Here is a 72,089-nt window from a genome sequence, read left to right as displayed (position 1 = left end):
CAACCCGTATGCTCCCTTTCCAGCGATACCTCGAACCTTATAAGGGTCTTTTTAATTTGGACTCAACTTTCTCGCGTTGGCCACCTTTGTCGATCGGAACACATTTTTGAGGATGAAGTCCCAAATCTTGAAGTATCTCAAATTAGCTTATCTTGTTGTAATATCACTCAATCATTTGTTTTTGAGCCGCCATTCGAATTAATGTTGCTTCTCTCCTTTCTTCTAATAGATCCAAATTTACCCGCATCTCCTCCTTATTTGCTTCCTCAGTAAGATGTGTGTATCTCTTACTTGGTTCACCTATCTCTACCGGAATTAAAGCTTCTACACCATAAACAAGCAAAAATGGAGTCTCACCCGTACTTGTTTTTGTTGTTGTTCGGTAGGCCCACAACACCCCCTGTAACACTTCTGGCTATTTGCCTTTTGATTCTTCTAATCTCTTCTTCAAGTTATTAATGATAAATTTGTTTGTCGACTCGGCTTATCCATTAGCTGCAAGGTGGTAAGGTGCGGACGTAATCCGTTTGATTTGCCAACTTTGAAAGAATCCTGTGATTTTAGTACCTATGAACTGCGGGCCATTGTCACACACGATTTCCTTTGGAACTCCAAATCGACAGATAATGTTTCTCCAAACAAAATCCCTGACTTTTTTTTCTCGCACCTGTTTGAATGCACCTGTTTCTACCCATTTTGAAAAATAATCTGTTAAAACTAATAGAAACCGTACATTTCCCTTAGCTTGAGGCAACGAGCCTACAATATCCATGCCCCACTTCATGAAAGGCCATGGTGAAATAATTGAATGTAACAGTTCTGTTGGGCGGTGCATGTTATAGGCATATCGTTGATATTTATCGCACTTGGCTACAAAGCTTTCTGCTTCTTCTTCCATTTCTGGCCAATAATACCCTGCTCTTATTAATGTCTTTACCGATGATCTTCCTCTGGCGTGATTGCCGCAGTGCCCCTCATGTATTTCCTTTATCACATACTCCATTTGCGATGGGCCGAGGCACCATGCTAAAGGTCCTCCAAACATCTTTCGATATAGATTTTCACGAATTAAGCAATACCATGCGGCTTTTGGTGAAGCAATTGCGACTTTTTCTTGTCCTCGGGCAAGATTCCATACTACAAAAACTTCACAAATTCGTTCCTCCAATCCCATGTTAGATTATTAAAATTTACGTCGCTCTTGTCTTGGTCAAGTGCTCAAGTGCCGAATGAAACAAATGTATCACGATAGCATTTTCTGCATTTGTTATATCCGTGACAGATGCGAGATTTTCCAATGCATCTGCTTCTGCATTCTCTTCCTTGGGTATCTACACGGCCTTCCACGACTGAAATTGTCTAAGTAATTCTCGTACCTTTTCCAGGTATTGTTGCATTCACATTTCTGTTTCCACGTAAGTCCCCTGCATCTGGTTAACCACCAACTGCGAGTCACTTTTGATCACAATCTTCTCTATACCAAGTTCTCGTGCCAGTTCCAAACCTGCAATCACAACTTCGTACTATGCCTCATTGTTAGTGATTGGATAACACCTTATTGCTTGTCTTATGCCTTACGCTGAAGATGGAATTAGTACAATTCCTAAACTCGCTCCTTTAACATTGGAAGAACCATCGGTAAATAAAGTCCAAGTCCTCGGATCAGATTCGGTGAATACTTGTAGTTCCTTTTCTGCTTCAGGAACTAAATTCATGCTGAAATCCGCTACAAAATCTGCTAGAACCTGCGATTTTATCGCAGTTCTGGGCTGATATATGATATCATACTCACTGAGTTATATTTCCCATTTAGCTAACCTACATGATAACTCCTATTTATGCAATATATTCCTCAGGGGGAAAGCAGTTATTATAGAAATAGGATGACATTGGAAATAAGGTCTTAACTTCCTAGATGCCATGATTAACGCTAAAGCAAGCTTTTCCAAATGGGGATACTGTATCTCGTCATCTAACAAAGATTTACTAATATAATAAATTGAGGATTGCTTACCTTTATCCTCTCGTACCAATACCGCATTACCGCTACTTCTGACACAACAAGATAAATGAGAAGCCTTTCATCGTCTTTTGGTTTGGCTAGCAAATGAGGTTCGATAGATAAAGTTTTAGGTCCTTGAGGGCTTGTTGGCATTCGTCAGTCCGTTCAAACTGATTCTGCTTTTTCAATACTGAAAAGAATTTAAAACTCATTTTTGATGACTTTGATATAAACCTCCCCTGAGCTGATATTCTTCCTATTAATATCTGCACTTCTTTTTTGCTCGTGAGTATCTCTGGTATTTCCTTGATAGCTTTGATCTGCGCAGGATTCACTTCAATACCCATGTTAGAAACGAGAAAGCCTAAAAACTTACCTGAAGCCACGCCAAAAACGCATTTTTCTGGATTTAGCTTCATATTGTATTTTCGGAGAATCTCGAAAGTATCTAACAAGTGTTGAAAATGATCTTCTGCCTGTGTTGACTTGACCAGCGTATCGTCAATGTAAACTTCCATGATTTTTCCTAAGTGCTCTTGAAATATTTTAGTAACCAACATTTGATACGCCGCTCTAGCAATTTTTAAACCAAAGGGCATGACTTTATAATAGTATGTCCCCCTGTGATAAACAAGGTTTTTTCTTCATCTAGGGAGTCCATTTTTATTTGGTTATATCCTGAATATGTATCTTCAAAACTCAAAATGTGACGACCCAACTGGAGGGTCATGACTAGCACCCGAGCCATACTTGCCGAGTACCAACGTACATTTTATCTAACCTTTCTTGTTATCTTTAAGGGCCGACAAGATCAATATAAATAGTAGACATGGATCATGAACATCCAACAATGAAAGATAATGTCATAAACATACATAACATGGGACGACAAGACTGTCAAGAAACTATATATAAGGTACGAGCTACCATGATGCCATGAAAGACTATACAACAAAAATCAGCCGACAAGGCATTCCAAACCATACATAAGTCGACACCTGTCTATGAGCCTCTAAAGGAACATAAGTGCTACAACATTGCCGGAACAGAGCCCCGACATACCCATAATGTCTATAACAAAAATGCATACCAAGACCACGGCAAGTCCGGAGAAGGGATCTCGCCAATAACCGCTGAACTGGACAACCTACTGTGGTGGGGGAGCTGCGTCTACCTGTCTATCAGGACCTGCAGCACGACATGTAGCGTCCACAAATTAAAAGGACGTCAGTATGAATAAAGTACTGAGTATCTAAGGCAGGAAAGCATAGGTAAGAATAGTAATGCAAACAGGGATAGAGAATATACAACCTATGACATCTGGGTACCTCTGAGGGCTACTGACATGAAATACATGATACATATATATATATATATATATATATATATATATATATATATATATATATATATATATATATATATATATATATATATATATATATATACATAAACTTTTAAAACATACATCTTTATGGGCATCACCATCATCATATCGTACCCGGCCGTAATAGGCTCGGTAAAACGTACCCGGCCATCATAGGGCTCGGTAGAATCGTACCCGGCTACGTGGAGCTCGGTAAAACCCAACTGATCAGTGGTTGCACAATAGGTGTTGTACCCGGCCGACTATAGCGCAGCTCAGTAGAGTAAAATAGATACATATATATGATGCATGCTGGACTCATTGGAATCACATTTTGAACCTTTCGGAGTGACATAAGGTCGGTATCCTTCGTACACATTATTAGGATTAACTCTTCATCAAGAATCTTATAAGAATCAGGAACTACCAACAATATTGATAATATAAGAATAAGAGAAGTAACACCAATATCAATCGTTTCATAAGAAGGGCAGCAATGTAAGTACTGCTAGCTTCTAAGAGTAGAGTATCTTTGGGAGCTCGTTCATTACATTATGTACAATCGGAGTCGTGCAAAAGAATGAAGGGGATAGCCTCACATACCTTGTATATACTGCCCAACCTCAAGCTATGCAAATGTCACGACTCCTTAGTCTACAATAAGAGAAATGACACTATCATTATCGTTTAAGCGTCGTAACTATTATGTATCAACCGCAACCTATTTTACGATTAAACGGACATCACCTCCCCTATTTATATGACTTCCCACAAGTCAATACAATCACCAAACAGCCCAAACAACATCATTAATAATCATATTGAGCCTCCAAAACAGTCCACCAACCAACAACATTACTACCAAGCCTTTCGATATATATTTCACAAGTTCTAGCTTCAACGACTTAGCCGCAACTTGGATAATCTTAAATATATATAGAGTAAGAGGTTCCTTACCTTTAAACAGAAAGAACAACTCCAATTTGACCTTAATTTTCCACGAAATATCCCTCCAATTCTGCCACAAGAACAAGGAAGCGAAACTAGCAATTAATTCGGGTTTTTCGATACTAGAATTACTTTAGAAGACTTGAAATTACCTAGGGTTGATATTAAAAAATTGAAGGTGTATTTACAGAACATAAAACACTTAAAACAACCTCCCACACGAGCTGGAACAACGCAAAAATTAGCAACAACAAGAAGAACAAGAAACTTACTAGCGCCACGGGATTCCCGACATTTGATTTGTGTTGTTTGCCCTTTGTTTGGGTCTTGGATCACGAGAGAACCTTGAGAGACTATTTTTAGGGTTCTAAGGTCTGAATATACTGAAAAATAATGACTTAAAACGGGGTTGAGGTATCATATATATATCCATATGTCTTAAACCGCCTATGTGGGCCCCATAGAGAGCTGCTTGGCGCACTCTCGCAAAAATGCGAATATCTCTCTATTCCGAGATCGTATCGATGAACGGTTTAATATGTTGGAAACTAGACTCATAGATATTCAATTTAATAGGTAGATCACCCCATAATTCCAAGTACATTAGGATAAAAATGTAGTAACATTTGACCTAAAGTTTAAGTAAAATTATAAACGTAAGTTGCGACAACTTTTATCGACTTTTATTTCATAACTCGCTTGACTTCAAGACTTATGATACGGATATTATATGATTTAAATACATTAAAACATTACCTCTTGGGACAATTAATCACCTCTAGTGTTACCCGAAAATACGGGTTACAACATCCTTGATTAGTTTAACTTCAAATACTTGTTAACCACTCTTATACATCCTTGTATCGTTTAAAACCAATAGGATTAATTTCTTATCATCTCAAAGATAATCTCTTCTTGGATTTACGTCGACTAACTTACGACGTGATCTAAGGTACGCGAATTTGGGTTGTAACACCCTCTTCCCCTTAGGAACATTCGTCCTCGAATGTAAGGGTTTATGGGGTGTCTAACTCATCGTGGATTCCGACGGAGATTTCCGGCTGAGTTTCCCCTATAAAATAGACACTAGCCAAACTTGCAAGTAGTTAACCCAACCTATGGCCTTACAAGACTATACAAAGCATTATGTATATGTACATTATCTGCATATCACCATTTTGTATTAAAAAAAAAGAGTATTCACAAGCTATTGCTTACCTCATAGAGCCGTTTTACCTTATAATGCGTCCTTCTTTCCCCCGGCATTCTCGTTATCTTCACTCTGGAATAGGTAAGGGTATTTAGACTTCATCTCCTCTTCTGCTTCCCATGTCATTTCTTCTATATTCTTGTTCCTCCATAATATTTTGACGGAAGCTACATCCTTTGTTCTCAGCTTGCGGACTTGTCGATCTAATATAGCCACTGGCACTTCATCATATGATAGATCCTTTGTAACTTGTACATCTTTGATAGGGACGACCCGAGAAGGGTCTCCAATACATTTCCTCAACATAGATACATGGAATACCAGGTGGACAAATTCCAATTCAGATGGCAATTCTAACTCGTAAGCAACCTGTCCAATTCGTCGAAGAATTTTGTACGGCCCAATATACCGCGGACTCAACTTACCCTTCTTCCCAAAATTCATAACACCCTTCATCGGCGAGATCTTCAGGAAAACACAATCACCAACCTCAAATTCTAGATCACGACGTCGGACATCGGAATAAGACTTTTGCCTGCTTTGTGCCGTCCTCAGTCGCTCTTGTATCACTTTCACCTTCTCAATGGCTTGGTGAATCAAATCTGGCCTATATAATTCTGTCTCACCGACTTCGAACCATCCAACTGGTGATCTACACAAAAGTTCATGTTCTGTGGTAGAATCGATTAGTTAATCTATATGTGGCAGAGGAAATGAATCTTTAGGACAAGCTTTATTTAGATCCGTATAATCTACACAAACTCGCCATTTTCCATTCTTTAGGAACTACTACGGTATTAGATAACCAATTAGGGTACTTTACCTCTCGTATCGAACCAATTTTCATAAGCTTTTGTACTTCATCTTGGATTACCTGATTTTTGAAGGATCCTTGTTTCCTCTTCTTCTGCTTGACAAGTGGGTATGATGGGTCCTCATTCAATTTATGAGTTATTACTTCCGGTGGTATACCTGTCATATTTGAATGCGACCAAGCGAAGCAATCAACGCTAGCTTGTAAAAATTCGATTAACTTACCTTTCATTTTTGGGCTTAAATTTGCTCCGACGTAAACTTTTATGTCTGGCCAATGTGTAAATAACACTATAGCTTCGAGTTCTTCAACAATTGTCTCAATATTTTAATTTTCTTCTGGCTCTTGAATAACATCAGGTCTCGAATCAACATTACTTTGTCATGGTATGCCTTCAGTTGAGGTTTTTGCACCAATGTCCTCAACCGAGTTATGTAGTTGCTATTTTGCGATGGCATCATTGATTACCTTGCTCGAAACCACTATCGAGTTGATACTTCTTGAAGCTTGCTGATCTCCACGGATTTGACGGATTCCCCATTGTGAAGGAAATTTGATAACCTGATGTAATGTGGATGGGATGACGTCCATGTCGTGAATCAATGGTCTTGTTATATTATATGTCATGTCCGCGTCTACCACCTTGAACTTCGTATCCTTAACAACTCCTTCTGCAGACGTGGTGAGCAAAACTTCCCTTTTTGTTATAACACTTGAATTATCAGACCCGACCAAGGACCGCGCCTTTGGTATCACCTTATCGTTAGCTTGTATTTCGTTTACCACCCTTAGTGAAATGATGTTTAATGAACTACATAGATCAATCAAAACTCGCTTTATGTTAGTATCGTGTACAAGTGAAGATATTACCAGTGCATCGTTGTGAGGAATCATCATGTCGCCCGCATCTTCATCATCAAATGTTATACTGTCTTCATCCAAGACTTGGCGAACTCGCTTCCCTTGAGTAACCGTGACTTTTGACGTCTGTTTTTGCAGTTGTATAAGTTACACCATTGACCTCATCTCCCGAGTTATCACATTAACTGTCCTTTTTGTTGATGGAGGTTTCATGGGTTCCTGTCTGTTCTTCATATATGATTGTCTTCATTTCTTGCTGAATAGGTCAGTTATATAACCTTACTTCAACAAGTGCTCGACCTCTCCCTGCAGTAGTCTACAATATGTTGTTCTATGGCCATGATCGTTGATAAACTCACACCAGAAATCTGGATTCCTTTTGCTTGGATCTGATCTCATTTCTTTAGGCCATCTCACCTTATCTCTCGTACCTCTTAAAACAGCTACTAACTTAGAGGTACTGACATTAAAGCTGTAATCTTCTACCCTTGCATCTGTACCGGAATTGTTGCCTCGTGTATCCCGTTCCTTTCTGAACCTAGATGAAAGACTCATATCTTTTTGCCTCGGTCTTGAATCGAATCGTGTTTTTTCTTATTTAGATCGAGGGTCTCGCCCAACAGGTCCCATGTAAGGTTCGTACCTATTTTTTTGATCTTTTTTTTTTTTCTGATTCCGAACGTCTCGATCCTTCTCTTTCATCGTTTCTTGGTTGTGCGACCGTATCTTCTTCTTTCCATAATTTTGTATTGTATCTGTTGTACACATCGTACCAAGTTATTGATGGAAATTCCCGCAAACTCTCTTTCAGTCTTCTCGTGGCTTCTGAACATTTCTCGTTTAAATTACTCACGAATGCCATAGCTGCCCAGTTATCAGGTACCCGAGGTAACATCATCCTCTCCCGCTGGAATCTATCTACGAATTCCCTAAGTAATTATGTATTCCCCTATTTTACCTTAAAGATGTCTTCCATCCTTTTTTCAATATTCTAAGCTCCTGAATGTGCTTTTATAAATGAATCAGTAAGCTCAATAAAAAAATCAATAGAGTTTTCAAGTAAAAGAGAATACCATGTTAATGCTCCTTTCGTGAGTGTTTCACCAAATTTCATAACCAAAACCGATTCAATTTCTTGCTTGGTTAAATCGTTGACTTTCACGCCAGTTGTGAATGCAGTTACGTGATCTCGAGGGTCAGTCCTTCCACCATATTTTGGAATATCATGCATTTTAAACTTTTTAGGAATTGGCAACGGCGCTGCACTTGGCTTCCAAGGCTGTTGCGAATACTTGTCAATATCTACCCATTTGATCACGGGTAGTACATCAGGTATTTGCTCTATGCGAACATTTTTCTCCTTCAATTGTTTCTGCAAAGTTAATACCAAACTTTGTAGATTAGAATTATTTGGTGTACCTTACCCTCCATCACGTAATTCGTTTGGAATTCCTCCACTTCTAAAGTTGTTAAGCCCTGAGCATGGGTCTTCTAGGGTTGCTATATTGACCGCTGGAGGAGTTTAGCGCGTTGGGCAATCATCTAACAAAAGCTTGTAGAGCACTATTCACGTGTTCTGCAATCAATTGCTTTAGAGTGTCCTACTCTACAGTTTGTTCATCTCCTTGTTGATCATCAGCGCGTGATATAGACCTTTCAGGTGAACCTCCACGGGATTGTTGAAGGGATCCCGTTGGAGAAGGGAGTGGTGGAGTTCCACCTTGTGGGTTCAACTGGTTGTTTTCGTTAGCAGTTGACATAGTTGGTTGTTAAAAAGTAAAATTTGAAAAGTGAAAAGATTATTAGATTTTCGGTAACGGAACCAATTTGTTTAATCAAAAATAGATTTTCTGGTCAAAGTCAATATCTAGAAGAAAACGGGTTACTAATAACCAAGTTTTACTTCACTTTCTTAATAATCTTAAGAGAAATAAAAGAAATGATGGAAATAATTAACAAAGAAAAAATGAGGAATGAATTGGCAAACACTTCCCAAAATCAAGGCTGAAAATTTGGAGAGTAAGCAAAGATTTATAGTACGAATTTCAATAATAATCGTCGCCTGTCCTTACAAATGGAATTCTCATCCTTATATAGAAGCATACAATCGTAACAGTTATCATACTTAATTTGGACTAATTAAGGGCATTAACTGTATTGATTGCCCATTACCATAGATAATTATAACTGTATATTTATGACTAAAGATTCCTTATAACTGCTCCCGATTTCCCTTCCTTATTTATCTCTGGTTCATGTATCTTCCCTTCTTTGCAGTCTTCATTCATTTCGTTCCTGTTTTTCCTTTGACAACTGTTAGACTCGGTTCTTTTCTCTTATGCTACCCCGTGGGTGTTTCTCCCGTACCTTCCGCGCATTCTTAGTTCAGTTAATTTGAGAATGCCACTTGTCTCTATATCGACGTTCCGCGCGTCATGCCTCGTCAGCTTAATGTCGTTCCATGTGTAATGACTTTTTACACCAATACAACACTCATATAAATGGCTCACATGTATGGCTTGACATGAATGCAAGTCCTAAAATTTTTCATGATTATATTACAAAACTATCTTGAACTTGAAATTCATGAAAGAAAAGAATTACATGAGAAATTCACGGTTATAAGCATAAAGGAAGGAATAAATTTATTTGAACGAGAAAGTCACGAAGTTCCTTGAACACCAAGAGAGTATATTTAAGGGAACGATTATGAAGCCCATGGCTTATGAAAGTCAAATGTTGTCATACCACAAGTATAAATACTTATGCGGTTCGTTACGAGATAAAAGAAGACCAACAGAGGAAATTAATTAAGTGCTCGAAAACATGATCCAAGCGTGTAACATAAACACGACCGTTTTGGAGGATCAATTGCTTCATATTGAGTTTGCCTACGCTAGCCATTATCAAGATAGCATCCTGAATGGCTCTATTTGTAGCATTATATGGCGATGATACAGTAAATTATGAAATGGATTGAACCAAATAGAGTGAGTTACTGGGTATAAAATAAGTAAGAGGGACAAACGAGGAAGTTAGGAGATTAAAAAATAGTTTACAACTACACAAGGTCAGAAAGTCATGTTCAGACATGTCATACGAATTGTGAAATCTGTAATTGGCAATGATATACTTGTGAAAGTTTCAAAGATTAATGGTGATGCAAGAGAAGGAAAAGAGAAAAACTTAGTCTGAGGTTATTTAGAACTAGGGGTGTCAATGGTTCGGTTCAGACAGTTATTTAATAAAATTAGTATCATACCAATTTTTCGATTACTTTATTATGTATAACCAAAATTAGACTTTATAAAACCGTCCTAATCATGTAGGTTTCTCTTCAGTATCGGTACAGTTCAGTTAATTTTCGATATTTTTCTAAATGTCGTGTAAAAGTAGTAGAAGTAGAATGCAATAGCATACGTACTTTTATAGAACTTAGCAAAATTCTCTATACATTTTTACTATTTAAAGGATGATGAATTAAGAACATGAAAGATGACTAGAGTATAGATTCATTAACTATTCTACAATAGCATAAAAGAAACTAAGCAAAGACAAAGAAGATATAAATCACACGAGTAGAAAGATATTAACTAAGTTGAGACTCAAGAATAAAGTCTAAAAAAGTTTAAATATTCAAAAAGATAAATTTAAATCATACGAAATGAAACGTATTCAATACATTATACTTTGCTACTCATAATTGCTAGAATACCTTGTGTCTTGCTAGTGAATATGCTGGAAATAGTTTAGTTTTAACATAAGTAGCATAATAAGTTGGGAATTCGGATTTTGAGTTTAATTACTTCTTGTCTTGTAACCATGTTCATAATTCAAAGTCCCATGGAAAAATTTAATGCTTTATTATTTTTAAACTTAATATATAAATATATTTTTTACATGTAAATTTATTTGGTACGGTTCTGTATTTTTTCGGTTTATTTTCATAAAATAAAAAATATATCCTAATTATCGGTACTGTTATAGAAATATATAAAAACCTATGGTTTTATTAAAAGCACCTAAAAATCGATTCGATACGGTACAGTTCGATCGATTTAATCGATTTTTAAATATCAATTGACACCCCTATTCAGAATTGGACGAGAACTTACTTAAAAAAAGTGTCTATGCAAACTCTTGGCAGACAATTTCATAATTTAAGAACAATTAGTCATTTTAGTTAAAATATCACGGCGGAAACATAGTTATGAAAAAGCTATACGTTAAGATTGAAGACATGATATATATATATAGAGTTTTGCTAACCTACTACATGATACATTGTATACATATTTGGCTTTTCAAAAATACCCATAGTTTTTAATGATAACTTCATTGTTGAGGGGCTTTTCGTCCTTTTGCCATAAAAAATCTGACTCTCTTCAGCCTTTTCCAATTTTGCTCCCTCGCTATTCTCTCTCGATCTGGCCTCTCTGTTCTCTTTAATTTTTTTTCTTTTTCTTTCTCTTTGTAAAATTCAATCACTGGTTTTCTATTTGGTACCTCTCTGTTGCTTTTCTTCTTTATAAGATTCAATTGATTTATGATCCCTCTCTCTCGTTTGCTTTTTCTTCTTTCTCTTTATAAGACTCAATCTGTAGTTTTTCAACGTGGCATGTGAAAAGGAGTAATTGACTTCTCGACCAATTTGTGGTTTTCTGATTATTCATGATATTTCATACCAAATTTATTTTGGTAATAGTTCACAAAAATAAGAAAGTTCCCAAACATAGCGGTACCTATGGGGGTACTGTTAATTGTTGTTGAGTAATTGACTTATTGTGTAACTTATTTGGTCGTCCTCATTTAACCTATATTTATTTTTAAATTTTTTTTTAACGTGTACCCACTTTTTAAATAACTTCAGGCCTCTTTCTCCTCCTCTTTCGTTTTCTGAATGCTGAAATTTGAGATATTGTTATGCGTTTTACCCTGATGATTCATATATATCTGCTTGTCCCATTATGTTCAGTTTGGTCTTATTCACAATAATTTAACCTCTTAGATATTTTAGCTTTACATGCACATTGATTTTTAGTTCTAATTTATTTGTAGTAACTTGTTTTCATGTCGAAAATATTTTTCATTCTTTAATCTTTGAAATGAACATCATCAATCGTTGCTAATCATGATATATTAAATTCATTGTTGTTTAGTACTATTTCGTTTATGTACAATATGTTCTTTTGTTGAATTCTTTTTTTGAAAGATGATCTTCCTCATTTCCGTGTGCAGACTTAGAACTTCAGCTCTAAGAATGCTTAAGTTCAGCAAATCGTTGCTAATCATGATATATTAAATTCATTATTGTTTATTACTATTTCGTTTATGTACAATATGTTCTTTTGTTGAATTCTTTTTTTGAAAGATGATCTTCCTCATTTTCGTGTGCAGACTTAGAACTTCAGCTCTAAGAATGCTTAAGTTCAGCAAATATAAACAAAAACTTCAGCTCCTAGAATGCTAAAGTTCACCAAATATAAAACAAACCTCAGCCTAGAATGTTGAAGTTCAGCAATTACAAAATAAATTTCAGCTCCTAGAATGCTGAAGTTTAGCAATTACAAAACAAAAATTTCAGCCAAAACATATTGTAGTTTTATTGAGCTGAAGTTTGCCATTGCACTATGAACTGAAGTTTGTGTGATTGCCTTTGCAAGTCAGGCCAAACTTCAAGCAAAAATATCTGAAGTTTTGCTACACTTCAGGCAAAACATTCTGAAGTTCAAACTTCAGACATAATTTTTTGCTACTTCAGGCCTGTATGTCTGAAGTTATCCGAAAAGTGGGTACGCTTGCAATTTTTTTTGCAAAGCGGGTATAAGTTAAAAGTTGACACAAAAATTGGGTATAGATGAAAATACCCCACTTATTGTGGTAGTATTTCAATATTTTTGTGGACAAGTGGCTGCATAAATAATTATGTGGCTTGATCTCCTTTAAGACTGATAAGTGGGCCGGTGCAGATCCGGGATCGAGGCCCATGTTGGCTTCTGGGCCTAAACAGTCCATAACCGGATAAGCTCGTGACGTGGAGGTGGACCGGTCTTCAGGGTCGGTCCTTCACATTGAGCCCGCGAGACCGAGACCGGACCGGGACCGGACCGGTCCTTGGCGGGCCTAAACGGTCCCAACAGTCATAATTTTAAAAAAACAATCTAACCGTTTGGGATTGCAAAAATCTGGTCGTTGGCTATTTATAAAATAGCCATTTAACCCCCAAACTTTTTATAATTATACTTTTTCCCTTTTTTTCAACTATAAATACCCCCTCATTCTTTTATTTTTCTCACAAAATCATCAATCTTTCTCAATCTCTCTCTAATTTTCTTCTATAATTGCTACTATTGCTTATTTTATTGTTATAATTTGTGAAGAAATTGTGAAGTTGGTGAATTGAAGTCTTCAAGTCTTTAACGATAATCAATTTTTAACAAGTTGTTCGTCAATTCGATAAACTCGTTTCAACTCTTAATTTTTAATATTATAATTTTGTTTGTTTTATTTATTTTCTATTATTTGATTAATTACGATGTTTTCCTTAAAAAAACTTTTTGGTAAAAATAAGGGAAAATCCAAGAGTGGCGAATCTAGTGGCCAATCTGTTCCTCCTCCACTTCCCCCGGCTTCCCGACCCAAACCCCGTACCCGTCCTACACCTGCTATTCTTGATAGTGATAATAGTTTATTACAATTTACTGAGAGCTAATTTTGCCATAATGTTGGAGCTGGTGAACAATTAGACCATGAATTAATGAATGCTCTTTATTCTAATCCAACTATTGATGAAAATGAAGAGGAGGAAATAGATTTTGATGAAACACAACCGGATGACGATACACCCACTAGTCCTGCTCCTGAAGTTAACCCAACTAATAATAATCCAAATTATACCCCTTCTAACCCTCTTTTTACTACCCCTACTTTTTCTAGACAACGTACTAAACGGACAGAAACATCTATTGTTTGGCCATTATTGATAAAATCATATCAGTTTCAATGGATAATGCTACTAGTAATACAAATGCTGTAGCTTTGCTTACCACTACACTAAGTCCTGCATTTAGTAACATTTTTCATGGTAGATGTATTTGTCATATTTACCATTTAATTGTGGGTGATGGTATGAGAATTTTAAATATTGAAATTGAAAAGGTTAAAATGGCTCTTAACTGGCTTTTTTATTCAAACCGTAGAAGTAGACTTCAAAAATATTTTAAAAGATGCGATGAATTTGGCCTAAGAGAAAGAAATGTTCTTAAACCTTGTCTAACTAGATGGAATTACATGTATGAAAGTTTAGTTGTTGCATATGAATATAGAAACCTCATAAACTCAACGTTTAATATTCATGTAAGTGATGATGATGAACACCTTACAAATATGAATTGGGCTAATGTTAAAATGCTTGTAGATTTTTTAAAAAAATTTCATATTGCTACAAATGAATTTTCTGTGCAATATTACCCTACTATTTCTAACTGTTTAGTTTATATTGCAGAACTTGCAAATTTGTTTGCTCATTTTTCAGAGGGTGGGGAAATTTATCAACTTGCTATTGATTCTATGAAAAAAAAGTTTTAAAAATATTTTTTCCCATTCTCCCTATTTATGGTGTTGCTGCCTTATTAAATCCTACTATGAAATTAGGAGGTCCTCAATTTTGGTATGAAACTGTTTATAATGGTTTAGCACTTGAAGAAAAGGAGTTGTCTAAACTTCCGGAAGCAATAGCCTCAATTAAAATAAATACTCAAACTATTTATAATGCTTATCACGTTGCATTAGATTAGGCTAGACCAAATGCTCCAACTCCTTCTTCTTCTGATTCTCAATCATCTAAAAGAAGTGTGGGAGTAAGAGCATTTAGTGCTTCGGCGGGTTTCAGCGGTTCTCAAGGTTCTACTACTAGTGATTTTTCACAACTAAATGAGTTTGAAGTTTATTTGTCATAGGGAATTGAGGAAGTGAATTCCGACGGGTCCTTTAATATTTTGAAATAGTGGAAGGACAAAGAAAAATACTTTCCGATTCTTTCAAGGATGGCCCGAGATATTTTAACTATTCAAGCTTCAACAGTGGCATCAGAGAGCGCTTTCAGTCAAGTAAGACTTCAACTCGTGATTATAGAGCGTCTATGAGGGAGAGCTTAGAAAAATCAGAGATTGGATCCGTTTGGAAAGAAGAAATTTTGGATATGCTGAATCACAACCAGAGGTAGACGAAGCTTATGAAGAAATGCTAGCTGAAGTTGCGGAGGATACTGCTTCGCCCGAAAGCGGCGATGACCAAGCTATTTTTCTGCCACTGCCAACAGAAATTCCTCCGGACCTTGATGGATTTATGAAGTTTGTAAGAGATACCATGTAACTTGTATGAACAAAAATTAGTATGTATTATGTAACTTGTATTTTGGCACATCTTGATTAGTTTCCTTTTCTTCTCAATGGTGGTATTATCACCTTATTGTGCTCATTCCATAGGGGAGAGGAAGACTAAGAAAGATATTGCCATATTTTTTTAATGCTATAATAAAATTATAACACATTTCTTTGAATATCTCTTTACAATATTTTTGTCTTTAAATTTGAATTAAAAAATTTAGGTCACATATAATTTACAAGGAATTGCCTTAGATATTTTTTATTACCACCTTTTTTCTCTAACTTCTATAATTTTAAATAAATAATATATATATATATATATATATATCCGTTGGGCCCACTTAGCCTGGGACCATTAGTTTGTGGGCCCGATCCCGGCCCGATTCCTACAAAAAGACCACAAAGTCTGAGGACCGCGAAGCCCGTTTAATTTGGGACCGGCCCACTTAGCCCGTTTAGGCCCGGGACCGGACCGCTTGTGAGCCTTAATCTCCTTGATGCTATGGAAGTGTATAGAGCCCCTACCAAATGTCTCTTTGCATGGAAAGTTTTTGACAAGTAGACGAACACTTGTCATTTTCTTACACATTTCTTACAACTATAAATACCCACCTGGCCAAATATATAGACAACCCCTTTAACTTGACACCAATTTTCATTTTGGCACTTCATTTCAACTCTGTTCTATTTTGGCACTCCAACCCATTTCTTATGTTTTATTTTAACACAAAAAGCTGATCCACAGTAAAAAAAAAATGAAGAGCGAGTGTATAAACGCTTATGAGGTGTAATAACTATACAATTAAATGTTGTCACCTGTTTTTTAATTCATGTCAAACAGATCTAACCCAAATACCCAAATATTCAAAACCCTAAATTAATAACTTTGAATGTGATTTAAACACATTGTTATGTTTTTGGCATCTTTGTTACTTTTGAAAGTAGCAAATTTAAGCTCTGTACTTTGAAGACTATATATCTAATATCCGATTTCAAGCCATTGTTGTTTGCGATCAAGCTAAAAAAGTCATTGTTCTTTGAAAAATCTATCATTTATCAATATGGTAAATATATTGATGATAATTGAATTAAATAGTGATGAATAATTTAAGTACTCAATTAAAAATTAATTATTTTTAACATAACATAAATTATTGTACTTAGCAAAAGAAAACTACAAATTAAACTAGAATGTAAAGGCAAAAATTAGATTATTATAATAGCAAAGAACCATTTTTTTGATTAAAACCAAAACCAAACCAAATTTGATCGGTTTTTAAAATTTAAAACCAAAATCAAACCAAACTTAAAAAGTATCGGTGTTTTGGTCGGTTTGGTTCGATTTTTTCGGTTATTTTTTGATTAAAATCAAAACCAAACCAAACCTAAAAAGTATTATTTTTTTGGTCAGTTTAGTTTGTTTTTCGATTTGGTTAGGTTTTTCGGGTTTTTATGAACACCCCTACTTATAGTAGTCTAATATGGATGGAATTGATGAGACTTGTGACAAGGATAATATTTGACTGATAGAAGGATTATGTTATGTAGTGACATGTTAGATTAGTGGTGCCTTCCTATTAATTTCAGATGAAGATATGGATTCTATTAAATAAAGAAAAGAAGAAACTGACTGACTAAATAAAGGAATTAAAAAATGGCAAAACTCTGAAGCTTACCGGAGATGAAAATCGAAAGCAACCAATAAATTATTTAAGAGTGTAGATGAAAGAAATAACGGGGAAAGCATTTAAATATGTGTCCAACTGAAATAAAATTACCATTAAAATAGTGCCTCACGCGCCTATCAGGCAAGGAAACTCACCCAATATAACTAGTTAGCCTTTTGTGTTTAAATGAAACATAAAAAATGGAGTTGAAGTGCCAAAATGGAACAAGGCTGAGATGAAGTGTCAAAATGAAAATTGGCGCCAAGTTAAAGTAGTTTTCTATGTATTTGGCCTACCCACTTCCTATACCATCTTAAGACACCAACAAACATTTTGTTCTCTCATGATTGCTAATGATTAGTAATCATCACTACAAGACTTCTCATTCTCAATTACGCCTAGCTTTTTGTGTGTTCCAATTTCATTTTATAACCTGTGTTTATTTCATCATTCCAAACTTGCTGGTATTATTTAATTTTGTTGATTCATGTATCCTCTAAATAAATAAATAGAGGTAGGCTTGTTTAATCTTGAGGAAATATTTCACATTGCTGAAATAATTTCTTAGGACAGTACCCACCACGACTCAAGCCAATTCGTGTAAATCTGCTCACAAGTAATATTATTGCAGTATTGTTATTATTTTTTGGGTGTTATTTCCCTACACTTATGCTTTGGTTGAACTGAAGATAGCAATCTAGGTCCAATAGATGGTGGGGAAGAAGACAAGGAGAAGAGAGAATAGGGAGATAAGGGAATCGAGGGAACAATTGTTTGGCTTAATTTGTGAAATGACCAAAAAACCTCCCATGCTAATGTGCTGGCATTAAAATCTAAGGCCATTTTTGAGAAGTCATATATATAATAATGTTAACCTACTACAACCGTGTATGTAAAAGTTCGCAACTATAGGTATGCCTATCTCATACATATGTAAAAGTTTGGCATAAATTTTATTTGCTCCTGTTAATTATGAGTTATTATTGTTTGACCAAAAATGTAGAGCTAGGTTCAACCTATTAGATTTAAATAATGAAGAGTCAATGTTAGCTAATAATAATATCCAAAAGATAAGGTTATCGATTTTATGACAGATAATATGTATACTGACCGAATGGTAATGAATGTGAGCACTAATAACAATATTCAATGGTCCAAAAAGATGGAAGATAGCATTAAATAGTGATAAAAAGCAATAAATGGCATTTAAGTAAATAGAAGCATGTGAGTCACCCGAAAAAGGGTGAGATATGTGAATATTCTTTCTAACAACGAAGAATGATTGATGAGCCTTAGAACACTTAGGTTGTTCTTGGATTGGGTGGAAAAAGCTAGACATGAATCTTAGTGGAAATGTTATTTTTGTATGCTTGTAATATGATCAGATTATCTCTATAAAGTCAATGTATTTTCTTACAAATGAATATCTCATGCCCCTTTCATTGTGTCTCTTTCTATTTATAAGGAACATATTCCTAGAAACCCTAATAAGACAGGTGCAGAGAATATCCACTAGAATATTCTCTTTTGTGTCCTATCTTAAAATTAGCCATTGTAGCTCTCTCTAAGATGCTCGACCTCGACCTCGACCTTGATCTGCGATGACCTCACGACCTTGATCTTTGTTGATTCTTCGACCGCACCCTTCGTCACTTCGGGGATACTTCGACTTGGGGTGGATCTTTGTTGAGACTTTACTGATAGCACGTAGCGTCCGATGAAGGATGTCATGGTGCTGACGTGGCTTACCTATATCAAAGATATTTTTTGGCCCATACAGTTAGTCCCTATGCTTATCTAGGTCGTCCTCGCGAGCGAGGTCAATGAGCGGATAATGTCGTTTGTGGTCAAGCTTATCGAGCTGGCTATACAGGTCGTGGTCGTCATAGAGATCAGGCAACATGGCTATCTAAGGGCAGCATATTTTGAATTCTTTGAATTTCCCAGGAAGTCTATTGGAGCCATATGGCCCGAGAGAGAGAGAGAGATTGATGTCATGACGTCATGGTCATGATGACGCCATTTCCAGAAGCGTTACGTCGATTCACATGTGACCCTTGATGGGTTCTGTCTTTTCGATCTTCATGCTAATCATGACTTGCCGTTTCGATGCTGGTGCCCCCAAGCCTTATAAATAGGGGTGGTTTGTTGATTCCGAAACCGTTCCACACTACTACTACTACTACTTCATAAGTAGGGCTTCTTCTTCGTAGAACTCTTCTAACTCTCTGTAGTTTTCTTTTCTGCTCTACTTCTTTCCACAACAATGTCGGACCTCCCATCAGATATCCACACGGAAGATCATTCTATCCCTCTGTATGTTGTTTTCCCTGACTATAGGGAAGCCGACAGAGTGGCCGTTGAGGAGGAAATCCTTCCCGCGGTAGAGAAGATCATACCTTAATGCCCCGATGCTAAACCCGACTTCCACAAGGCGCCGAAAGTGGTGACAGAGAGGTTTAAATCTACAATGACGGTTGAGAGATTAACCGAATTCAAGGCCAAGCTCGGCCTACCTGGTCACGTGGATTTGGTTCCTACAGGCGATGACAAAGTGCGGGTTCATCGTCCCGGCTTCTGCGCCCTTTACGCGTATCCGTTCATAATCAACTATTCGTTCCCTTTACTGCCTTGATAGAAGTGTTATGCCACTACTACAATGTATACCCGACATCTCACCCCTTATATATTTAAGGTGGTCATGACGTTGACAAAATTCGCTAAATCGGCTGACGTCTACATAACAGTGCGCCACTTGATCCATCTCTTCGCCCCTAGTTTCTATCGATGGACGTTACTGAATCTTTGCCACCGTGGGGGGAAATGTTTGGTGGTGAGGATGTATGATAAGGTTGGTCGGCATTTATGACTTGACTATTTATTTATTAGGACCGAGGCTGTAGTATCCGCCGCCACCGACTTCCTGATGCTTGGAACCCTACTCGTAAGTGCTCGTATTTGTTTATCTACCCTTTTGTTTTTAGTTCCTCGTTGTGGATTGGTCAATTAGTTTTTCCTTTTCTGCAGCTATTGCTCGACCTCTCCAGATGGTGGCCCACATTACCGACTAGGTTAGGCATATCCTTCATCATACGGCGGGGATACGTGATTGATCGAGTTTGTCTCAGAGATGAAGGCCATCTCTTTCCTCGTCAGGTAGCCTATTCCCTACCGTTGACGTCGTGGTTCCTTCGCCTATGCCTGTTCCCTTCGGTAATTTCTTCTTTTCTCAATTTTCTTTAGGTTCAGTCATAGGGTCTACGAGTAGGTTGAGAGCCCCATGCCCTCGTTCTGAAGAGGAAGGCCCCTAAGCCTTCAGTCTCCGCCACTGTCTCGACTGCGACCGCTTCTGCCTTCATCCGAATTCTACCTGTCGCTGCTTCCGCCTCTATTTTTGCTTTGGCCATTGAGACTTCTTCCCCTTATCTATATTCACTCATCGATGAAGATGGTGAGTATTCGCCTAAAGATACGGACCTTCAACCTCGAAAGAGAAGGTCTGTGGATGTGGGTGACAGAATCGCTCTGGTCGTTGATGTGGCAGAAGGGAACTTCTCGTTGCGTGAGACAACAATGATTTTTGTGAGTGATGATGTTGAACCGAGTCTCGAGGCTCCGCCGGTGGGAGTTGATATAGGTTTGTATCTGCATTTCGAGGGGGCGGCTGCTGGCAGCCGTGACCTATCACAGCGATATGAGGCTTTAACCTCTCAAACAACTGCGAACACTTTTTTGCCTATCGACGATAGGGGCAAAAATAGTGTTGAAGAGGGTAGGGGTGGGCATAATACCGGTCGAACCGAAAAAACCGGTCGAATCGTAAATTTTAGTTATTCGGTCGGTGTGCGATTTATAAATTATTAAATTTTGGTGTTCGATACGGTTTACGATTTTGGTGCCTCGGTTGTTTGTTTAACCGAAAACCAAACTATTCTATATGAAACATAGTATTTACTATTATGGGCTGGAACATACATATGGACTATGGAGGACTTTTGAAAGCCCATTTTGGAGTTTGGACCCAATGGCCTTATTATCAATTATTATTAACAAATAAAATAATAAGTAATAAGTAGATAGTAATTGACTTTAGTTAGTCTTTAATATTATCGAAGACCAATACCCCTAATTTCATTAGATTAGATTTTTCATTTTAGGGTTCACTACTTCACTTCACTTCTGACTTTTGAGTTCCGATTTCCGACTGGGGACTTTGTCTACCGCTGCTCATCTAAGTCCGACTGTCGCTGAACCTCCGGCCTTCACTATTACTCCGCTGGCCACTGCTTAGTCTGCTCTTCGCTAATCCCCTGTTTCTTCTTCTTCTTCTTCTTCTACTGGTAACTTGTTTTTCCAGTGTTGAAATAGAAATAACAAGATTTGACTTTTGAAATAGAAATTGAAATTGATGGTTTTAAGGTCATAAAATACAAGGTTAGCAGCAGTGGCTGGAGCCAATTTTTTTTACAAAAGTGATTCAAATATAAAGAACATTGCCCAATGCTCATGAAGTTGTGAAGCTTTTCTTTTCATTTCTTTTTCTTGTGTTGCGGATGGTGGCTTTTATTCGTTGGCATTTATGCACTCGTACGTAAATTTATTTAGCTATTATGTTACACAAATTCCTTTATGGGTACATATTAAATACAAGTATTCGCATAAAGGAATCTTGTATTTGATAAACTAGGACAATAACCGACCGAACAAAAATCGAAAACCAACCGAACCGTAGTTTCAAACACCGAACCAACCAAAATTATATTGGTTCGATTGTTGGTGCACCAAATTAATAACCGAACACCGAATAAACCGAGCCGAACTTCTTGCAAACTTCACTGCACTTACACTCCCACCCCTAGAAGAAGGAGATGACTTAGGTTCCGATGTTGATGTTGACGACCTGAGGATGATCGACGAGGGGATTACCCAGCTCGATGTGAGGTTAGAAGGGGGTTCGAGGACTATCACGATCCCTATGGATCGTGACTTGTTGGTGGACAATAAGGAGGTATTCCCTGCCCTCGATACTCCCTGTTTAGATGTTGAGGGAAAAGAACTTAAGGAGATAAATGATAGCGTTTTGTCGAGGAGCATTACTGGACTCGCTCTCAGGTTAAGTATTTGTTATATGAACTTTTCCCAACCTTTTATAGTATTCTAAGTTGTGACCTTTTTCTCTCTCTTTTCTTTTTGGTTTGTTGACGGTGATTTTGAAAATTGAGAGCGTCCGACGGGAGAAAAGGCGCAAAGAGATTAGCTGAAAAATAAATACACTGAATATCACAGCAAGTGTCGGGATCTCCGAAGTCGGCTTCGCGAGGGCGGTGATGTGCGGCCCCTAAGGGAAGACTTGAAGAAAAGGAACGAGGAGTTGGTGCAAGCCATAGGGAAGTGCATCATCATCGATAAAGAATTGAGAAGTAGGGAGGAAGAGGTTGAGGTTAGCAAGGCCGTAGAGGCAGCTCGAAGAGTGTCGGTTTTAGTTGGAAGTCCTCATCGACGAGGTTGCCGAGAAACATGAGGAACTTGAAAAGGCGGAATCCTCTCGTTTGGACACTCTAAGGAAGGCGGAGATGTTCGAGTTGGTGAATAAGATTCTTTGGGCTGAGCGGGAAAATGATCAATCGATGACGAGAGCTAACGAGGACCGGCTCAAGGAGAGGATCATGGAGTTGGAGAAGGACAACTCCGTCCTTCATGACCGGGTGATCGCTCTAGAGACCGAGAAGGCTCAACTACTTGTACGACCATCCTCTTCCCATGCTTCTGATTTTCCCAGTGTACCTCGGGAGTTAAACGAGGAGTGGATCCATGCCGAGGCCCGGCTAGATGTGTTTCGTAACTTGCATGTAGCGGGCTCCATTTCTAAGGATGCCCGGGTTAAGGCTCTTGAAGCTCGGGTCACTTGTGGATATGACCCCGCCACGCCTCGACCTGAAGAGCAGGATGGGAAGAGGGCGTAGACCTTCTTGAAGAGGACGCTTGGTATGATACCGTTTACCCTCGGGGCGAAGGTGGCGAGGACGTCGGGGACCGAGGTGATAAGGGCATAGAGGGCTGTGATGACGAGGGCCAATAGTTTATCTTTTAGGCTTTTTTGTGTATTTTTGCCCGCATCTTTAAGAGCCCTTGTAATAAAATATTTATCCACGTATGAATGTTTAAGTTGTTTTATGCGCCTTCTTCTCTGTTAGTTATTTTCGCACTTGCGTACTTTGCTTTTGTTGTTTGCTTGTTATGATTTCTGCTCTTTCTATTGTCGTTGCCTTCTAGTTGGCCGTATCTTTATTGACGAATATGTATAGGCCATATCTGCCCTTTGTTTATATAGGTCGCGTGTGTGTGCACTATCGATTGGTTAGGTTTGAACCCGGTCAGACTTAGCTTCTTGTTCGGTCAAGTTTATCCTTCTATCGAAACGTGCCCGAGGGCCACTAGGTGTCATTTGAACTTGGTCGATTTTTAACCTCTTTAAATAATGACCGAGGGCCAGTAGGTGTTGTTCGAGCTGAGTCGAGCTTAACCTTTATTAATGTGCGGCTGAGGGCCAATAGATATTGTTCGAGCTGGGTCGAACATAACCTTTGTTAATCGCGGTCGAGGGCCGATATTTGTTTTTCGAGATGGGTCAAACTTAAACTTTGTTTATCGTGGCCGAGCGTTGATAGGTGTTGTTCGAGCTGAGTCAGACTTAACCTTTTATTAATCGCGGCCGGAGGCCAATAGGTATTGTTCGAGCTAGGTCGAACTTAACCTTTTATTAATCGTGGTTGGGGGCCGGTAGGTGTTGTTCGAGCTAGGTCGAACTTAACCTTTTATTAATGTGTGGTCGAGGGCCGATAGGTGTTGTTCGAGCTGGGTTGAACTTAACCTTTGTTAATCGCGGCCGAGGGTGGGTAGGTGTTGTTCGAGCTGGATCGAACTTAACCTTTGTTAATCGCGGCCGAGGGCCGGCACGTATTGTTCGAGTTGGGTCGAACTTAACCTTTTATTAATGGCGCCGCCAAGGGCCAAAATGTAGATCTGATAAACGTAAGTTTCTTATTACTTTGACGTTGTTGATCTGACTACATGACTGGAGAAAGTTACAAATATTTTGCATTGGTTGCATTCCAGTCCCAATCTATCTAGTCCATTCATTGCTCGACTTGGAGAGTATTGAGTAGTTAGGTAATGAAAGAGAAAAACAGTCCCTCCCTCGCAAACTTCGACTCGAAGTGTCCCTTTTTTCGCCTCGTTAAAAACCTCCTTGAGAAAACCCTAATGGGACAAAACTCAAGTGAGGGAAAAAGAGTACGACTTGGGAACACTTCTTTCTTTTAGAAGTTGAAGTATTTGAGGTGGCTGGTGTTCCAATTGATCGGTAATTGTTTTTTTTTCATTGTCTCTAATTGGAACGAACCCTTATTTGCTTTGGCTGTAATTTTGTACGGGTCGAACCGGTTCATTCCTAGTTTGCCTTCCGGTAGGCCTTTGCTCGCTTCAGTTTTGGCTTTGAGTACGTAGTCCCCAACTTTGAGCAGTCAGACCTTTGCTTTCTTGTTGTAATAACGTTCTGCTTGTTGTTTCTGGGCGACCATCCTTATGTATGCCATATCTCTTCGTTCGTCGATCTCATCGAGTTCCTGCCTTCTACTCTCATCATTTCTAGTACCGCTTTTGTGGGAGTACCTTAAGCCGTGTTCTCCGACTTTGACTGGTATGACTGCTTTGGTCCTATAGACCAGAGAGTAGGGTGTCTCTCCTGTGCTCGTCTTCGGGATAGTTCTATACGCCAATAATACTTTTGGGAGTATCTCCGGCCACAGTCCCTTGGCGTCTTTGAGCTTTTTCTTCATGATGTTTAATATGGACTTGTTGGAGGATTTTGCCTGCCCGTTACCCACCGGATGATACGGGGTTGAAATTATCCTCTTAATATGCCATTTCTCGAAGAATTCAGCGATTTTCTTTCCCGTAAAATGGGATCTGTTGTCGCAGTTGATCTTTTTGGGTAGGCCAAATCGGTAAATGATGTTTATCCATATGAAGGTGATTACCTCTTGTTCACGTATTTGGGTGAACGCTCCTGCTTCCACCTATTTAGAGAAATAGTTAGTTAAAACCAAAATGAATCGTACATTACCTCGCCCTGCTAGGAGAGGGCCCACAATGTCCATTCCCCACTTAATGAACGGCCACAAAGAGGTGACTGAGTGGATATGTTCGCCTGCTTGGTGAATTATTGGGGCGTATTTCTGACATTGTTCGTATTTTATTATGAACTCCGAGGCATCCTTTTTCATGGTGGGCCAATAGTATCTTGCCCGTATGAAACACCTAACGAGTGCTCGATTGCCGGAGTGAGCACTATAATGGCATTCATGGACTTCTTCGAGGACGCACTGGGTTTGGTCTGGGCCAAAGCATTTCGCCAGAGGGCCATCGTATGTCCTCTTGTAAAGGTCACGGTGTAGGAGTTTGTATCTGGCTGACTGCATTCTTAGTTTTTTGGCTTCCTTCTTGTCGTTTGGGAGTGTGCCAACCTATAAGTAGGAGATAATACGATTGCGCCAATCCCATGTTAAACTTACAGATCTTACCTCGATTTGGTCTAGCGACGAGTTGAGGAGGTGGATTACACTTTTATCCCCGGTCGTGAGGCTTTTGGTAGATGCGGCCAATTTGGCGAGGCCGTTTGCTTCAACATTCTACGCACGCGGGATCTGGTCAAGCTAGCATTCGTCAAATTTGGGCAGCAGCTTACAGATCTCGGTCTGATATTTTTGCAACCTTTGTTCTTTGATTTGGAAAGTCCATGCAACTTGGTTGACTACGAGCTAGGAATCACAACATAGTTTTAACTGCTTCGCCCCATACTTGAGTACTAGTCTCAATCCTGCAATCACGGCCGCATACTCGGCCTCGTTGTTAGTCATATCTGGGCATCTTATAGACTGGCGGATTACTTTGCCGGTGGGGACCTCGAGTACGAGTCCCAGTCCAGATCCGGGGGAGTTGGATGCGCCGTCGGTGTACAGAACCCATAGGTCTTGTGTTTGGAGAGAAGCTTGGACAACTTCCTTCTTGACCTCAGGCATTATCTTTGCGCCGAAGTTTGCAATGAAGTTAGCAAGCACTTGTGACTCTACTGCCGTTCGCGGTCGATACGTGATATCGTGATCGCTTAGCTCGATGGCCCATTTGGCCAGCCTCTCCGATAATTCAGGTTTATGTAAAATTCCTCTTAGAGGAAAGATAATAACGATCGAGATATGGTGGCACTAGAAATAAAGCCTGAGCTTTCGTGAAGCTACGACAAGTGCCATGGCTAGTTTCTTGAGGTGTGGGTACCTCGTCTCGGCATCGATGAGTGTTTTGCTAATGTAATAAATGGGAGATTGCGTACCTTTACTTTCTCGGATCAGGAATGCACTCACTACTACTTCGGATATGGCCAGATAGATGAAGAGATGTTCCCCAGGTTTGGGCTTCGAGAGCAAAGATGGTGATGACAGATACACCTTCAATTCTCGCAGAGCTTGTAGACCCTTGGGAGTCCACTCGAGGCCATTATCCTTTTTGAGTATGAAAAAAAACTTGCGACATTTGTCAGATGACTGGGAGATGAATCTCGATAAGGCAACGATTTGACTAGTCAACCTTTGGAACTGTTTCTTGGTAGTCAGGAGCTCTGGTATCCCTTCGATAACTTTTATTTGGTATAGGTTGACCTCTACCCTCCGTTGTGACACTAAGAAGCCCAAGAACGTTCCCGAGGCTACGCCAAACACGCACTTCTTTGGGTTCAGTTTCATTCTGTATCGTATAAGTATGTCGAAAGCTTCCTTAAGATGGTCTATGTGGTCCTCTTCCTTAAGATGGTCTATCGTATAAGTATGTCGAAATCAACATTTAATTTGTGTGTGGTGATCTCCTTAGGGATGCCTGGCATATCTGCATGGCTGAAGGCAAACAAATCTGCATTAGTTATTAAAAATTGACTAAATTTACCTAGTTATCGAAGTTTGCTGCCGATGTAGGCCGTTTTGCTGTAGTTGATGGGATCTAATTGAACGGGGTTGAGGTCTTCTATAGTTGAGTTCGTGACTTTGACCATTTCAGGATTCGTGATGACGTCCTTGGTCCCCTCTTGTGCCGACCTCGGCCCTGTTGATTGCTATGCCTTTTTTTTCTTGTCTTTTTTCTGTTGGGTTGTCGTTTTGTCCAAGGCGATGTTGAAGCAGTCCTAGGACGTGTGTTGTTCTCCCCGTATGCTGAATATCCCCCAAGGTGTTGGGAACTTGATTACTTGGTATAAACTGGAGGGGACAACTCTCATGGGATGTATCTGTGGTCGCCTTACTATAGAATTATATGTGGTGGCCTGATCCATGATGTGGAATGTCATCTCTAGCGTTATGCCGTCGGCCAAGACTGGGAGTATAATTTCTCCCGACGTCCGTTCAATTGTATTATTTAAACCTGTTAGTGTGATGCAGCACGACACTATCTTGTACTCGAGTCTCATCTGGGTGAGGACACGGGGATGGATAATGCACACTCCACTTCCATCTTCCACCATGATATGTTTGACATCAGTATCTAAAATGCGCAAAGTAATGACGAGAGCATCATTGTGAGGGAAAGTCAAACCGTCGAGATCTGGCTCGTCGAAGATGATACTTTCTTGGAGTCCGTCATACCATTTATGGGTGATGGATCTTGTGAGCTTGTGAGCGGCAGGATCCATGAGTGGCCACTTCACTTGCCGCTGATGATCATGTTGATGGTGCGAGCTGGTGATGGTGGTTTTGGAGGACCTTGGCATTCACGTCCCTTGGCGAAGTTATTTCTACCCATGTCGCTCAACAGCTCTTTGAGGTGTCCCTACTGCAACATGTTCACGACCTCTTGCCTGAGGGCGATGCTGTCTTCTATATTGTGTCCGTGCTCTTGGTGGAACTCGAGAGGGCGTTGTATTTTCTTGTGCCTGGATCAGACCTCATCTTGGGTGGCCACTTCACTTTCATTCCGAGTTTCTCCAGAGCATAGACTATTTCTGTAGGCGACACACAAAAAATGTGAGTTATATAATAATGAGGGCATACCTCTCTCATTCCGGTGAGTCCCTGTTCTCGGCTTGGGCGGGTTTTCATCATAGCGCAAAGGAGGTGGGGTGGGCCCCCTGCTGTATGGCTGATGTCGCTCCCTATTGGGTTGTGAGACTGGGTACTCCCTCATTATGTTATCTCTTCATTATTTCCTAGACTCAGCTTGTACTGAGACAAGCCACCGAGTTGGTCCGTTAAGGTCGTCATTATCTGCTCGGACTTCGGCACAGTAAGCATTATGGATTTCGTCCCAAGTGGTTGGAAAAATATTTCATCAACCGGCTCAGCAGTTAACTGGTTGCCCTTGAACCATCTCTATTCAACCCGTTCTGAGAAGTCGCGACTGCCATCCCCTCGAACATGTTTGGTAGGGTCATCTTTACCCTGTTGTTTCGGGCGAGGAAGTCCCTCTCTAAAGGACTGCTTAATGGAGAATATATCGTTTTATTCTCGTTTGAGCTTTCTTGGCTCGGGCATGCGCCGTTACAAGCTTATCGGCCATTTCTTCGAAGGTTTCTGTGGAGAGGGTTGGTACTTGTGAGTACCATGTTAATGCCCATCCCGTAAGAGTTTCGCGAATTTCTTCAGCAAAACAAAGGTACCTTGTTCCTTGGTGAGGTCATTGCCCTTCACTGCGGTAACGTAATGAGTCACGTGATCTTCGAGATCAATCGTTCCATCGTATATCGTGAGATACAATGGCATTTTGAAGGTCTTTGGTATGGCATGTGGGGCCGCTTCCTCGTTGTACGACTGCTCTATGAATCTACCGACGTCCCTCTTTGGTAGTAGCTTAGGGGCGCCCGGTATCTTGTCGACTCGTTCTTGGTGTTCTGTCATTTGATCTTTGAGCGATTTGTTTTCGTTCTCCATCTCTTCCATCCTCCTCAGAACAACGGCGAAGGTGTTATCACCTGTATTGCTAGTAACATTGTGAGTTATACCTGGTGTTGGAGGGTCTGGTTGGTCGCCCTGTTTGTCTGCTCGTTGCACTATATGGGCTTTCGTGGTCTCTGTAGTCATGCATGGAATAGAGTTGTTGAGCACGCTTGCCAGCATATCGGTCAACCACGCTTCGAGGAGCTTTTTCATGGCCGGTGGGGCCTCTTCCCCTTGGACGTAGAGGTCCTTTTTTCGTTTGGTTTTGTCATGCTACAATGGGGATGAGGCGACCTCTCGCGCCTGGGGGAGGCAGTGCGTGTCACATCATCGCCTAATGTTTCAAGCTCTCGTTGATAGTAGGGGTGGGCATAATACCGACCGAATCGAAAATTTTAATTTTTCGGTTTAATCGGTTATTCGGTCGGTGTACGATTTTTAAATTATTAAATTTCGATTTTCGGTGCGGTTTACGATTTTGGTGTTTCGGTTTTCGGTTAAACTGAAAAATCGAAGTTATGAGACACGAGTTAAGAAAATCAAAGATATGGCTCATACTCATCGGATATTAATATATTAAGTTTGAACATACCTTTGCACTTTCAACCATCTTCTTCCGAATCAGCTGGTTAACGTTAATTAAAACTAAATCAGTAGCATATATTACATTTCACAAATTAATTTGGCTATGTTTTACCTGTTTCTTAAGAACATCCAAGCTCTTAGTATGCATAGGGGACTGTGGCAAGACACCATTTGAAGGAGGCAATCCAATCAAACCACGTAGCAAAGTCTAAGGAGATGTTTCAACACATGTCAATATTATTGGTCTTGATTATTAAAAGTTAAAACAACAATAGAAAATGACGGATGATAGAGGATCCAATAATTAGCTGCTGCCTGCTGAAGCGTAGAGTATGCAAGATTTCCAATGTTACAATGTACTAGAAAAGCGAGCAGTCTATGAGTCAACACAGAAAAATTTTGCACCCTAAATAACCGAAAAATTAAATCGAAAATAATTAAATCGAACCTTGAAAAACCGCACCAAACTGTAAATACTTTGGTTTGATTTGGTTATTAATATTATAAAACCGAAAACCGAACCGTACTTTCATATTAATCGACCGAACCGACCACGTCTACCCCTAGTTGATTGCATTCATGAGGTTCCTAGGGAAATCACTTGTCACTTTACTCCTATCTCCTTGGTTACCTACCATGTAGGTTTCCGTACGTGCAAAGAAAAAGAAAGATCTTCGAGGTTTGTTAAGTTAGTGACTCACGAGAGTTGTAGATCTAAAGGAAACTAAAAGATTAACTAAAAAGTCCTCATAGACAGCGCCAAATTGTTTGACCAAAAATATAAATCTTGGTTCAACCAAATAGATTTAAATAATGAAGAATCAATCTTTGCTAATAATAATATCCAAAAGATAATGTTATTGGTTTTATGATAGATGATATGTATATTGATCGAATGGTAATGAATGTGAGCACTAATAACAATATTCAATGATCCAAAAAGATGGAAGATAGCATTAAGTAGTGATAAATATCAATAAATGACATTTACGTAAATAGAAGCGTGTGAGTCACCCGAAAAGGGTTGAGATGTGTGAATATTCTTCATGACAATGAAGAATGATTGATGAGCCTTAGAACACTAAAAAGCTAAACATGAATCTTAGTGAAAATGTTATTTTTGTATGCTTGTAATATGATCAGATTCTCTCTATAAAGTCAATGTGATTTCTTACAAATGAATATCTCATGCCCATTTCATTGTGTTTCTTTCTATTTATAAGGAACATATTCCTAGAAACTCTAATAGTAGAGATGTAGAAAATATCCACTAGAATATTCTCTTTTGTGTTCTATCTTAAAATGTCCTATGTTAAAATTAGGCGTTATTACTCTGTCTAAGATGCTCGACCTCGACCTTGATCTGCGATGACTTCACGAACTTGATCTTTGGTGACTCTTCGACCACACTTTTCGTCGCTTCAGGGCTACTTTGACCTGGGACGGATCTTTGTTGAGACCTTACTGATAGCACGTGGCGTCCGATGAAGGTTATCATGGTGCTAACGTGGCTTGCCTATATCAAAGATATTTTTTGGCCCGTTCCTTGGAGTATTCTAATTCTTTATGGTAATTTACACATGGAAGCGTTGATAAAGTCAAAAGTGAATTTTCCCAAACAGAATCCAAAGCCTTGTGCTTTCAGGTTTTAGTAGCGTGAAAGAATAAAAAAGAATTTTGACAGGATCTTCTCTTAATTGAATAAATACGTCATTACTAAATGATTTTCCCCTACATGACAGTCTATGTAACCTTTTGTGCACTTTAGCCTATCCTTCTGCCACGTCACAATTTTTGGATGTCTGTGTTTTGATAATTGTAAACTTATTCTTCTGGTACTGCTAAATAAAAGTAACTAATTGTAAAGAAATTGCAGAGACAATTTTTGAGGTTGAAGGAGGTGGTTCGGTCACTCAAATTTCTTCCATCTTTGCTGTTTAGAAGAATTTCTGGCTTCTGTTTTTTTTTTTCCGATTCTGGTTTCTGCTCGTAGGAACGAGAAATAAGAAAGTGAATTCAAAGATATGAGATCGGGTGGAGGAGGAGTAGAGTATGAATCCGCCGGCTTGGGACTGTCTATGAGTTATGCCGAAACGGGTGCTTCTTCAACCTCAATTCCTATTCATTCCTCCAACCTTGGTTTTAAGGTCTGCCCTCTCTCCTTTAGCTTTTCCCCAAGCAGTAGGAAAATCATAGTATTTCTTTAATTATTAAAGAATGTTTTAAGTAAACAGTGCTTTTCTTCAAATTAAAGTCATTATAATCCAGTCTGAACCTAGGAACAAAATACGTAAGAGAATTCTTGTTTGTATTTGATCAATCTCTTTTAAATCTTTTAGTGGGCAAGCTGCTCAGGAAAAAAAAGCTAGCGATTTTGTTATTTGTTGCTCTTTTCACTCTATTTGGATCATTGTTACCTATCCTTTTATAAGTACTGTATTGTATTATATCGTTCTATGGATACAACGTATGGATATATTGTATGTTTTGCTGCTGTTAAATAGCATTTTTGTTGTTTGATTTAACTATATAGTACTGTACTGATAAGTTTACTAAAATATCCCGACTTCGGAAAAACATGAACACTAGCTTTTTCATCAAAATGATGGCACTAAAGCCACTTAATTACGTAAAACATAGGCCATTCTCTCTCTCTATATATATATAACAACGACCAAATGCTTGTGTAATTCTTTGTAATCTGCTCCATATATTCATGTACTTCTTTATGCAGTAAATGACTCCATATATTCATGTACTTTTTTATAATCTATTATTTTGTAGAACAAAAATATGGTCATGGAAAATAAGGGAAACAACCTGGGCAAATTAAATAGTAAACTAAATCAGCAAAAAGTATTGATGGTGATTTTCTAATCTCGCAGAACAGAATGTGATACGATGAGATAGAATGCAATAGAAACAAAGACAGGGAACGGGTTACCTACTCTTAACGGGCAAAGCGAGCCCCTTTATTCTGAATTCTTTAATTCAGAATCAATCAAATCTCCCCAAGTAGGATTCGAACCTACGACCAATCGGTTAACAGCCGACCGCTCTACCACTGAGCTACTGAGGAACAACAGGAGATTCGATCTCATAGAATTCAATTCCCGTTCCCAACCCATGACCAATATGAGCTCGAAGCTTCCTTCGTAACTCCCGGAACTTCTTCGTAGTGGCTCCCTTACATGCCTCATTTCGGAGAGAACCTCAAAGTGGCTCTATTTCATTATATTCCATCCATATCCCAATTCCATTCATTTAATATCCCTTTGGTGTCATTGACATAACATATGTCGTTTCTAGTCTATCTCTTTCTATTTCTTTTCTATATATGGAAAGTTCAAAAATCATCATATAATAATCCAGAAATTGCAATAGAAAAGAAATAAGGGAGGTTTGTGATGATTTTTCAATCTTTTCGGATTGAGATAAAGGATACAGAGAAAAAAACAGGAGAATATTACTCTTATTGTTAGGTAGAGTTGGGCAGTTAAGGCACCGGTCCAAGCATGAATATTTTATATTGGACATATAACTCATGCTGTGATGAGTTTGACCTGACCTCCATGTTAACCATCTTGCTGACGTCTCGACTTCCCCCTACATTTTATAAAATACTAAATATAAGGGTTCTTTGTTTCTTCAGCTGTTGAAAAAGCATGGCTGGAGAGAAGGAACTGGACTTGGCATTGCTGAACAGGTACTGCTTTCCTTTTCCTTTCAATTCTTTTGAGTTAACCATCTCCTTCTATTTCATCTACTACTCAGTTCCCTTGTTTTTTCCTGTTTAAACTTTGATGTATTAGTTGTACTTTTCTGCATTTATTGAACGGATCTGTTCTTTTAGTTTTAAGACTATGCGAGGCTTTTGCAATTTCATTGCGTGCTGAGATTGTCTTTTCTGGCATTTACCATTTTATCTGGTTGTTTGTTAACTGAAACTCCTGCTCTGCGACTGAATCTGATTTGATGGTTAAGCACATGTTGGGAATGATTTATTCTTTGTCAGTTTAAAAAAAGTTAGTTGTGCCTTTAAAGATTTTAATCTCTGGACTTTCATCAAAGAAAAAAACAACAAAGGAGAAGGGGAAAAAGAACTTTTATCTCTGGACCACGGAGAGGAGTGTACATACCAAGTCGTCGCTCGCCTTTTAATCTTTTCGTTAAATCATCTGAGAGGGGGTACTGATCCCAAAAAGAAGGGGGGGGGGGGAGGAGTTACCGATTCAACAAAATAGTATATTCGAGAGGAGGTGCAGCGCATATATTAAAAGGATATAAAAGTTATCCAATGATAATTTATTGACCTATCGTGATATCCTTTTGCATGGCCACATGCTAAATTCATAGGTATGGTCAACCAACACCAAACATTAGTTCTTGTTTTGGAGTATTTTAGTGTTTCTTTGCAAAGCAGAGACTTTTATCTAGCGCCTTTGTATCACCTTCTCAATTTTTTTCTTGGTCCAGTGCTTTATCTTCTCCTCTTGCACTCGCCCTCTTCGGTAATACCCATTCGTGGACCTCCATCAATAGCACACATCCTTTTTGACTTCTTCCCTCTTTTTCTCATGTGCCTGATTTGTCGGCCTATGTTGATGCAGATCGTGGTAAATGCATCAACAATTAACCATTCCCATGCACCTACTATCTGGCTTCCTCACTGCCACAATCCTAAATCTTATCAAGGCCGTGATGGTGCCTAAACTGCTTGCTAGGCAAGCCAACACTCATCAGCAACAAAAGATTCCAATTATCAAGCCTTTAAATGTTTCATGATATAAATAATAATACAGAATAAATTTCAATTTAATATCATAAATACTTAATCAATGATAATAATACGGAATCAGAGATAGCAAAAATACACAGAATCAAAAAGATAAGAGATTAGGGTTTAAAATAGAGAAAGACAAGAGTTTAACTATGAACTAGTTAAACTCCTTGAATTCCTATAATAAACAATAATATAGGAAGAACAAGAACAAGAACAAGTAACACGGATTAAGCTAAGTAAAGAATGCAATTCAAAGCCCCTATTAGATATATCAACTATAACAACGAATTAACATTCAAATACAAAAAATAATCCAAGAGTATGAACATGAACTCATACATGATTAACATAACATAGATAATCTAAGAAAACATGGTAAATAAAGAGAAAATAAAAATACCCTAAGCCTTTCAAGGTTTGTCTTTGTTTATCAATCCATCATAAGCTTCTTTTCAAAATGAGAGGAATAGACTATTTATACTAGAGTGCTATTTAGGCTAGATGACCAAAATACCCTTAATCTAGTAAGGAAGCTAAGTATAGTCAAATTACAAAGCTAACCTAAATTAGTTTTGAAAATCTTATAAAGCTAGTAAGGAAGCTAAGCAGAGTCAACTTACCCACAAAGTAGTGATGAAAATTTCCTCAAAACCGCCTCTTCTCGAGCTCCAAAACATTATGAGAAAAAGTGACTAAATCCCGAAATAATTAAAAAATGCAGCAGTTGTCCCCACCCGAATCAGATGCTAGATGATTCTGAAACTCATCTTTGGCAAGCCCAACACAATCTTTGGGTGCCTTTTGAATCACTCACTTTGGTCTTAAGATGAGAGAGATTTGATGTTTTGAAGTTTTAAAGGAAGACTGAAATTTATGGACGAACTCAGGGACATAACCGGTATTTTCGGGATTGTCACACCAGAAAATTCAGCAATTGCAAAATCTTAGTTTTAGCACCCGAAACTTATTCGGAACCTCCCAGAAACAAACCATATATGCATTTCAATCGTAAAACACGCTACAAACCTGCTCGCACACTCAAAACACCGAAAGGAGATTGTTTTGACCCGATATTGACCGTTGTCAAACTCCAAATCCTTAACTTAACTACACTTTCAATCAATGACCCAAAACACACTCAAGCCTCTCGTGACCCCGTCCAATCATACCAACAAATACAAATACATTATCCAAACTTATCCAAAGGCTTGAAGCACCACAAATAGCATCAAAATGAAGAATCGAAGATCAAATCATGCTCTTAAGTTTCATACATTCCAACTTCGCCAAACGCGTTCGAATCACACTTAGACATTCCGGATCACAACCAAACTTTGCACACTAGTTCCAGTTCACTAAATGAACCTAGCCAAAGTCTCTGAACATCAAACGGACCCCGATAACACCAAAGTCTACTTTCGGTCAAACCTATGAACTTTCCAAACCTTCAAATTATTAACTTTCGGCAAATAGAGCCAAAAACTTCTAGGAACCTCCGAATCCAAATCCGAATGTATGCTCAAGTCCAAAATAACCATACAAACCTGTTGGAACTATGAAATCCCGATTCCGAGGTCGTTTACTCAAAAGTCAAACCTTGGTCAACTCTTCCAACTTAAAGCTTCCAAATTGAGAATCACTCTTCCAAATCAATCCCGAACCTGTCGAAAGTCAAAACCAACCATATACTCAAGTCATATTGCATCATATGAAGCTACTCAAGATCTCAATCTCAGTGTTGTCAAAGGCGAAAAACTCTAAAAAGCGCTCTAGGTCTATTTGGGCTTTAAGCGCAAAGCGCACAGAAAGTGTGAGTTAAAAAAGGCGCAATGAAGGAAATAAATAAAAATTTATATGTATTTTAAGAACAAAGTAACAAATTCATTTATAATGTTTCCCTTAGCAGGTAATACACTTATTTCTGATTATAATTGTTTTTTAGTGCCTCTTGATTCAAGAGAGAACGCATGGGCGATGAGGCGCATGCCTTAGTGCCTTGCCTTACACTGAAGTGCAACTAAAGCGAGGCGAAGCGCCCTCCTTGAGCTTTTTTGAGCTTCAGGGTTTAAGCGCGCCTTAAACGAGCCTTTGACAACACTGCTCAATCTACCGAATGTAATGCTAGAGCTCAAAACGACTGGTCCGATTGTTACACTCACCCTGCTCACCCTTCAAGAGAGATTTGGCCACTAACAACCTTTAAAAAGAATGGCTAGCCAAGCTGCAAGCCAACATTATGGTCATTTGATTCTTCTATCAAAATGTGATGTAGGTAATTTGTCTTTACTTTTGGAATCCCTAGAGCATTGTGTTGCAATGTGAAGTTGTTTCTGATATGCTTGTGGCCTTAACAGGGCAGATTGGAACCTGTGCCAACTTATATCAAGAAAAATAAGAGAGGCTTGGGAGCAGAGAAGTCAAAGAAGGCAGCAGAGCACCATAAAAGTTCCGGGCTTTCCTTGGGCGGGAGGATTGTAAAAGATGGGGAGAAAGAAAAAGTAAGTTTCCATTGCTCTGAATGCGTATTATAGCATTTGTTTCAAAATTGATGCTATTTAATGCATTTTGCTCTGTAGTTTGGGTTGGCAGGCTTAAGTAGAAATTTAACATGCCTTTACGAATTCCAAACATAAATAACCTATACATATGATCCTTCCATTCTCTTCAGTGACAGGGATAGATACAGTTGCCACATGTGACAAAAAGTGCTTGATGTTTGTAAGTGCAACAATTTTGAACTTTGCTAAAGGACATGTGCTTTGGCGGGAGGGAAAGTGATGTAGGAAAAAGTTTTATTAACCTACAATAGGGAAAGGGATTAACTAACGGTCCTTTGGCTGAAATAGAGCTGATCTAATGTCTGGGTTTGGAGAAAGTTGATGGCCATAGAAAATAGTATGGAAGATCCACCTAGATTTCTTGAAATTTGACCCTTTAAGGTGTGGTTATGTAAAGCACCAATTAAGAAGTTCTCTTAACATAAGCTTTAAGCAATGAATATTTTGGAATATTTAACATGAGATGCTATAATGCTTTAATACAATTCCATAGAACTTATCTTTGCACTGGTGAGATAATAGATTCTGTGACCCATACTTTTGGAGGCTTTTCGACAAGGCTAGAATAATTTTTTTGTAGAATCCAGTTTTACAGTTATATGAAAGTTGCTTTGCTTTTTTTTCCTCCACTTATATCATTGCATACTTTGTCCCGGTCCATGTGAGAAAGTAAAAAATAGGGAAAAGGCATAAAGCCCCTCCTAAACTAAGGACGGATTTTCAGTTACAAAGCTCATCTTTGTGAGGATCTTATTACCCCCTCTAAACTATTTCAGAGTGGAATTAATCCCCCCCCCCCCCAAGCTCCAATGTGCCAGAAAGAATGTATTTTACTCTCTTTGGGAGAGTGAGAAGCCAAAATAAAGTGGCAAAATTCTTTTGATGAAATTTTTTAGGGAAAATTTTAGAGATATCCCCTCACGTTTGGCTTCATAACATTGATTGTGGTTTAAATGGCTTCATAACAATGACTTCTATTGTTGTTTACAATATTACGCTTATGGCTTCATAACGCTGACTTCCCTTATTTTGAGTTTCTAGTAACACTTCTTTTAACCTATTTATCATTAATGTAAAAGAATTACGATCTGACTAATTTACCCTTTTAATTCTACTCTTTGTTTAGTTACTTTTAAAAACATATATCATTAAAATATTCAATAGTTAAGTTGGAACCTAGGCATGAATTGTCTTGATGTATGAAAGCAGGCGTAGGCTTGATAGGTCGGTCTACAATCACCCACATCGAGTCAAACTTGCAAGGCGTGCGAGGTAGACCTACCACAAAGTCCATATTGATCATTTTCTATTTTCACATTAGAATCTTTATGTTCTGTGCCATCCCACCGCGTTTCTGGTGCTCGGCCTTCACTTGCTGACAATTTGGACACGTAGGCTCAAAGTCGGCTATGTTCCTTTTTCATGTCATTCCACCAATAAATCTCCTTAAGATCATGGTACATCTTCGTAGAACCTGGAAGTATGAAATGCCTGGAATTGTGAGCCTCAGTCATGATTCTCTCTCTAAGGCCGTCTACATAAGGGGCACACAATCACCCTTGGTACCTTAACGTACCATCATTCACACCACGAGAAAAAGCCGTAGTCTTGTGTTTATGAATTCCTTCCTTCAGTTGCGCCAAGAATGGATCATCATACGATTTCTCCTCAACTTCTACTACCAGTAAAGGGTCGGCTCTATTTTGCACAATCACCCTCCCCTCGCTAGAATCCGCGAGCCTGATCCCAAACTAGACAATCGATGGACTTCCTTGGCTATCGGCCTTTGATGTGCCTTCAAGTGAACCAAACTGCCTTGGATGTGCGCGGCATGGCGTCCTATCTCGGTACGATCGTCTAAGCCGTCTCACCACAATATTGTGTGGATCGACGTGAACTTAAGTTAGCATTCCTGTCCCAGTGAGGGTGATCAATTTGGGTTTGGTGCGACTGGGACTCTAACACATCGTCTTACCCGGATGCATTGGGACTCGAACCCAACGTCTTACTTACACCGGCATGTGTAGTTTCGGGTGAATGCTTCTTTGGACTTTCACCTTCTCGGTACTTAACAATACTCCCAAAAATCATTTCTTCATAGCATTCATAAAATCTTTCTTTTCGTTGGCATTTTTGGCCATTCATCATAATCTTCATGCTTAGCTCAATGGCAATATATCATATTCTTTCTTTCATTTCATAAAATATGCATTGTGTCATTGAAAATCATAGAGACGTATTAAAATCATTGGAAGGCTATAACTTAATATTCATGTGCATATTAAAACTTAAAGACGTTGAAACATTTTCAAAGTAGAGAGCACAACAATAGCAATCCGTACTGATCCCTGGATTATTGAGTGCTTAGATTTGTTTGGTTCTTTGCATGAAAAATTAGATATGTGGCGTATAATCTTAAATATGTGTTTGGTTTTAAAACTGGATAAACTTCGGTTTCCCAGTTTAACCTTGACCTTCTTTGAGAAAGCTAAAAAGGTCTTTGCAAAAGAGCAGTGTTGTTATTTTACCTTTTTATCCGAGGATAGCTAATCCTTAGATTATTATTCCACATTGAATGCGGTATAAAATTATACCAAGATTCCACATCGGGATTGGTAACTGAACAATCCCTTAGTACCTTTTATGTAAGTTTTGCGAATAATTACTAAAATACATTATCTGGATTCTTATATATACCAAAAAAGGAATTAAAAAAAGAAGATACATTGTATATTTTCTAAAGCTGTTGTACTGATCTTCTAAGAGCGGTCCCCAAAAATGTTTCTTTCCATTGAAACTGCCTGAGACTTTCTCTGCAATCTCCATCGCGATGTTCATTGGATTGTGGCTCTCTATATAACATGTGAGTTGAGAAGAAAATGAGAAAAGTACTTTCAGTAAAGCAGAGTATGCCTTGTGCATAGGGAGATTGGGGGTTTGGATCAAGTGGTTTCTTTCACAGGATTGAAGGAAATTGAGTGCTGATTTGTCTATGAATTACTGGACCATCCCTACCCCGTGTAGTTTGATGATGTGCGAATTAGTTACTTTGTCCACCTATATGATGCAATACAGGTAAAAGTAAAAAGTTGAAAGCAGAGAAATTGCATTGGTCAATTTCCAAGCAATTGCACGTTTTTATTGGCCATTAGATAATTTGAAGATGAAGTATGGTTATCATATTTTTGATTTGTGTCGGTAGGATTCATCATCAAATTGGTGCTGTTTCTCTTTGTTTTAGGTCCGACTACGTAGTGAGTTTGTTAATGTGGCTATACGTCTCTGCTTGAGGTTTGATGTTTTCGCATATCGGCCTATACTTTTCCTTTTGCCTATTGCGCTGCTTACGATGGTACTATTTGTTCAGGCGTCTGATGTACAGAAGACAAAGGAAATCTCTAAAAAGATGAAGAAAGTACTAGAGTTTGAGAAGCGCATGCAAGAGAAAGAATTTGAGCGAGCATTTTTTAGGGAATTCTGGCCAGATAATGTTTAGTTTGTCCCCTTGTCTAATTTTGTTTTACGCCATATATTTCAGCCACAGTAAATTGTTTCCTTCTGCCTCTTGGATGAATATTCATTATCTTTGTTTTGAACATATTTAGAATGATATCCAATCTTGAGATATTTGTAAACTGAAGGGTACATTACAAATGTCTATCAAATGTATCAGTATTTAAACAAGTGCTTGGTCCGTCCCATATTAACCAATTCCATTGGCTTAGGTATCTTCTTCAACATCTTGATTTGAGAATGTTATTCAATTTGAATTGTTAATAGGTAAAGAATTGCTGACGTATAATCAGCATATAGGAATGGATTGGTTCTAAAAGTTTATGCCTTCTGTTAACTGTTTAATTCAATTACTTTATTTCTCGCAAACAAGAAAGGGAAAAAAATAGGCGATTTTCCCCCCTAACAAACAACTTTTCTATATTAGATAATACTAGCTCTCAAAGAGTCAAAGGATGTAACAACATCGTTTACAATCCAACTAGGAGGAAAAGTAAAACCCGAGTAATTCTATGTAATAGCGAGATAGAAAACTTGGCTAAATTATGTGCTAAGACATTCCAAGATCTAAGAATATATGCAATATTTATATCTTCAAAGGAATTCATCATCTTCCAGATATTTGGAGTCTATCTCCCATGAGACCACTATCATTTTTCTTATCATATCCACCACATTTTTTGCATCTGATAGAATATGCACCTTTGACCATCCATTTTCTATAGCTTTTTTCAAAGCTTCACGAATTGCTAGTGCTTCAGCAGTAATGGCTTTTCTAACAAATTGAATTGGGGTGCTAAAAGCTTGAAGCAAATGACCACACCTATCCATAGCCGCCACTCCAATGCTTACCATCTTCTTTTCCAATTGTAACCCAACATCTGCAAACATAATAACACCATCTTGTGCCACAGTAATGTTTTTATTATCAGAACAGTCAGACATGTGGGGAGGAGAAAAGATAGTAAACATAGATTTTTTATATTCATGAAAATCAAAAAGTGCTTTGTTTACAATTTCATTAGGTTCACATATATCCCCATTAAAATTCAATAAATTTCTAACCTTCCAAATTTGCCACATGATTGAAATACTTAGTTTAACAATTTCAATAGATTCAGGATATTTATTAGCATTAATAAAAACATCATACCACCACGCAACAAAATCTAAAGTATTTTCAATAGGACTTAATTTCCAAACTACCTGAGATTTATGAGATCTAAAGAGCATATAATCAATAGTTTCATTTTCTAAGCCACAAACCTTACATACATCACATACATGACCTAAACGTTTAGAAATAGTACAATTAACAGGTAGCACATTCAAAATACATTTCCTAATAAAATGTTTATATTTGTTCTTAATGTTTAGAGACCATAATTAGAACTCCCAAAAAGCTTTTGAAAAAGAGTGATGACTAGATTGTGGTCTAGCATTGTTAACCTCCCTATCTCTTGCAATTTTCTTAGCTAAATGATAACTCGATTTAACCTCATAATTACAAGATTTAGAGTGATGCCAAATAATTCTATCCAAAGAGCCCGTAGTAGAGATGGAGACAGATAAAATTGCATGAATATCATCAATACAAAACAAATTCTGAAGATCGTGCAACTTCCAAGTATGCGTCTGTTGATCAATAAGGGCATTAACTTGCAACTCTATATTCACTTGCGTATGATAATGTTGGGGTCTAAATTCGCTAGAATTAGGAATCCAAGGATCAATTCATACCTTAATATTTTCACCTGTTCCTACCCTCCATCGAATCCCTTTTTGCAATAGCTCTCTTCCCCAAATAATAGTTTTCCAAATCCAAGAATTAGATGATGAAACATTAGCTTTAAGGAAAGAATTATTTTGAAAGTACTTACTTTTGAGAATTTTAAAGAGTAATAGAATCTTGTTGAGTTAAAATTCTCCAAGCAAGTTTAGCTAACAAAACTTGGTTAAAAGATTTTAAATCTCTAAACCCAATACCACCTTTTGATTTTACTAAGCAAAGATTCTCCCATTTTTTCAAAATGCATTTTCCTCCTGTCCTCATTTCGCCCCCACCAGAAATCAGAAAAAATAGTAGTAATCTCTTTGCATAGGCTATCCGGAAATTGAAAGCAAGATAAATCATAAGTCGGAATCGCGGATAAGACAGATTTAAGCATCACCTCTTTTTCGGATGGACTTAGAAAATTATTTTTCCAACCCTTAATTTTTGCCCTCACTCTATCCTTAATAAATTCTAACATTTTCTTCTTAAATCTTCCAACTACTGCAGGTAAACCCAGATAAAAGCCTAAATTATTTCTTTGTAACTGGCCTAGATCTGCAATAATACCTTCTTTATCAATTTCAAGAGTATTTTTACTAAAAATTATCGCTGATTTATCAAAATTCACCTTATGTCCAGAGCATTCTTCATAAACTTTTAAAATTTTAAAGATATTAGTAGCATTTTGGATATTAGCAGAACAAAAGATAAAAGAATCATCTGCGAAGAAAAGATGATTTACATTAGTTCCCCCTCTAACTAAACTTAGACCTTGAATATCCCCTTGGCATTCCGCATGATTTAATAGTCTAGAAAGACCTTCGGCACATATTAAGAACAAATATGGTGACAAAGGATAAACTTGTCTTAACCCCCTAGTAGGTATCACTTTATGTTAAACGAGTATGTAGGTGTAGTAATACAAAGCATAATACAAGTGACGAATGTCTCATGAAAATCCATTTTCAGAAGTAATTGTTGGATATAAATCCATTCAACACGATCATAAGCTTTAGCCATATCCAATTTCAAAGCCATGTATTTTTTATTACCTCTTCTTTTATTCTTTAAAAGATGTATAAACTCATGAGATAAAACAACATTGTCTAGAATTTATCTTTTTCCAATAATAGCAGATTGATTAGGAGAAATTATCTTAGGTAAATATGTTTTCAATTTAGCAACAATAATTTTAGAAATAATTTTATAGACAGTTGAACAAAAGCTTATAGGTCTAAATTGACTAATACCACTTGGATTTTTCACTTTAGGGATTAGCATTATAAGAGTTTGATTCCATAAAGGGAGAAGATAACCTGAAATGGAAAAAACTTTTAATTATTGCACATAAGTCAATGGAAAGAATATTCCAATATTTTTGAAAGAAAAAAAGAGTCATACCATCTACTCCTGGTGCTTTTAGAGCAAATGAAGGAAAACTGGGTGCGAACTGGGAAGGATTGTATCAGGTACTCGAAATCGTCGGTAAAGGATCCTACAAGCTCGGTATGATAAACGACAAACAACTACCAAGCAATTGGAACGGTCGCACCTAAAACGATACTACTGCTAGGCGAAGCTAGAAAATATTTTAAAGGTGTTCAAACTTGAACAAGAAAAATAAATATTGTGGAGAGTGAAGCTCAAACCCGCGCCCATGAGGCCCTCTTGTTGCAGCCAAACGCACACGCAAGTATACGTGGTCGTCAAGTAATAAAGTGACTAAAAGTCGGATGTCGAACCCACGAGGACTTGTGATTAACTATTAACTAAATTAGACTATCCTAATTATCTAAACAAGAATTAAACCTAAAAATATTTGATTCTAAACTAATTAAATAAAAAAATATAAATAATGAACTTTGAACAGAGAAAGAGCAGATTTTTATGATATCAATATAATGAAAACGATCTAGGGTTGTGGGATATCTAACAATCCTATTGTATTCTTCAATTGAATCGACCGACTAATTTATCTAGCTTATTGGTTGACAGGGTTAATATTGCTCATAAGAATCTGTCGAGTTCTTACTCGCCTATTCAAGCTAACCTAACGCCTATATGTCTATGGAGTTAGAATCATCAAGAACGCATTTATAATTCCTGTAAATCAACCAAGCAAGGCAATTAGGTATATGTCTATCCTAACCACGAATCCGTTCCCCGATGCCCGAGTTCAAGAACTTGCTCTACTCAATCCTATATGCAATCTAGAATTCCCACTTTCGAGTTCAATTCTAGATTTGTAGATAGTATTCAATTGGTGATCAAGCAATTAAATAATTAAGTGCAAGATTGAATAAATAAACCCATATGATAAATCAAGAAGGCAAAATCAATATCCGAATAACAATAGTCATGAAAGAACCACAACTCTAGAACGTGAAGTTTAGCTCCACATAGACATGGTAGCCAAACAACAAATCATACAAAGAAACATAAAATTTACTAAGTTTGGTGAGAGAAAGATGGAACTTGATGAATTCCGGCCTCCACGGCGGCTCTGTGCTTGTGTTTTTCTCTCAAAAACGTCCTCCCCCCTTTTAAAATAGGTTTAGGTTGGCTTTTATATGAGTTGGGGGCGTCTAGGGGTCAAAATAACCGAGTCCCAGTCGAAATAGGACACTTTTCCGTCTTGAGCGTCCAGGGCAGCGTGGGGCGCTGGCCCTGGCGCTCAAATTTCTTGGCTACTGTAAATTGTGCCACAGCCAGCGCCCCACGCTCGCTGTGGCCCTCAAATTTCACTTTTTGCGTTTTTGTTCTGATTTCGCTCCAATTCGCGCCCCTTCATTCCAAATTGCATCCGAATGATCCCTACACATAGAAATACCAAAATTTAGCACAAATAATCATATTAAACATCTCAAATCGTCGAGACATGAGCAAAATGTGAGGCGATATATATCAAAATATGCATATATTAAGCCAATTATCAACACCCCACACTTAAACGTTGCTCGTCCTCGAGTCAACCAACAAATAACTCTATCTTTGAGAACTCTCCACCAATGACCATGGTTGATAGCAATAATTAAACTCTAGCATATGCAATTATATACACTTCCTTTTAACTTATGCCATACTTCAAAAATATTCAAACAAAGACAACATGCTCATACCAATCCTAGCCTCAAAAACCGACTCAATGTCACAATGCACTCATGGCTTGAACACCCAACATCCTAAAGAAGTCTAATAATGCTACCTATCCCTCGTGAAATCATGTGCCCTCATAACAAAAGCAAAGAGAGTAAAATCAATCCACACATTCGAATCTCATGCTCATATATATCAACGAAAATCGCTCACTCTCGCAAAAGAAGTCACATGCATGCAATTGGTATCATAGGCTTGCCCTTAATGTAAATCTCTACTAATGTAAGCTCGCTCGATCTAAAATTAATTAGGACTTTTTTATGGTTGTAATGTGAGCTAAGGGACGGGTAGGATATATTTTAGGAATAGTGACTCAACCTCCTAAGTACTTTAACACATCACCAAATAACTTAAGCGCAAATTCTTCAACACCACTTCAATTTAACAAATAATATCACCCCCAACAATATTTTCTCTTTCTTTAAGCACTACTTTAATTTATACCCACTAGCAAGAACAAAACAACAATTTATTCATCTATATTTTTCTTTCTTTCTTTTTCCCGATTTTTCTCTTCTTTTTTCTTTTTTTTTTTTCAATTTCCGCTAGTGGTGTATTATTTTACAAAATAAGTGCACCCTTCTTTCTTTCATTGGTTCCACTCAAAAGTCACCCCACACTTAGTCCCTTCTTACTTCTTTTAGCGTTCATTTCACAATTAAAGTGCTTTAAGAGGTAAAAGGATCAAACCAATGTCAATTAAGAACAAAAAAAGGCATATGCTTGTAATGTGGATACCAAATAAAAGTCAATAGGCTCAAATTGGTTAACTAGGGATAAATTTTATTTATGATAAGCAATAAGCTCAAAAAGATCAAAGAAAGCCTAAAATCATTTTTCAAACCGAGCATCAACTCAAATTTCGCTTCAACTCACATACCGGGCAAGTTCTAGACACAAGTACAATACATGGACTACACAAAAATCTCACCACACATGGCACATGACTCACTAAGGACGATCACATTCTGACTCTCAAACAATGTAAGTATTCACGGAGCCACGAGATATTGAGCATTAAGCACAAAGTGAACACAAGTCAAGAAAACGAGAAATAGGTGCCACAAAACATGCTATCCAATTTATAAAGGCTTCATGATCAATTTTTAAAACATAGAAAATGCACTACACATGCCAAAACCTGAATACGCTACTATCAAACAAGTCAAGAGCCCCTAAAAATCTCATATTTCTTCCTCCATTTATTTTCTAAACTCTAATCTATTCTCAAAGAAAAAAATTACCCGGTTCAAACTACATCCCATGGAAAAGAACCGAGGCACAAAGAAAAATCACAGGGGATTATTGCTACAAAAAAAACATATTTTTGGATTTTTTTTTTTTTTTTTTTGTTTAGACTTTAATCCCTCAATAAAATTGTCTAGGAGATCCATCGTCGGAAAAAGTCCAAAAAATAAATTTTCAATTTTTTTCTCAATTGTTTTCTGTTTTATTTTTATTTTTATCTTTTTTAATTAAGCTACTAAAACTATTACTACTATACTACACCATTAATTCTACTAACTATGCTATTAAAAATAAATAGCTAGCTAACAATAAAAAGATAAGAAATTAACAATATACTAATATAATACTATAGAAAGAATAGAGAATCTTTCACCCCACACTTAAAAATGCACAAATATCGCAAAAATAACAAGGGTGAACTAGAAACTCCCTGAAAGGCCAAAGGCCGAAGCAATGGCGGCTTACAGGTACTCAGACTTCCCCCAGGCATGGTCCTTTGTGCGGGCATCACACACTTAGTTCTCACCATCTAGCTTGTTTTTGCACTCTTCCAATGACTTTCTTCCTATGCTCATAATCCTACAAAATAAAAACAGACACTACAAAAATAATATAATAAAAACAAAAATAAAAGAAGGTAGTAAAGCTGGGTTGCCTCCCAACAAGCGCCTAATTTAACGTCGCAGCACGACGTGAACTACTTTTTGCCTCCACCTCGAACTTATGAATTGCGCCCCTAATTTGGCTTCAAGCTTTCTATTATGCTCCCAAGGCGGTGAGACAAATTTAATTGGGCCAAGCAACCAATATCGCGTTTTACACTTCTTGACCTTCGGATGAGGTATGTAATTTTGTCTCTCTGGCACGACGAATTCAAGAATGTAAGCACCCCGTTCCTCATCCATTGGCTCATCCAAAGGCTCAGATGACTCGATTTCCATGTCATCATCCAAACACAATTTTGAAAAATGTATGGAATGAGGACCAATACACTCTAACTTTAGAATTGTATTACTCTTTACATCCTCATATGTACACACACTAGAGTCTTCACATATAATATTATTTACTTCCTCACATGACTCTAGAGTGCTTTCCTCGACATGGACATCATCAATACAAGTATGGACGAATGATTTACTCTCCCCTTTTAGCTCCTCAATTTGGCGTATAAGCTCCTTTTCAGCTTCACACAACTCAGAACTATTTTGTTGGGCGTTAGACGCATCAACCTTTGCAATTAATTTAGCTCCCAAGTCGTGAATATCAGTGCCAAAATTTTCAATCTCCTGTCCCAGTTCAGCTCTTCCTTCTATAAAGTGTCTCGTCCTATCAGTAATTTCCTCACGTTGAGCCTCATATATTTCTAACTTTTCAGCTTGTTCCACTAGCCATGTTTGGCTCAAAATCTTCACTTTTTCAAAATTTTCCTTTTCTTGAAACTCGCTCTCTTCATTCAATTCTTCCATATTAGCCTTCATTCTTGTGATTGTTGCCGTCATTCTTTTCATATCTTTTTTGAGTTCATCATGTTGCTCTGCTACTTGCCTCATAATATACCTAATATATGCATCATGTTCCATATCCTGCACTTCATTGCCCCTATCAAACTCACAAACATTGTTAGAAAGATCATAATAAGGGCTCTGAGAAGGATAAAAAAGAATTAGGACAACCATCCCAATGGCTATCTTGACTACCACACATATTACAAATATTCCACTTGAAGGATTGAGATTGTGCGCACAACTCGTTCCCGGGAACATTCTGACAATTTTTCCACCAGTGGGGTCCTCCATAATATGGACAGGGATCATCAAAATAAGAATAACCATCATTCGAATAATTCTCATTCCAAGGTGCCATGCTAAAATAAAAATAAAACAAAATACTAACTAAACTAAAGAAAGAATAGAAAAACAAATGTCTAATCTAGAAAAATAGCTAATTTCTAAGTCTCCGGCAACGGCGCCAAAAACTTGTTGCAGCCAAACGCACACGCAAGTATACGTGGTCGTCAAGTAATAAAGTGACTAAAAGTCGGATGTCGAACCCACGAGGACTTGTGATTAACTATTAACTAAATTAGACTATCCTAATTATCTAAACAAGAATTAAACCCAAAAATATTTGATTCTAAACTAATTAAATAAAAAAATATAAATAATGAACTTTGAACAGAGAAAGAGCAGATTTTTATGATATCAATATAATGAAAACGATCTAGGGTTATGGGATATCTAACAATCCTATTGTATTCTTCAATTGAATCGACCGACTAATTTATCTAGCTTATTGGTTGACAGGGTTAATATTGCTCATAAGAATTTGTCGAGTTCTTACTCGCCTATTCAAGCTAACCTAACGCCTATATGTCTATGGAGTTAGAATCATCAAGAACGCATTTATAATTCCTGTAAATCAACCAAGCAAGGCAACTAGGTATATGTCTATCCTAACCACGAATCCGTTCCCCGATGCCCGAGTTCAAGAACTTGCTCTACTCAATCCTATATGCAATCTAGAATTCTCACTTTCGAGTTCAATTCTAGATTCGTAGATAGTATTCAATTGGTGATCAAGCAATTAAATAATTAAGTGCAAGATTGAATAAATAAACCCATATGATAAATCAAGAAGGCAAAATCAATATCCGAATAACAATAGTCATGAAAGAACCACAACTCTAGAACGTGAAGTTTAGCTCCACATAGACATGGTAGCCAAACAACAAATCATACAAAGAAACATAAAATTTACTAAGTTTGGTGGGAGAAAGATGGAACTTGATGAATTTCGGCCTCCACGGCGGCTCTGTGCTTGTGTTTTCCTCTCAAAAACGTCCTCCCCCTTTTAAAATAGGTTTAGGTTGGCTTTTATATGAGTTGGGGGCGTCTAGGGGTCAAAATAACCGAGTCCCAGTCGAAATAGGACACTTTCCCGTCTTGAGCGTCCAGGGCAGCGTGGGGCGCTGGCCCTGGTGCTCAAATTTCTTGGCTACTGTAAATTGTGCCATAGCCAGCACCCCACGCTCGCTGTGGCCCTCAAATTTCACTTTTTGTGTTTTTGTCCCGATTTCGCTCCAATTCGCGCCCTTTCGTCCCAAATTGCATCCGAATGATCCCTACACATAGAAATACCAAAATTTAGCACAAATAATCATATTAAACATCTCAAATCGTCGAGACATGAGCAAAATGTGAGGCGATATATATCAAAATATGCATACATTAAGCCAATTATCACCTCTTGACTACCCTTTGCTACTGAGCTATGACTCTTCATTGTTGCAAGGGTGTTCAATATCTATTACATGCATGTAAATCCAAAATTTTACTTATATACACCGTGTTAATTTTCCGATATTTTCCGACGACCCTTGCTACACTGTAGCTTCGCCCCTGTTTTAGAGGATGCATATCAAACACAGCTCTTTGAATCTCATTATCAATAACATCTTTAATAAGACTATCGTTTATAGAATTATCAACGAACGGAGGAATTAAATTCAAGATGGAGTCAAAGTTCGTTGGTCTAGAAGTAGTAAATGATAGTTTATAATATCTTTCTACTTCCTTTACAATATCAACTTGATCAGAGATCCAATGACCATCCTCTATTTGGAATCCTTTAATACTATTACATTTTCGTCTCTGAATGGTTTTCATATGGAAAAAAGATGTATTTTTATCTCCTTCATGAAGCCATAAAGCTCTAGACTTTTGTTTCCAGTATGCTTCTTCATCTATGTAGGCTTGTCCTAATTCCTTACGACGTAGTTTCAGCTTATTAAGATCAACATTAACAATATCATTTTTTAGTTCATTTATCCTATCTTTAATACCTTGAATTCGCTTCTTCGAATTTTCCTTACCCCCTCTTAGCCAAGCTAACAATAATACTCGACACTTCTTAATTTTGAAACTAACTTTTGATTGTTCAAAACTTCCGAGATGTATATTCCAAGATTTCTTTATAATTTCACGGCTCGAACCCGTGACTATCACACGAAGACAACTTGAACATTGTCCCAAGACCCTCTTTCTTAATTTGTCTTATGGTTAACTTAACTAATTTAGGTGTTTTCGGGTGTAAAAAATCGGTATGGATAAATATTTACTTGCTCCAGGTGTTGAAATTTTATTTATCTTTCTGTTCTAACAAGAAGTCGTAGATGGAAAAAATTGGACTATTATATTTGTGCCTTTTAATGTATGCAATTACCTAGAAATCATCATATAGCTCTCATTTTCTGATCGTTTAAACCCTGATCTGATTTGGGTCGACGGTTTGTCTCCATCATTGACGCGACTGTCGCCTTACACTTTTGATATGCTAACCTTTTCTTCTACGATCATTGTTGTGCCTTTGGTCTGATCGGTGATAAATACAAAAAGGTTCATTGTGAATATCAGCGTTTTTTATGCAATATTACTCTTTTTGGAGATTAGTTCTCATATTAGTCAAGCTGATTTCACTTCTTTTTATATCAGTCTAACGCAATACGATTGCAATGTTCTGAAAATTATTTAGCACAGCTCTATCAACTCCCGAAAATTAGATGACCTTGGGTATGAAAAAGAATTCAAACAGCGAGAGTTGGGTACACAGATCGAACCTAGTATAGCTTTTCACCCCACAGACGGATGGTCAGTCCGAGCAAACTATTTAGATTGTTGAGGACATGTGCGTGAGCTTGTGCGATTGACTTTGGAGGTCCTTGGGATCAATTCTTGCCTTTGGCAGAGTTTGCTTACAATAACAATTATTACTCTAGCATTTACATGGCTTCGTATGAGGCTTTGTATGGTAGATAGTGTGATTCTCCTATTGGTTAGTTTGAACCTCATGAGGCTAGACTTTTGGGCACAGATTGGTATGTGATATTGTGGAGAAGGTGAAGTTGATTCAAGAACGGCTTCGGACATCTTAGAGTAGGCAGAAAAGTTATACGGACAAGAAGGTTCGTAATGTGGCATTTATGGAGGGTGAGAAAGTACTTTTAAAAGTTTCACCTATGAAAAAGTGATAAGGTTTGGGAAGAATGACAAGTTGAGTCCGAGGTTTATTAGTCCATTTGAGGTATTGGACAGAGTTGGTGAGGTTGCTTATAGGTTTGTTGCCTCCTATCTTATTTGGGGTACATCTAATATTTCATAATTATATCATTCAGAAATATCATGAAGATAAGTCGCATGTTCTGGACTTCACCATACTCCATCTATTGAGAATTTGGCCTATGAATAAGAGCCAGTAGTTATTTTAGACATGTAAGTTCGAAAGTTGAGATAGACAACCGAGCGAGGAGGCTACTTGGGAGACCGAGTCAGATATGCAGAGCATATATCTACACCTTTTCAGGAGTCCGTGTATATTTCTAAACTCGTTCAAGGACGAACGTTTGCATAAAAGTTGGAGAATGTAAAGACTCAACTGATCATTTTGAGTTCTAGAATCCAATTCCCTTATTTGAGACATTCCTAAGTTGATTTGATGATTTATGACTTGTGGGGATAGGTGTTTTGGTTTTCGAGAGGTTTAGGAGTGATTTGGAACACTTAGTTCCGAAGTTGGGCTAAAGGTTAGAAGAATTGACCAAAGTCAACATTATTGGTAAATGACCACAAAGTGGTATTTTGAAGATTCTAGTAGGTTCATATGATGATTTTGGACTTATACATATGTTTGGTTTGAGTCTCAAGCGGCTGGGGGTTAACTTGGCGCTTCTAGTCGAAAGTTGGAATTTTGAACTTAAACCTATACGGACTTGTTAGGATAATTGGACGGGGTCCGAGGGGACTCGGGGTGAGTTTTCGGGTGGTTTCAAATCATTTTGAACTAAGTGAGATTTTTCTAGTGTTTGGTGCAGTCGCACCTGCGAGGCTAAGGTCGCACATGCAGAGCTCGCACCTGCGGGCATAAGTCCACATCTGCGAAGGAGATCTAGGGCTAGCCAGTGCGCACCTGTGATGCAAGGTTTCGCACCTGCGAGGTTGCACTTACGCATAAGATGTCACACCTACGAATATGCCTCGTAGATTCATTTAAGTTGAGATTTAGCTTATTTTCACTATTTTTGAGACCTAGACTTCGGGAGAAGGCAATGTTTGAGGAGATTTTCTCTTTCAGCTTGAGGGTACATAATTCTTACTTAGTTTTGATTATATATCTTGATTCCCTATAGATTTCTAAACCTAAAACATGAAATTCAGGAGTAAAATTTAGGTTTTTTATCTACAACTTAAGAGAGTGTACTTTGGGATTTTGAATACCAATTTGAACTCACACTTGGAAACTAATCACATATTTAGACTCATGGGGTTATGGTCAATGAAATTTAATCTTGAACTCGGATTTTGACCATGTGGACACGGGTTGACTTTTTGTTGATTTTTGAGATTTGATTAAAGATTGAAACTTTATTATTTGAAATCAGTTTTCATGACTTTATTTGACCCCATTAAGTATTATTTGGTTAGATTTGGATCATTTGGAGAAGAATTTTAAAGGAAAAGCAGTATTCGAGGGTTGAAGCGATTCAGGGAGGAGGTAAGTTTCTTGTCTAACCTTGTTTAGATAGAATATTTCTATAAATTAGACTTATACGTTGTATAGGGTGAAATTGGTTTATATTAAATACTCGAATGATGGAATGACATGTGAAACTGGAGGCAGACAAAAGGTGAATAGAGCGGAAACTAGGACCGAGAACAACAACTTCGGTTGGTACGGGATAGACCCCGAAGGGAACGCAATCAACGGAAGCAAATGAATGTTTGTCACCAGTTGGCATTTAATGCAAAATATTTCTCAATATTAAATATGCGGCCACTATAAATAATTTTGGCATTCATGGCCTGTCGTTACATATTTATCAATGGCCCCCTTTATTGTTATTTAAGAGGGGCTTGGTCCTAGAATCTTTTTCCCTAGGTATAGCTATAAATAGTGGCTTCTACAACCATTGCAGGACACGAAATATCTGATAAACTTATGCTACACATTATTCTCAAGCTCAATAATACTTTATTTCCTGTCTAACATTGTTCTTACTGTCGCTTTCGGAAGCCTTGCTCCCAGAACTAGCTATCTGACATTTATCTCGATTTCAATGCTAAGTCTTATATTTTTATTTAATTTATTTATCATTTTGGGATCAAATTAGTTTGCTTGTCTCTAAACCATGCAATAAATTCAACTATACCGTTTTACGAGTAAATACTTTGGGGCCCACCGTAGGGCTTAGATAGCTGCATACTTGAGTTGATCCTTACATCTATCACTAACTTGTTTGATTTTTTATTTCATAGCAAAAATTGAAAGAATGGCAGCTAATGATGTCAAAATTACACACAATGTTGAGACACAAGAAAATCTGCCTCAACATGAGGATTCGATCAGTGACACCCGCAATGAAGAGGACATAGCAACTCCAGTACATGGCGGGCGATATCCCCGACATGTGCGGGAGACAACTCCTGATGACGCTGAGGACGAGCATGTTGCGGAAATAGTAAGGATCTTCAGAGAGTAGCAAAAGGCCATCATGGGCCATCTCTCAAGACAAGACTAGGCCATCACGAAACTAAAGCAGGCATTGTCAAGTGCTTCCAACAACGCGAAAAGAAGAGGCCCTGTTCCTCCTGGCGCCGTCACAAATCAAACAGCTCAAAGAGTCAATAAAAATACCCCGAGGGGTGAGGTTGTCTTCGCGGAGCAGGGGGGATCGGTAGTAGAGCCAGTAACGACAACAACAACGATCCCTTCAAAACCAAACTCATAAGGTTCATAAGGGAAGTAAACGAGTGGATGAATGAGCGTTATTGTTGTGTGAGTTCGTGATCAGGTTCCAGAAGGAAACGATGTTATTACCGGGCATGCCAGATGAATGGGCAGCTGATGCATTACTAAGGGGTTGAACGCGGGGACCTCTGACGCCTCCCAAAAGCTAAAAGAAAGCTTGCTCGAGTTCCAAGCAACTACATGGGCGAATGTCCATAACCGTTATGAATCAAAGATAAGGATAGAAAATGATTAGCTCCAGTTCCCGGCACAGATAAAGGCCGGGATCGAGAAAGGAACATGGATCAAAATACGATTTTGATTTATCCATGTTCCTTTCCCGATCCCGGCACTTGATCGACGATCTTCCAAGGGTTGATTCTTTCCCTACGAGAGGACTGAAGGACGCGGCAGCAAAGGGTTCCGTTCAGCGGATAAGTTCTCCTCCGATAGAAGAAATGACCGCGACCAGAACAATAGGTCATTGCAGGACAAGGTATCGGATCCCCGGGATCCTACTTATCCTAGGCAGTTAGAGTATAATTTCAATGTTAGCATAGAGGAACGAGTATCGGTAATGAAAAACATCAAGGAAGCACGGTTCCCAAGGCCAATGTGATCCGATTCTAGCCAGAGGGATCCTAATTTATGGTGTGAATATCATGGGACTAATGGCCACCTAACTGGGGACTGTCGACATCTGCGTGAGGAGGTGGCAACACTGCTGAAGAACAACCATCTCAGGAAATTCTTAAGCGACTGGACCAAGAACAATTACGGCCGCAGCTGAGACAATGCAGAACCCTCAAAGATATGGGAGGACCCTCCTCAACTAACTATCAACATGATTTTCGAGGGGAACGAGATCAACGATGTAAATTTCTCGGCAACCAAGAAGACAAAGGTATCAATGACCCATAGCAAGAGACTTCGGGAAGTCGCCGAAGACGACATCACCTTCACGGAAGAAGACGCGGATGGACTTCTGGTGCCGCACAACGATGCCCTAGTAATTTCTCTTAACATTCTAGATTTCAAAATTAAACGTGTTTTGGTTGACCCAGGAAGTTCAGCCAACATCATTCAATGGAGGGTACTGGAACAAGCCAAGCTAGCCGGAAGCATCATTCCGGCAACAAAATTCCTTGCCAGTACCCGGGGGAGATCTTGTTGCCTACGAATGCCGAATGGGTCATGAAAACCACCTTATTTGAAGTAGTGGACAACGACATGGACTACAACATAATTCTCAGTAGACCATGGTTAAATGAGATGAAGGTTGTACCATCAACATACCACCAACTGTTGAAATTATGACTCCTAAGGGAATCAAACAAATTAGAAGAGATCAACCGGCAGTAAGGGAAATGAACATGATATCAGTTTCCAGAAGTAAAGGGAAGGAACTCAACGTATAGCAATTATAGGAACCGATGCCTACTCCTGAACCAAGCGAAGATGACAAAAGGGAGGAGTCATCGGAATCCCATCAGGTACTGAGGTATTTTCAGGTACCGGAAGAAATAGACGCGACCAAGTCCACGACGGAAGAACTCGAACAAGTGGCTTTGTTCGAAAAATTACTGGAGAGAAAATTTCACTTGGGGACGGGACTCAACCCCGAGCTCAGGTCAGGATTTATTGATTTCCTTAAAACTAACGTTGATTGTTTCGCATAGTTGAATGCGGATATGACATGTATCCCACTAGAGGTGGACGTACACAAGCTAAGACTGGACCCAAGCGTTCAACCTATAAGGCAGAAAAAGCGCCCAATAGCCGAGGCAGAAACATGTTTGTCAAATAAGCGGTAACTTGATTACTTGACATCGGTTTAATTCGTGAGGTAAAGTATCTCGACTGGCTAGCTAATGTAGTTGTAGTTCCGAAAAAGAAAAATAAATTTCGAATGTGCGTAGATTATAAGGATTTGAATAAGGCATGCCCGAAAAACTCGCTCTCACTGCCAAAAGTCGATCAAATGATTAACGCCATGGCGGGGCACGGGTTAATGAGTTTCCTCGATGCTTATTTCGGGTCCAATAAAATTAAGATGAACCCGGAGGATCAAGAAAAAACTTCGTTCATAACGAACTTTGGCACATACTGTTATAAGACCCTTCGGGCTTAAAAATGTCGGAGCCATTTACTAGAGGCTTGTGAACAAGATGTTCGAAAAACAAACAGGTAAAATAATGGAAGTATACATAGATGATATGTTGGTCAAAACTTTGAATGTAGGGGACCATTTAAAATACCTCTAGGAAACCTTTGACATCCTAAGGAAGCACAAGATGAAGCTCAACCCCGAAAAATACGTATTCGGAGTTAGCTACGGTAAATTCTTAGGCTTCTTGGTGTCACAAAGAGGGATATAAGTAAATCCCAACAATATCATGGCCATCAAGGACATCCCACACCAGCTGACAAGTGTGAAAGAAGTTTAAAGGCTAACCTGAAGACTGCCCGTTTTAAGCAGGTTCATTTCTCGTTCTTCAGAAAAATGACATCACTTCTTCTCACTTGTAATGAAGAAGAACAACTTCGAATGGACTCCAGAATGCCAACAAGACTTAAAATAACTGAAACATTATCTATCAAGCCCCCCGCTACTGTCAAAACCGGAGGAAGGCTATCTTTAATAAGACTATCGTTTATAGAATTATCAACGAACGGAGGAATTAAATTCAAGATGGAGTCAAAGTTCGTTGGTCTAGAAGTAGTAAATGATAGTTTATAATATCTTTCTACTTCATTTACAATACCAACTTGATCAGAGTTCCAATGATCATCCTCTATTTGGAATCCTTTAATACTATTACATTTTCGTCTCTGAATGGTTTTCATATGGAAAAAAGATGTATTTTTATCTCCTTCATGAAGCCATAAAGCTCTAGACTTCTGTTTCCAGTATGCTTCTTCATCTCTATAGGCTTGTCCTAATACCTTGAATTCGCTTCTTCGAATTTTCCTTACTCCCTCTTAGCCAAGCTAACAATGATACTCGACACTTCTTAATTTTGAAACTAACTTTTGATTGTTCAAAACTTCCGAGATGTATATTCCAAGATTTCTTTATAATATTGTTCACTACTTTCTTCTCACTCCATCTCTTGTCAAAGTAAAATCTTTATTTTTTCTTTTAATAGAGCTATGCTCCATGTTCATTAATAAAGCATTATGATCAGAAGCCTTTGTTTCCACGTGAGTAACATGTGCTAGATTAAATTCTAGTCTCCATCCCGGGGAAGGCAAGCTATAACTCTATCAAGTCTTTCTGGAATAATACCATCATTTTCTCTAAAGCACCACCAAGTCCAAGGTTTTCCATTAAAACCTAAATCTACAGCTCCAACATTCCATAAAAAATCTTTAAAATCTCTAAAAGAAGTTGTTTCTCTAATCCTACATCCCATCTTTTCAGAATTATCAATAATATCATTAAAATCTCCTACAATTACCACAATGAAGCCCAATTATTAGATTTACTGATAAGTTCTTGCATTTGTCTTTTACGAATAGCTTTATCAGTACTTAAATATGCAAATACATACAAATATTTATAATCCGATAAAGTATCGTGTACATAAGTTTCAATATAAAATGAAGATGAGTTAGATTGACATACCTGAACATCGTTGTTCCAAAATAAGCATAGTCCTCCAGATAATCCTATGGGATCCACTATAATAGCATGCTCCATATTCAGTTGTCTTTGAACCCCCAATACCATTCTTTCCTTGTTCTTCATTTCACTCAAGAATATCATGCTCGGGGAGTGGAGACGTATTGTCTCCTTCAGAAAGGGAACTGTCAAGGAACCCCCTCCCTCCCAGGCCTCGGCAATTCCACACCACTATCTTCATCAGAGGAGGGAGGACATTTAGGGCTGGCCTCCCGCTCCACCATATGTTTTTGTTTTTTTTGCTTTTAAAACATTAGCCAAAGCAATAGTTCCTCTTCTTTTATCCCCCACAATCTCGTCCAGAACTGTAACCTCAATTAGGTTGTTATCATATAAATTCAATCTATCTTTTTCTTTAATACCTTCATAGATGTCCTTATTCCTAGCCAAACGTTTCCATTGTTTTTTATTTTTTTCTCCATTTTTAACACCTTTGTACTTGTTATCAGCATGAGCAGATTGTTCCACCATATTAAAAGTCAATGATTCTTGTTTAGCTTGTAAATGAATTTTAGGAGAACTTAGCAGAATACCTGGAGATACATTTTCTATGTCTTGCACTTCACTGTCTTTGATCTGTGCATCTTTCTTTGAAGGAGAATTTGCTAATTTCAAACTTTGTTCCATCCTTTTATTGTAATTTTCAATTGCTTCTTCATCAATAATATCACCAAAACCCATATGTGATAATAATAACAAACTCCTCGCCTCTCTTCCCCCTATTGAATCGTCGAACATGTTTTCATCAAATGGTATTTGCAAGTTCAACTCTTTTGTCGCTGCATCAGATTTTGTTTCTCGTTCTCCATACTTTATTGCATCCATATGTTCAAAACAGTTTGCATCAGCAAGTTTTGTTGCTTCATCATCCGCTTTTCCAATCGAACTCATAATTTTCTTTCCTTTTGATCCGTTCTGTTCAACCTCAATAACATTTTCTTTCCCTGCTGGTTGTGTATCAGTCGAATCAGCACCCTCATCAAGATGTATCAGACTTTTACTAGTTCCTTCACCATTTCTGCCCACGATTTGTGTCGGGTTGCGATTTCTAACCATAGTATTACCTTCGTTGTCCCTCCTTGACGTCTCAAATTTTAATACACAAGTGGAAGTTCCAGAAATACCTTTTCATTGGAATGTAAGACATTGATACGGGGACAATTTTGCATCTGAAAAAAAAATTCAATTAGAAAGACCATTAACATTTTAAGCGAGCATTTGGCTAAGTTTTTAAACTGGTAAAATAGGTTTATGTGAACTATTTAGCTTATTTACAATTGGTAAACATCAAAAGTGTTTATAAACCAAAATCAACTAAAAGAGTAGTTTTGTTGTAGCTGAGGCTTGGCTATATGAATATTCATTTGTCTTAACAAATTTCACTTGATTTCATCATTTTAGGTTTTCTTACAATTTCTCATAAGAAATCACAATGATATCGATGGGAAAACTGCCCAGAAATTGCTCAAATTTTCACCATAGATATTAATGGGGAGTACCTATATAATGATTAAAAAGAATGGTGATCTGACAGATGTAAGTTATTCTCTAGTTCAATTGCTTTTCTATTTTTAATCATTTCGCTTTGCTTTCTTGTTAAATTCTTTTTTCGTTATTAATCTTGTCGAGTAGTGTGGAGCATGGGCGGATCTACGTAGAGGAATTGGGGTGGTATGCCATCCGATCGCTTGAGTAAAATTTCATATAGATACTAGTACATAACGTAAAAAACGTTACAAAAAGGAGATTAAAAAAAAAAAGAATAGCAACCCTAGTCACAAAGTGATTTTAGGTGGCATGGTTAACCCCCCCCCAGGCTTTAGACACAACACATATACTACACAAGAGGGGCTTTTGCATCTATACCCGGTTTTGGGGTCACAATTGAACCTATACCCACTTTGCAAAAAAGTTTGCAAGCGTACCCACTTTACGATCAACTTCAGACTTATCGGGTCTGAAGTAAAAAAATTGCACTTCAAATGCACTTAAGACCAACCAATGGTTTCATGCACTTAAGGCTAATAAGTCTGAAGTGCAACTTAAGGCTAATAAGTTTGAAGCGAAAAATTGCACTTCAGATGCACTTAAGGCCAAATAGGTCTGAAGTGTAACCAATGGTTTCATGCACTTAAGGCCAGTAAGTCTGAAATAAAAATTGCATTTCAGATGCACTTAAGGCCAAAAGGTTTGAAGTGCAACAAACGTTTTGCTACACTTAATCCCAATAAGTCTGAAGTGAAAATTTATATTTCAGATGCACTTAAGGCCAAGTGCAACCAACGTTTTTATGTACTTAAGGCCAAATAGGCATGAAGTGCAAGTTGCCCTGAAACAGAAATTTGTTTATCGAATTATAACAATCCAATATACGATTTAATACCTAAATCTATTCCAAATGAGCTCAAATTTGAAATATAACCTCCAAATATCACCGGGAACAAACCCCAATCATCAATTTGTTAAAACAATAATAAATCTAATGAGCTCATTTTGTAATTACGAAACAGAAGAAGAAGAAGAAGAAACCCTAAGCAATAGTAAAAAATAAAGCGTCATAACAACTCATAATTGTAAAACATCATAAACTACCTTAAAATATGTTCACAAACACCATATAAAATCACTGTCACCCGAAGAAGAAGAAGAAGAAGAAGAAGACAAAGGAGGAGGAGGAGGAGAAAGAGGCATGCAGTTGTTTAAAAAGTGGGTACAAATTAAAACTTTTTTAAAAAGTGGGTATAGGTTAAATGGGGGCGACCAAATAGGGCGGCGTGCAATTCTTTCCTTTTCTCATATTAACAGAAGCTAAACTTTGCTTTTCCTCTTGGACGACTTGTTTGTTCCCTCTTTCCATTTTCTTTTCTTTTTCTTAATTCCTTTGCTTTGGATTTTTTCCTTTTTATCTAGTTAATGTTAAATATTTTTTCATTGATTTCAAATAAAGAATCAAATATTTTTAGTTTGGTAATCACGTATTTATTTATGCACAAAAAAACATTGCAAAGAGAACCAAATTAATTCAAAATGAATCGAATCACACAAATTAATTTTAAACTATGTGAACCGACCAAATGCACATCCTAATTCAACTTCATTGACTAGCAGTAAGTTTACATTGAAATATAACGACATCCGTAGCTATTAGATCCTAGATCCGCCTCTGGTGTGGAGCGTCTATGGCCACCGTGAAGCGGAGGAAGCATCTCAAGATCATAGATGACAAAAAAGTGTTGTTCAAACTTCAACATATAAGAACACAAACATCTGCCTGCTTTGTCCCCATGAGTGTCTAGTGGAAACTTCTACATTTTCTTGTTTTTATTTTCTATTAATCTAATATTGTCACAAGCTAATCTAAGAATTCCCATCTCCGAATGGGAAAATCATCCTAATGATCAATTTTCTGACATGAGATTGGATCACGATGGCTATATGTACCAATTGGAAAAATAATGTTATCAGCGTTCATCAAACAGAAGTACCTAAAGGTAAAACAACTTGCATATACTCGGCCAGAATGATCCCCATAATAAAGGACAAATACAATAACATGAGCTTAATTATGTGAACCAATAGCCTTAGTTTGTCTTATGGTTAAAAAAAAGGGGACAGTAATGTGCACAAAGCATCTTGCATTCACGCAGGGTCCGGGATGGACCGCACGCGTATGACGTAGGCGGCCTACGTCCTGATACAAGTATCAATGAATGATTTCACGGCTCGAACCCGTGACCTATAAATCACACGAATACAACTTGACCATTATCCCAAGACCCTCCTTCTTAATTTGTCTTATGGTTAACTTATCTAATTTAGGTGTTTTCGGGTGTAAACATCCTGTACGGGTAAATATTTACTTGCTCCAGGTGTTAGAAATTTTATTTATCTTTCTGTTCTAACAAGAAGTCATAGATGGAAAAAATGGTCTTTAAACGTCAACATAATTCTAAAATGACATGATCGGCAATACTCTCATTAAGAAGGTCACACTCATCGTCCGGAAATTTTTGCGTTATTGGCTACGTACCGTTTAACCTTTTGACTAGGAATGGTACTTCAACTAGAAATTTTGTTCGCTTTGCTCACGTAGCAAGTTCATGTCAACCAAAATATTTTCATCACAAGTATTAAGAGCTCTCGATTAAGGGACCATTGAATTATTTTACAGTCGTACAAAAAGAATGACTAATATTGACCTATCTATTATCAATTGGACTATTATATTTGTGCCTTTTAATGTATGCAATTACCTAGAAATCATCATATAGCTCTCATTTTCTGATCGTTTAAACCCTGATCTGATTTGGGTCGACGGTTTGTCTCCATCATTGACGCGACTGTCGCCTTACACTTTTGATATGCTAACCTTTTCTTCTACGATCATTGTTGTACCTTTGGTCTGATCGGTGATAAATACAAAAGGTTCATTGTGAATATCAGCGTTTTTTATGCAATATTACTCTTTTTGGAGATTAGTTCTCATATTAGTCAAGCTGATTTCACTTCTTTTTATATCAGTCTAACGCAATACGATTGCAATGTTCTGAAAATTATTTAGCACAGCTCTATCAACTCCCGAAAATTAGATGACCTTGGGTATAAAAAAGAATTCAAACAGCGAGAGTTGGGTACACAGATCGAACCTAGTATAGCTTTTCACCCCACAGACGGATGGCCAATCCGAGTAGACTATTTAGATTCTTGAGGACATGTGTGTGAGCTTGTGTGATTGGCTTTGGAGGTCATTGGGATCAGTTCTTGCCTTTGGCGGAGTTTGCTTACAATAACAATTATTAGTCCAGCATTTACATGGCTTCGTATGAGGCTTTATATGGTAGACGGTGTGATTCTCCTATTGGTTAGTTTGAGCCTGGTGAGGCTAGATTTTTGGGCACAGATTGGTATGTGATGTTTTGAAGAAGATGGAGTTGATTCAAGAACGACTTCGGACATCTTAGAGTAGGCAGAAAAGTTATACGGACAAGAGTGTTCGTGATGTGGCATTTATGGAGGGTGAGAAAGTACTTGTAAAAGTTTCACCTATGAAAAACGTGATAAGGTTTGGGAATAATGACAAGTTGAGTCCGAGGTTTATTAGTCCATTTGAGGTATTAGAGAGAGTTGGTGAGGTTGCTTATAGGGTTGTTGCCTCCTATCTTATCTGGGTTACATCTAGTATTTCATATTTCTATCATTCAGAAGTAGCATGAAGATAAGTCGCATGTTCTGGACTTCAGCATAGTGCATCTAGTGAGAATTTGGCCTATGAATAAGAGCCGGTATCTATTTTAGACATGCAAGTTCGAAAGTTGAGATCAAAGAAGATCGCTTCGGTGAAGGTGCTTCGGAAAGGACAACCGAGCAAGGAGGCTACTTGGGAGACCGAGTCAGATATGCAGAGCATATCTATACCTTTTCAGGAGTCCGGATACATTTCTAAACCCGTTTTAGGACGAACGTTTGCATAAAAGGTGGAGAATATAAAGACTAAACCGATCATTTTGAGTTCTAGAATCCAATTCCCTTATTTGAGATATTCCTAGGTTGATTTGATGATTTATGACTTGTGGGGATGGACGATTTGGTTTCCGAGAGGTTCAGGAGTGATTTGGAACACTTAGTTCCGAAGTTGGGGTAAAGGTTGGAAGAATCGACCAAAGTCAACATTATTGGTAAACAACCACAAATTGGTGTTTTGAAGATTCTAGTCAGTTCATATGATGATTTTGGACTTATATATATGTTTGGTTCGGATCGCAGGTGGCCGGGGGTTAATTTGGCGCTTCTAGTCGAAAGTTGGAATTTTGAACTTAAAAAAGTTTGATATTTTTGGTTTGATAATTGATTCTTAATTTTGATGTTGTTTTAAGTTTTTGAGCCTTTGGACAAGTTCGTATAGGATATATGGACTTGTTAGAATGATTGGACAGGATCCCAAGGAGCTCCGGGTGAGTTTTCGGGTGGTTTTAAATCATTTTGAACTAAGCGATATTTTTCTAGTGTTTGGTGCAGTCGCACCTGCAAGGCTAAGGTCGCACCTGCGGGCATAAGTCCACATATGCGAAGGAGAGCTAGGGCTAGCCAGTGTGCACCTGTGGTGCAAGGTTTCACACCTGCGAGGTTGCACTTACCCATAAGATATCACACCTACGAATATGCCTGAGAGATTCATTTAAGTTGAGATTTAGTTTATTTTCACTATTTTTGAGACCTAGACTTCGGGAGGAGGCAATATTTGAGGAAATTTTCTCTTCCAACTTGAGGGTAAGTAATTCTTACTTTGTTTTGATTATATATATGGATTCCCTATAGATTTCTAAACCTAAAACATGAAATTCAGGAGTAAAATTTAGGTTTTTTGTCTACAACTAAAGATAGTGTATCTTGGGATTTTGAATACCAATTTAACTCAGACTTGGAAACTAATCACATATTTAGACTCATGGGGTTATGGGTCAATAAAATTTAATCTTGAGCTCGGATTTTGACCATATGGACCCGGGTTGACTTTTTGTTGATTTTTGAGATTTGATTAAAGATTGAAGCTCTATTATTTAAAATTAGTTTTGCATGACTTTATTTGACCCCATTAAGTATTATTTGGTTAGATTTGGATCATTTGGAGGACAATTCTAAAGGAAAAAGCAGTATTCGAGGGTTGGAGCGATTTAGGAAGGAGGTAAGTCTCTTGTCTAACCTTGTTAAGAGGGATTTTTTCTATAAATTAGACTTATAAGTTGTTTATGGTGAAATCGATTTATATTAAATAGTCGAATGGTGGCATAACATGTGGAACCGGAGGCAAACAAAAGGTAAATCGAGCGGAAATGTCACGACCCGAAATTTTCACCTTCAGACCGTGATGGCGCCTAATATTTCACTTGCTAGGTAAGCCAACGTTAGAATAATATTAACCAATTTTAAATAATTTTTTAAATTATTAATAATCAAAGAAACAAATGCGAAAGCAAATTTTGAAATATAGTGAATAATCCATAAAAATAACGGTGTCTAAATACCATCCCAAAATTGGTGTCACAAGTACACGAGCTTCTAGAATAATACAAATAAAAGTCTGAATAAAATGAAGCTGTCTGAAAATAAACACACAGCTAAAGTAAAATAGACGGGGACTTCAGAACTGCGAACGTCGTGCAGTTATACCTCAAGTCTCCTCTAAGTAGCTGAAATCCGAGCAAGTCTATGGTACACCGCTGGGACCAACTCCAAAATCTGCACAAGAAGTGCAGAGTGTAGTATCAGTACAACCGACCCCATGTACCGGTAAGTGCTGAGCCTAACCTCAACGAAGTAGTGACGAGGCTAAGGCGGGTCACTTACATTTTCTGTACGCAATATTAGTAATAACAACAATAATAGAAATAAATCGGGTAACTCTTTTATAATAATTGAAGCCAACTCAGCAGTCATAACCAATTATTATTTCCATCAATTCTGTTGCAGCGTGCAACCCGCTCTCACAATATATTCACATTCAATTCTGCTGCAGCGTGCAACCCGCTCTCATAATATATTCACATTCAGTTATGTTGCAGCGTGCAACCCGCTCTCACAATATATTCATTTTAATCAAGTCTGTTGCGGCGTGCAACCCGATCCCCCTATATATATATATATGTATGTCGACTTTTAAATAAGTTTGTTGCGGCGTACAACCCGATCCTTCAATATGGACTTTTAATAAGTCTGTTGTGGCGTGCAACCCGATCCTCCAATATGGACTTTTAATAAGTTTATTGCGGCGTGCAACCCGATCCTCCAATATGGACTTTTAATAAGTGTGTTGCGGCGTGCAACCCAATCCTCCAATATGGACTTTTAATAAGTCTGTTGCGGCATGCAACCCGATCCTCCAATATATTCATTATAATTAATTCTATTGCGGCGTGCAACCCGATCCTCCAATATATTAATTATAATCAATTCTGTTGCTGCGTGTAGCGCGATCCTCCAACATATTCATTTACCAATCCTTATAGAAGAATTTCTCCAATAAATACAACAATTAATATAAAATTATAAGACAACAAACATATAATAATTATGATTTAATTACGAAATTATAGTTATAAAAATCATAACACCCATTCTGAGACAAGTCCAACCATACAAAAATTATCCAATTCTGATGTCAAATGGACTTTCAAATCTTAAATTTTCTTTGTTTGGAAGATTTTATAAAAATTTAATTTTTCTTCCATAAATTCACGGATTCATGATATAAATGAGTATGAAATCATGAAACATAATCAATATAGGATAAGGAACACTTACCCAGTTCGAAATCGTGAAAAACTCCTTTGAAATCGCCCCTAAGCCGAGTTCTAATTGAGGGTTTGTGAAAAATGGGAAAAATCCCATTTTGGTTCTGTTTTAAGTCACAGGCGTCAGGCCTTCTTCGCGTTCGCGAAGAGCCTGTCGCGTTCGTGATGAGTAGCAGTCCGTGGCTTTCGCGTTCGCGAGTACTCCTTCACGTTCGCGAAGGCTTTTCCCCCCTGACTTTCGCAACCCCAATTTGCTCTTCGCGTTCGCGAGAGTACCTTCGCGAACGCGAAGAAGAACACACCAGAAGCCTAAAGTCTGCAAAAAACCAGATTTTCTAAGTCCGAAATCTTCCTGTAGCCCATCCAAAACTCACCCGAGCCCTCAGGGCTCCAAACCAAACATGCACCAAAGTCCTAAAATATCATACGAACTTGCTCGCGCGATCAAATTGCCAAACTAACACCTAGAACTACGAATCGGATACCAAATCAAAGGAAATTTTCAAGAAAACTTTAAAACCTTTATTTTTACAACCGGACGTCTGAATCACGTCAAATCAACTTTGTTTCTCACCAAAGTCGGCAGAAAAGTCATAAATATTATAGTGGACCTATACTGGGAACCGGAACCAAAATACGGACCCGAAGTCAATAAATCTAACATGAGTAATTTCTTATAAATTATTAAACGTTGGCTTGCCTAGCAAGTGAAATGTTAGGCGTCATCATGGTCCGAAGGTGGGAATTTAGGGTCGTGACAGTTGGTATCAGAGCACTATGTTACATAGATCTCACGAGTTACGAGCAAGCTTCGTAGAGTATAAAGGATCGGTATGGATACGTTTGTACTTATCTCTCAGAGGCTATGAAGTTTAGGAACAATATCACATCTTTCATTCCTTATCGTGCGACATTGATTTTGCTTGAAACCTATATCGTACATTCCTTTATATATACTCATGTATGACATTATGCACTCGGTATCAGTTGTGCGTCGATGGTTCGTGATGCCACAGATGAACTACGAGGGAGCCAGAGATGCTCAAACATTGCCTCAACGTGTGATTCCGACTAAAGATGTGGACGTATAAAGAGATCACCCAGTGAATAATAATGTGGGGGTGAAACGTACCTTGGCATCTGGTTGATTTATACGAGTTGTGAAGGTTAATATTGTGGACCATCGAACGTGGTGAACTATGACTTCGCGCCGAGTGGGGGAGTCCACTATCAATGAATGGATTGCGAGTCATGTGTTATATCAGTTTTGGCCTGAAATATATATATGTGGTACTGAAAGGTTCTTCCAAATTTATATGTGTTTAAGGCCTGAGATCTTGTATATATATATATATGGTACTGAACGTTTCTCCTAAAATTTACATGTGTTTAAGGCCTGAGATTTTGTAGAGAATAAGTTTGGGACTTGCGGTATGTCCTCCTCCGTAATAATCTTACACTTCAGTAACAAAAAGTCAACCCGTGTCCACTCTACTTAGCGTGGACGTCACGGTTGTGGATTTTGGGGTGCTTCGGAGGAAGTACAGTGGTTGACGAGATTCTGGACTAAGAATTATCTGTATGGAGCTCTACTTTTGTGATCATTGTATATAAATAGGGGTAAAGTTTACCCTAAAGAAGAATCGAAGAGTATGTTAAGAAATGGGTCAGCTCAACAGTGTTGAGTCAGCATAACAAAAGAAAAAATTGGCCTTGGGAGAGATAATTATCCACAGGTGTATGAGGCAAGCCTATGAAGAGGGCAGACTAGCCAATACAACACCGCCCACTTAGCTCGATTCTCAGAAATACTTTTGAAAGAGTTTATTTTCTGGACTCTCCGTAATGTATGGCGCATAGGGTTTGAACGATTGCGTCAGGTCACCATGACGGTGTCATAATATGCCATCAAGTTCAATAAGTTGCCCATCATATTCCTACTTTTCTTCCTACAGCCAGAGAGCGAGTCCACAGACTCATTAAATGACTTAATTATGATCGTAAAATTTTGTATGACTCGGGAGCTACAGACTGATACTTCATTTCCACTAGTGGTAGAAATTGCCAAGATATTAGAACGTTCGGGGTGAGGGAAAAAAAGGAAATTAAGATGACCAAGATGTCTCGAGGTTCTGGGGAATTCAGTGGATTCTACTCTGCGAGTATAAATCATTATGGAGGGGGCTCGGGTAGTTGGCCAGCCCAGTTCGCACATCAGATTAATCAAGGTGCTTTGGTAAGTTCTTTTAATACACCACTGACATGAGTTTCCTACAATGGTTATCCCAGTTATCTGGCACAGACTTAATATGAACAGCCAAACCCGCAAAGGGTTATTATAAATACGGCGATACTAGACACATCATGAGAAAATTGTCCCAAACTTGGGAGAGGCATATTTCATCAAAGCACTCAGGCTACATGCCACATTGCAGTTACTACACCACCCACAAGATCAGTTAAGGGTGGAGGACAGGCGGGTAGAAGGCGTCCTAGAGGTGGAGACCCATCCGTTATTATATTTGTTTTATGGTATGGCGGAGGTCGTTACATCAGATGGTGTCGTTATAGGTACGAACTCGATTTAAAATAAAGGAATAATTTCCTTAACTTGATTTGGTTCTGAGTATCAAGACGAGTCCTCATGTTGTGCTCCACTTATGAGTGAGCTTCGTAATTATATAATCTACTTATGTGTTTACTTATGTTGGGAGGTTTTATGGAGATAACTGCACCTATCATTCCATGATGGACTCTAATAAGATCTGTGAGGCTAAAGGTGCCTTTTTAGTACTTATTTCGGTATGTTTTGATGTATTTACGAATAATTGATTATAAATTGTGAATTATATGCCCTACCGGTGTGGGGTTCATTATGTGTTGTAATTTTGTTTAACGAAAGTTATTTAAAAGGAGAAAATGGAATGTTTCGATTGGCAAGATGTGCATATTACTTGTGATTCAGAACTGAGGCCGAGGTTCTCGTATTTTAAAATAAATTGATATGTTTAAATTGGGCTATGAACTGCGGCGGAAGTTATATAAAGACGAGATCCTTGTGATAAAAATTCTTGTGTTTAAATTCTCCCTTGTGAAAATTAAATTTGTACTATAGTACTAATAGGGAGTCATGTATGCTAGGCTTATTTGAGAAATTATTGTATAAAATTCTATGTGCATACTTGCCAAATTCGTGTTGTAATATTGAGTTGTAACCTACTAGGTAGGTGCCCGCCCAGGTGGCGTTAAATGTGACTCATTAATTCGGGTAAATAATTATAAGGTCTTCATGCCTCGCATCTTGTTATTAGTATTGTGAAGGTTTGAAACGAGAATTTGTTAACATGAAGTTAATTGACGATTCTGTAATTTATTATGACCAACTATTAAGACCAGATTGACCCAGAAAGGTGTCCCATTCAGATGGTCAGACGAGTGTGAGTTGAGCTTTCATAAGCTTAAGACTGCTTTGACTACGGCGCTAGTGTTGGTATTACCCACAGGTTCAGGATCGTATATGGTATATTGTGACGCATCTCACATTGGGCTTGGTGCAGTATTAATGAAAGATGGAAAGGTAATTGCATATGCGTCGCGGCAGTTGAAAGTTCACGAGAAGAATTATCCTGCTCATGACTTAGAATTGGAAGCCATTGTTAATGTGCTGAAGATTTGGAGGCATTACCTCTACGGTGTCTCGTGTGAGGTATTTACTGATCATCGTAGCCTTCAGTATCTGTTCAAACAAAAAAGATCTTAATTTGAGGAAGAGAAGATGGTTGGAGTCGTTAAAAGACTATGATATCACCATTTTGTATCACCCTGGAAAGGCCAATTTAGTGGCCGATGCTTTGAGTAGAAAGGCTGTGAGTATGGGCAGTCTTGCGTATATTCCGGTTGGTAAGAGGCCATTAGCTGCAGATGTTCAGACTTTGGCTAATCAGTTCATGAGGTTAGATATTTCAGAACCCAGTCGGGTTCTAGCTTGCACAGTCGCTCGGTCTTCTTTATATGAGCGCATCAGAGAGAGGCAGTATGATGATCCTCATTTACTTATACTTAAGGACACGGTGCGGTACGGTGATTCCAAACAGGTTGTTGTGGGGGAATATGGGGTTCTGCGAATGCAGGGTCATATTTGTGTGCCTAATGTGGATGGGCTTCGTGAATTAATTCTTGAAGAAGCACACAGTTCCAGGCATTCTATTCATCCAGGTACCGCCAAAATGTATCAAGATTTGTGGCAACATTATTGGTGGAGGAGAATGAAAAAGGATATAGTTGCATATGTAGCTCGGTATCTGAATTGTCAGCAAGTTAAGTACGAGCATCAGAGACCTGGTGATTTGCTTCAGAAGTTAGAAATTCCTGAGTGGAAGTCGGAGCGTATCACTATGGATTTTGTTGTTGGGCTCCCACGCACTCAGAGAAAATTTGACGCAGTTTGGGTTATTGTGGACAGGTTGACCAAGTCAGCACATTTCATTCTAGTGACAATTACCTATTCTTCAGAGTGGTTAGCTGGAATTTACATTTGTGAGATTGTCCGCCTTCACGGTGTGCCCGAGTCTATTATTTCAGATCGAGGTACGCAATTTACCTCACACTTATGGAGGGCTGTACAACATGAGTTAGGCACGCGGGTTGTATTGAGTACAACATTTTATCCACAGACAGACGGACAGTCAGAGCGCACCATTCAGATATTGGGAGATATGTTTCACGCTTGTGTTATAGACTTTCGAGGTTCTTGGGATCAGTTCTTGCCACTTGTGGAGTTTGCTTATAATAATAGCTACCATTCGAGCATTCAAATGGCTCCATATGAGGCATTATACGGAAGGCAATTCCGTTCGCCAGTTGGCTGGTTTGAACCGGGAGAGGCTCGATTATTGGGTACCGATTCGGTACAGGATGTCTTGGATAAGTTCAAGATTATTCAGGATCAACTTCGCACAGCTCAGTCTAGGAAAACGAGTTATGCTGACCGAAAAGTTTGTGATATTGCATTCATGGTTAGAGAAATAATATTGCTCTGGGATTCACCTATGAAAGGTGTAAGGAGGTTCGGAAAGGAGGGCAAGTTGAGCCCTAGGTATATCGGACCCTTTGAAATTCTTGAAATGATGGGTAAAGTAGCCTACAGGCTTACATTACCACCTAGTTTATCAGCGGTTCATCCGGTGTTTCATGTGTCTATGCTCCGGAAATATCATGATGATCCGTCCCATGTGTTAGATTTCAGCTCAGTCCAATTGGACAAAGATTTGACTTACGAGGAGGAGCCGGTGGCTATTCTAGCCCGACAGGTCCGACAGTTGAGGTCTAAGAGTTATCCTTTAGTTCTGGTGCAACAAAGAGGTCAGCCGGTAGAGGCATCTACCTGGGAGTCCGAGTCGGACATGCGGAGTAAATATCCACACCTTTTCTTCAGCTCAGGTACTTTTTTCTAACTCCATTCGAGGACGAACGGTTATTTTAGAGGTGGAG

General features: G+C 38.2%; 2 protein-coding genes and 1 non-coding gene across 3 annotated transcripts; 1 reads left to right on the top strand and 2 right to left on the bottom strand.

The window, feature by feature from the left end:
* The first annotated feature begins 31,669 nt into the window (after positions 1-31,669).
* Positions 31,670-40,881, top strand: LOC107799652 (uncharacterized). The gene is made up of 4 exons (XM_016622792.2): positions 31,670-31,959; positions 33,465-33,518; positions 36,950-37,093; positions 40,521-40,881. Exons 1-4 carry the CDS (start codon positions 31,837-31,839, stop codon positions 40,647-40,649), a joined length of 450 nt encoding a protein of 149 aa, XP_016478278.1. The 5' UTR covers positions 31,670-31,836; the 3' UTR covers positions 40,650-40,881.
* TRNAN-GUU (transfer RNA asparagine (anticodon GUU)) lies at positions 32,820-32,891 on the bottom strand. The gene has a single exon. It is a non-coding gene; the product is annotated as a tRNA-Asn (tRNA).
* Positions 40,882-41,260: 379 nt separating the features above from the next.
* Positions 41,261-58,359, bottom strand: LOC142173405 (uncharacterized). Its single transcript, XM_075238988.1, has 2 exons — positions 58,255-58,359; positions 41,261-41,872 (listed from the first exon to the last, which is right to left on the bottom strand). The coding sequence occupies exons 1-2, from the start codon at positions 58,357-58,359 to the stop codon at positions 41,261-41,263; spliced, it is 717 nt and encodes a 238-aa protein (XP_075095089.1).
* Positions 58,360-72,089: the final 13,730 nt, after the last annotated feature.

This window comes from Nicotiana tabacum, chromosome 19 (assembly GCF_000715075.1).
Source record: "Nicotiana tabacum cultivar K326 chromosome 19, ASM71507v2, whole genome shotgun sequence".
Taxonomy (NCBI): Eukaryota; Viridiplantae; Streptophyta; class Magnoliopsida; order Solanales; family Solanaceae; genus Nicotiana; species Nicotiana tabacum.
The sequence above is the reverse complement of the archived record's forward strand: the minus strand, read 5'-3'. Positions and strand labels throughout refer to the sequence as shown.

Bases quoted from the DNA above. Each gene is read 5' to 3' on its own strand.
- LOC107799652 (XM_016622792.2), top strand. From the start codon at position 31,837: ATGAGATCGGGTGGAGGAGGAGTAGAGTATGAATCCGCCGGCTTGGGA. The intron at 33,519-36,949 runs GTACTGCTTTCC...TGGCCTTAACAG, and splicing joins GACTTGGCATTGCTGAACAG to GGCAGATTGGAACCTGTGCC. The intron at 37,094-40,520 runs GTAAGTTTCCAT...CTATTTGTTCAG, and splicing joins AAGATGGGGAGAAAGAAAAA to GCGTCTGATGTACAGAAGAC.
- LOC142173405 (XM_075238988.1), bottom strand. From the start codon at position 58,359: ATGGTATTGGGGGTTCAAAGACAACTGAATATGGAGCATGCTATTATA. The intron at 41,873-58,254 runs GTATGTCAATCT...CATAAATCTCAG, and splicing joins TTTGGAACAACGATGTTCAG to GTAGTTTGGAAATTAAGTCC.